This window comes from Mauremys reevesii, linkage group 18 (genome assembly GCF_016161935.1).
Source record: "Mauremys reevesii isolate NIE-2019 linkage group 18, ASM1616193v1, whole genome shotgun sequence".
Taxonomy (NCBI): Eukaryota; Metazoa; Chordata; order Testudines; family Geoemydidae; genus Mauremys; species Mauremys reevesii.
Window position 1 is genome coordinate 31,485,215 of NC_052640.1, and position 64,903 is coordinate 31,550,117.

At 52.4% G+C, this 64,903-nt stretch overlaps 1 protein-coding gene across 1 annotated transcript; it reads right to left on the reverse strand.

Moving 5' to 3' along the window:
• Nucleotides 1-9,787: 9,787 nt before the first annotated feature.
• On the reverse strand, nt 9,788-46,767 carry TBC1D10A (TBC1 domain family member 10A). Its single transcript, XM_039505306.1, has 9 exons — nt 46,467-46,767; nt 34,319-34,418; nt 25,252-25,359; nt 21,937-22,043; nt 20,314-20,428; nt 18,316-18,381; nt 16,180-16,369; nt 13,085-13,239; nt 9,788-11,841 (listed from the first exon to the last, which is right to left on the reverse strand). Exons 1-9 carry the CDS (start codon nt 46,661-46,663, stop codon nt 11,461-11,463), a joined length of 1,419 nt encoding a protein of 472 aa, XP_039361240.1. The 5' UTR covers nt 46,664-46,767; the 3' UTR covers nt 9,788-11,460.
• Between the last annotated feature and the right edge of the window lie 18,136 nt (nt 46,768-64,903).

The window sequence follows — 64,903 nt, forward strand, 5'->3', positions numbered from 1 at the left end:
AGCCCTTGCCTTGCCCTGCCTGCACCAGCTCTGCCCCCCCATGCCTGCAGCCAGCTCTGCACCCTGTGCCCACAGCCAGCCCCTGCCAAACCCCCTGCCCTGTCTCCAGCCAACCCCTGCCACACACCCCTGTGGCCCTGCCCAAAGCCAGCCAGCCCTTCACACACCCCTGCCCGCACCCAGCCCTGCACCCCCTGCTCTGTCTCCAGCCAACCCCTGCTGCATCCCCCTGCCTGAAGCCAGCCAGTCCCACAATCCTCTGTCTCCAGCCCTGACAACCCCTGCTGCACTCCCCTGTGGCCCTGCCTGAAGCCAGCCAGCCCACCCCACACCCCCGTCTCCAGCCAGCCCCACACCCCTTGCCTTGCCTGCAGCCAGACCCTACCTCCAGTCAGCCCCTGCCCTGCCTCCAACCAGCCCCATGTCCACTGCTGCCTGCAGTTCCCAGGGCAGTAACCCTGCATACCTGCTTTAATGAGGGAGGGCAGGGAGCAGCTGGGACCCACACATGTGCACACCCCCAGAGATTGGCGGTGACCCACACATGTGAAACGGCGTTCATTAATAACCAATCAACAGCATATATGAATCAATGTACATAATATATAATTTTATTATTTATATAGTTATGGAAAGTAAATAATAGAAGGAAGAAATGAAAGGCTTTTTTTTTTAGTCATCCCTGCCAGGGCCCCGCCAAAAATGTTTGAATTGGGCCCCGCACTTCCTAAAGCCGGCCCTGGGGTGTGGGCTCTGGGGTGGGGCTGGGGATGAGGGGTTTGGGGTGTAGGAGCGTGCTCTGGGCTGGGACTGGGGAGTTTAGAGAGTGGGAGGGGGATCAGGGTTGGGGCAGGGGTGCAGGAAGGGTTGAAGGCTCTGGCTGAGGGTACAGGCTCTGGAGTGGAGTTGCAGATGAGGGGTTGGGGTGCAGGAGGTACTCCAGGCTGAGACTAAGGTGTTTGGAGGGTGGGAGGGGCAGAGAGTTGGGGTGCAGGGGGGCTCAGGGGTGCAGGCTCCAGATGGCACTTACCAGAAGCAGCGGCATGTCCTTCCTCCAGCTCCTACGTGGAGGTACAGCCAGGCGGCTCTGCATGCTGCCCCATCCACAGCTGCTGCCCCGGCGACCCCATTGGCCTCAGGTCCCAGCCACTGGGTGCTGCAGGGGGCTGTGCTTGGGGTGGAGGCTGCGTGCGGAGCCCCCTGGCCTTGCCTGCCCCTAAGCATAGGAGCCGGAAGGGGGACACGCCGCTACTTCCAGGAGCTGCGCAGCAAGCCCCCACCCCCACTCCCTGGCAGGAGCTCAAGAGCCGTATTAAAAGGTCCAACAGGCCTGCGGGACGTAGTTTGCCCACCCCTGATCTAGTCTAATCTCTGATAAGAACATAAGAAAGGCCGTACCTGGTCAGACCAAAGGTCCATCTAGCCCAGTATCTGTCTACTGACAGTGGCCAATGCCAGGTGCCCCAGAGGGAGTGAACCTAACAGGCAATGATCAAGTGATCTCTCTCCTGCCATCCATCTCCATCCTCTGACGAACAGAGGCTAGGGACACCATTCTTACCCATCCTGGCTAATAGCCATTTATGGACTTAGCCACCATGAATTTATCCAGTCCCCTTTTAAACATTGTTATAGTCCTAGCCTTCACAACCTCCTCAGGTAAGGAGTTCCACAAGTTGACTGTGCGCTGCGTGAAGAACTTCCTTTTATTTGTTTTAAACCTGCTGCCTATTAATTTCATTTGGTGACCCCTAGTTCTTGTATTATGGGAATAAGTAAATAACTTTTCCTTATCCACTTTCTCAACATCATTCATGATTTTATATACCTCTATCATGTCCCCCCTTAGTCTTCTCTTTTGCAAACTGAAGAGTCCTAGCCTCTTTAATCTTTCCTCATATGGGACCCTCTCTAAACCCCTACTCATTTTAGTTGCTCTTTTCTGAACCTTTTCTAGTGCTAGAATATCTTTTTTGAGGTGAGGAGACCACATCTGTACACAGTATTCGAGATGTGGGCGTACCATGGATTTATATAAGGGCAATAATATATTCTCAGTCTTATTCTCTATCCCCTCTTTAATGATTCCTAACATCCTGTTTGCTTTTTTGACCGCCTCTGCACACTGCGTGGACATCTTCAGAGAACTATCCACGATAACTCCAAGATCTTTTTCCTGACTCATTGTAGCTAAATTAGCCCCCATCATGTTGTATGTATAGTTGGGGTTATTTTTTCCAATGTGCATTACTTTACATTTATCCACATTAAATTTCATTTGCCATTTTGTTGCCCAATCACTTAGTTTTGTGAGATCTTTTTGAAGTTCTTCACAGTCTGCTTTGGTCTTAACTATCTTGAGTAGTTTAGTATCATCTGCAAACTTTGCCACCTCACTGTTTACCCCTTTCTCCAGATCATTTATGAATAAATTGAATAGGATTGGTCCCAGGACTGACCCTTGGGGAACACCACTAGTTACCCCTCTCCATTCTGAGAATTTACCATTAATTCCTACCCTTTGTTCCCTGTCCTTTAACCAGTTCTCAATCCATGAAAGGACCTTTCCTTTTATCCCATGACAGCTTAATTTACGTAAGAGCCTTTGGTGAGGACCTTGTCAAAGGCTTTCTGGAAATCTAAGTACACTATGTCCACCGGATCCCCCTTGTCCACATGTTTGTTGACCCCTTCAAAGAACTCTAATAGATTAGTAAGACACGATTTCCCTTTACAGAAACCATGTTGACTATTGCTCAAGAGTTTATGTTTTTCTATGTGTCTGACAATTTTATTCTTTACTATTGTTTCAACTAATTTGCCCGGTACCGACGTTAGACTTACCGGTCTGTAATTGTCGGGATCACCCCTAGAGCCCTTTTTAAATATTGGCGTTACATTAGCTAACTTCCAGTCATTGGGTACCGAAGCCGATTTAAAGGACAGGTTACAAACCTTAGTTAATAGTTCCGCAACTTCACATTTGAGTTCTTTCAGCACTCTTGGGTGAATGCCATCTGGTCCCAGTGACTTGTTACTGTTCAGTTTATCAATTAATTCCAAAACCTCCTCTAGTGACACTTCAATCTGTGACAGTTCCTCAGATTTGTCACCTACAAAAGCCAGCTCAGGTTTAGGAATCTCCCTAACATCCTCAGCCGTGAAGACTGAAGTAAAGAATCCATTTAGTTTCTCCGCAATGACTTTATCGTCTTTAAGCGCTCCTTTTGTATTTTCATCGTCAAGGGGCCCCACTGGTTGTTTAGCAGGCTCCTGCTTCTGATGTACTTAAAAAACATTTTGTTATTACCTTTGGAGTTTTTGGCTAGACGTTCTTCAAACTCCTCTTTGGCTTTTCTTATTACACTCTTGCACTTAAGTTGGCAGTGTTTGTGCTCCTTTCTATTTGCCTCACTAGGATTTGACTTCCACTTTTTAAAGGAAGTCTTTCTATCTCTCACTGCTTCTTTTACATGGTTGTTAAGCCACGGTGGCTCTTTTTTAGTTCTTTTACTGTTTTTCTTAATTTGGGGTATACATTGAAGTTGGGCCTCTATTATGGTGTCTTTAAAAAGGGCCCACGCAACTTGCAGGGATTTCACTTTAGTCACTGTACCTTGTAACTTTTGTTTAACTAACCCCCTCATTTTTGCATAGTTCCCCCTTTTGAAATTAAAGGCCACAGTGTTGGGCAGTTGAGATGTTCTTCCCACCACAGGGATGTTGAATGCTATTGTATTATGGTCACTATTTCCAAGCGGTCCTGCTATAGTTACCTCTTGGACCAGCTCCTGCGCTCCACTCAGGATTAAATCTAGAGTTGCCTCTCCCCTTGTGGGTTCCTGTACCAGCTGCTCCATGAAGCAGTCATTTAAAGTATCGAGAAATTTTATCTCTGCATTTCATCCTGAAGTGAAATGTTCCCAGTCAATATGGGGATAATTGAAATCCCCCACTATTATTGGGTTCTTAATTTTGATAGCCTCTCTAATTTCCCTTAGCATTTCATCATCACTATTACTGTCCTGGTCAGGTGGTCGATAATAGATCCCTACTGTTATATTTTTACTAGAGCATGAAATTTCTATCCATAGAGACTCTATGGAACCTGTGGATTCGCTTAAGATTTTTACTTCATTTGAATCTACATTTTCTTTCACATATAGTGCCACTCCTCCCCCTGCACGGCCTGTCCTGTCCTTCCGATATATTTTGTACCCCGGAATGATTGTGTCCCATTGATTGCTCTCAGTCCACCAGGTTTCTGTGACGCCTATTATATCTATATCCTCCTTTATCACAAGGCACTCTAGTTCACCCATCTTATTATTTAGACTTCTGGCATTTGTGTACAAGCACTTTAAAAACTTGTCCCTGTTTTTTAGCCTGCCTTTTTCTGATGTGCCAGATTCTTTTTTATGTGACTGTTTATCATCTGATCCGGCCCTTACATTATACTTCTCATTCCTCTGCTCCTGACTATAACCTGGAGATTCTCGATCATCAGACTCTCCCCTAAGAGAAGTCTGTGTCCGATCCACACGCTCCTCTGCAGCAGTCGGCTTTCCCCCATCTCCTAGTTTAAAAACTGCTCTACAACCTTTTTAATGTTTAGTGCCAGCAGTCTGGTTCCACTTTGGTTTAGGTGGAGCCCATCTCTCCTGTATAGGCTCCTCCCATCCCAGAAGTTTCCCCAGTTCCTAATGAACGTAAACCTCTCCTCTCTACACCGTTGTCTCATCCACGCATTGAGACTCTGAAGCTCTGCCTGCCTACCTGGCCCTGCGCGTGGAACTGGGAGCATTTCTGAAAATGCCACCATAGAGGTCCTGGATTTCAGTCTCTTCCCTAGCAGCCTAAATTTGGCTTCCAGGACATCTCTCCTACCCTTCCCTATGTCATTGGTACCTGATCACAGTGTAGTGAGGTACCAAGTTAAATGCCTTACAGAAGTCTACTGATATTACATTAACACTGATACTTTTATTAACCAAACTTGTAATCTCATCAGTGAGAGATCTCAAGTTAGGTTGACAGGCTCTATTTTCCATAAATCCACTTGGAGTGGAATTGTAGTACCCTCCTTTAATTCTTTATTAATCAAGTCCCGTATCAGCTACTCCACTATCTTGCCTGTGACTCACAGACCTTTAATTACCCAGGTCATCTTGTTTACTCTTTTTAAATATTGGCACAACATTAGCTTTCTTCCAGTCTTGTGGAACTTCCTCAGTGCTTCAAAACTTATTGAAACATCAACAGTCAGTGAACTCCTTAGTCAGCTCTTTTAAAACTTTTGCATGCAAGTTATCTGGACCTGCTTGCTAATATACAAATGTCTAACTTTAGTAGCTGTTCTGCATCTTCCCATGATACTAGTTGAATGGAAAGAATGTTATCTGATATGACATCCATTTGTTCTTTCTCCCAAATACAGAGCAGAAATATTTATCAAACATCTCTTTGCCTTTTCTCATTATTATTGATAATGCTCCCATTTCCAGCTAGTAATGGCTCAATACCATTATTAGGATTCCTTTTGTTCCTAATATATTTTTAAAACTACTCTTTATTGTCCTTAATTCTGCTGGCCATAGATTTCTCTCTGTGTCCTTTTGCTTCCCTTATTAATTTTCAAATTGGACTGAAAATCAGCTGCGATAAGACAGATCTCATGACCTTTAATATTGCCTCACCATCACCAGTATGCATAGAGGATCATGTTCTCACCAATGTAGAAACATTGACATACGTGGGCAGCACCATCAGCCAGGACGGTGGAACAAGCCAGGACACCCGGAAGAAAATCAATAGAGCCAGGAACACTTCCAGGACCTTAAATACAGTCTGAAAATCATCAAAATACAACACCAAAACCAAACTCAAGATTTATCAGAGCTGCATACTTTCAACATTACTTTATAGTGCAGAGTGCTGGGGAATGAGAAAGTCTGACAGGTCCAAACTGTCTTCATTCCCCATACAAACTGCCTCAGAAAAATCTTCTGTATCTTTTGTCCCAGAACAATCTCAAACCAAGATCTCTTGACACAGTGCAGCCAAGGGGATCTGAGCACCATCATTGCCAGGAGGCATTGGAGACGGATCAGTCATGTGATTCAGATGGAAACTGATTCCATCACCAGAGTGGCAACAAGATGGACACCTGAAGGCAAGTGAAAACGAGGCTGCTCTGCCCCTAGTTGGTTCCTCCAGCACTTGCACCAGGAAATTGTCCCCTACACTTTCCAGAAACTTCCTGGATTGTCTGTGCACTGCTGTATTGCTCTCCCAGCAGATATCAGGGTGATTAAAGTCACCCATGAGAACCAGGGCCTGCGATCTAGCAACTTCTGTTAGTTGCTGGAAGAAAGCCTCGTCCACCTCATCCCCCTGGTCCGGTGGTCTGCAGCAGACTCCCACCACAACATCAGTCTTGTTGCTCACACTTCTGAACTTAACCCAGAGACTCTCAGGTTTTTCTGCAGTTTCATACCGGAGCTCTGAGCAGTCATACTGCTCTCTTACATACAGCGCAACTCCCCCACCTTTTCTGCCCTGCCTGTCCTTCCCGAACAGTTTATATCTGTCCATTACAGTACTCCAGTCATGTGAGTTATACCACCAAGTCTCTGTTATTCCAATCACATCATACTTCCTTGATTGTGCCAGGATTTCCAGTTCTCCCTGCTTGTTTCCCAGGCTTCTTGCATTTGTGTATAGGCACTTAAGATAACTCGCTGATTGTCCCACTTTCTCGGTCTGAGACAGGAGTCCTCCCCTCTTGCAGTCTCCTGCTCGTGCTTCCTCCCGGTATCCCACTTCCCCACTTACCTCGGGGCTTTGGTCTCCTTCCCCCGGTGAACCTAGTTTAAAGCCCTCCTCACTAGGTTAGCCAGCCTGCTTGCGAAGATGCTCTTCCCTCTCTTCGTGAGGTGGAGCCCGTCTCTGCCGAGCACTCCTCCTTCTTGGAACACCATCCCATGGTCGAAGAATCCAAACCCTTCTCTCCGACACCATCTGCTTAGCCATTTGTTGACTTCCACAATTTGACGATCCCTACCCAAGCCTTTTCCCTTTCTTGGAATCTCTGTTCTCCTTTCTGTACGCTAATGGAGATGCCTCCCTGTCCCATATATGATGCAAATGAGGCTAGGGGAGTTTCCTTAATCCTGTCACCCTTGTCCGGAGGGGTTTAGGTGTGTCTCCCACTGCCTTTTCACTGCTTTTTGTAAGTCTTTCTTCTGATGGGCTTTGGTTCAAGCAGAGGCGGGGGTGTCTTTTGTGAGTCAGACAGGCTGGGTACTGCGCCCTGGTTTCCCAAAAACACAGAGCTGATAGGTAACACCAGACACACCCCTCTCGCCCCACAGACACATAATGACCCCCACATCTTACCTCCCACAGCTACCCAGAGATGCACAGGCCCCACCTCAGAGCACAGGAAACCACATACACACCATACCACCCCTGCAAACCCCCATGTTGCACAGCGACACACACACCCAGCCGCACAGCTTCTGTTTAAGCAATGCACTACCAACGTACAAATCATAACAAAACCCTGCTTAAAATTCCAGCTGCCCTCCAGTCCACTTGCTAGTAGTGGTCTCTTCAGTTCACTGAACCCTTCATCACTGCTTATTATGAGGAAAGAATTTCTACCTCCTCCTTCTCCTATGCCAGTTCAGTTTGTGCAGGTCTTGCTCTCACCAGGGGGTAGCCCTGTGCAGTTTAATAGGACTATAACAATGTTTAAAAGGGAACTGGATAAATTCATGGTGGCTAAGTCCATAAATGGCTATTAGCCAGGATGGGTAAGAATGGTGTCCCTAGCCTCTGTTCGTCAGAGGATGGAGATGGATGGCAGGAGAGAGATCACTTGATCATTGCCTGTTAGGTTCACTCCCTCAGGGGCACCTGGCATTGGCCACTGTCGGTAGGCAGATACTGGGCTAGATGGACCTTTGGTCTGACCCGGTATGGCCTTTCTTATGTTCTTAATGAGCCAGCTTGGTGAAAAGGATAAATGGTTACCTGATGTGACATCCTGGCACCCCAATATTCACCACTATCATGTAATTAGGACACGTTTTGTACTAAGTCTGCCTTGTGAGGTATCATTCTATAAGTCTTGATCTGCTAGACAGTAATATCTCATTGTATTGTGTGCTACCATCGTATGTGAAGTTATGAAGTTAGGCTATGTATGTGTTACTGAAACACGTTGTGAGGTTGAAAACACCCACAAGCAGCCTTTCAGGTACAACAAAAAGGCCAAACAATGTTAATGTCTTATTGAGAAAATGCACACAAGCACCAGGCTAACCCCAGGAACTGTGTGCAATAGAAACCTCTCAGAGACAGCACTACACAATGGGAACTGTTTGACCCAGGTCACAGCAAAAGAGCTTTGCAGCAAGTGGGAAGAAGATATAAAAGGGGCACAATGACATGATGGGGGCACCTCACTCTCCCCCCAACAACACACCTAGAAACACCTGAGGAACAAAGACTGAACTGTGGGAAGTGATGGTCCCAGGCTAGAGGGATTTCTAGCCTGTATATGAAAACCTGGGAATCCCAAGCTGAAAAGCCAAGGCAGCTTGTGTCTTTAGAATCTGCCAGCCTGTTTAATCAGTCAGGGTGAGAATTTGCTAATTCATATCCTATCTATCTAGTGTGTTAAGTTCAGCCTGTGGTTTTATTTATTTGCTAGGTAATCTGCTTTGATCTGTTTGCTCTCCCTTATAATCTATCTTTTGTAGTTAATAGATTTGTTTTTGTTTTGTCTAAAACCAGTGTGTGGAAATTATAACTTGGGAGGGAAAGCTGTTGCATCTCTCTCTCCACATTGAAGGAGAGGGCAAATTTTATGAGCTTACACTGTACAGTTTCCTGTGAAGCACATGATGGTATAATTTTGGGTTTACACTCCAGAGGGGGGTGCATGTCTTAGGAACTGGGAGGTGCCTTAGCTGAGCTTTCCCATGCAGAACTGATCTGAGCATCTGTGTGTAGCGGCAGCTGGATGTCCCCCTACCTGTATGTGTGCTGGTGGGGGCTCGAGGGCTTGTCACAGCAGTACAGTGTAAAGAGAGCCCTGGCTGGTGGGTCAGCCAGGCTGAGTGGTACCCCACTTCCAAGTGGCACCCCGGGGGGAACCCATCACACCCACCTCTAACTGAACCTCTTCCAGACAATCTCTACTCTGGACCACCTGCTCCAAGAGTGGGAATGTGTAGAGGCTCCTCAAAGAGAAAGTTAGGCCCAGCTCTTAAATGATGGTCCTTCCCTCCCAACCCCCCACCCTGCAAAAGGCACCAGGAAAAAGACATTGGGCAGAGTGCAGCAGTAAGGTCATCTTTGTCCAATGAGGCACCAAGACCCAGACTGGAGGGATTTCAAAAGCCTCAAGATTATTTTAAAAAATAAATCCCACTGTTGTCAGATGTTTTCTTCCTACTACACCCACACTTAATACCTTGACAACATCGCTCCAAGAGCTCCTACTGATACCCTTCCCCTACAACTCTGACTCTCCTACCAGGGGCGGCGAAATGTCTAGAGCTGCCCCTGCTTGCAACAAGCTCATCCTGCTGGGGCTTAAGGAAGGGCTTTATGCAGAGACGGTGTGGCCAGTTGTTTGAGCTCTTACAAAGCTGAAGTGAAAGCAGTCGCTGGGCCAGGTGAATTAATGCCCCTGGATCCCAAGGCAGGGGATGGACTGCACCCCAGGCTCCTCACTCGGGGGAGGCAGAGAACCCCACGCCCAGCAGCACACGTCTTCTTTACACAATCTGCTTTATTGATTCTCTGTACAAAAACATTGCAACTTAATTCACTGATTTATTTAACACAGTCTCACCCACATGGGCACGTTGTCCAGCATAGCTGGGATGGGCAAGGAGAAGCCCCTCCAGTCAGATCCCTTCCACCCCCAGGGGGCAGTCTGCAGCCAGGCGAAGACTGAGTGAAGTGCCCAGAAGAAGAGGGAAGGATTCCTAACAGACCCCTTGCCCCAGGACTCATTAATGATGCAAGCTGGAAAATAGACCCTCCTTCCCTTTCACCTTTGCCATCAATATCTGGGGTTCCCCAGCTTCGGTCCACCCGAGGCTACCCCAGAATCAGCTAACGCTGCCCTCTGCAGTGTGGCAGCACAACCTGCCGTGACTAATGCAATATGCCAGAGACTTCTGGATCGAGAGAGCACTGCAGTCTGGGGTCTGCAGGCTGCACCCCCATTTAGGAGGTGCACATTAATCCAGATGTGGATTAATCCCCGAATATACCTGTTCTCTCCTAGCATTCGGGGCTGAGCTGCCAGGCCTAGCGCCAGCTTTAATCAGACAACGCGTGCTCCAGGAGGCCTCATTTACCTTGCCAAACAGCCCCAGGAAGGGCTGCCCCTGCAACCCCAAAGCAGCAGGCTCAACTCAGTCCCCTGCAAGCAGCGCTTTCACCCAGGGCCAGCCCCGCCTCATGCAGACCTTGTCCCCAGCCCCTGGCATCCGGCCCAGAACTTGCAGGCGCCCACTGGGGCAGATCTGACCTTTCCCTATACACTGGCAAGGCTCCTTTTGAACAGTTATGCTACCCAGACAAATCAATAGGCTCGCTGCAGTAGAGCAAGTCCAAAATAAATGCTCAGGTGTAGCTTACTACACCCTCTCTATAGAAATGGAGGAGCAGGGTGGGGTGGGAAAGTCAGGTCATTTCCTCCTTCACCCTCCGCCTGATACAGCGTCAGTTTGGAATCTGCCGCGCTCAGGCCAAGAGAGCCACCCCCGTTGGGCAATACAGAGACACTCCTGCAGCACTGGCTGGGGCAGGAGAGAACAGCTCAACTCTTCCTCCACAGCTCAGGCCAAGCACGTGCAGCAGCTGAGCCTAAGATGCTCCTCACACTGCTCCAACCCACTCAGCGACGGAGGACTGGCCCAGCCAAGACAGCAGCTGGGATCCTTAGAGGGAATTTCAACATGGAAAGAAGCCGGCTGGGAGGAGATCGATTCTGCCCCCTGCTCTGCCTCAGGTCGATCCATCAGCTTATTTCAAACGTCAGCCAGCCCCTGCTGGAGCAGCCAGCCAGGCCCCAGGCCTTTCCTGGGAATGGGGCTTTGAACCTCCCAATGGAAGGAAGAGACTCATTCAGACCTCGGGCAGACGCCAACGGGTCTGAATGGTCCCCCCAGGCACAGCCCGGCTCCCCTGGTCTCTGCTCTGCAAATCAGCTGCAGCCAAACAATAAATAAAAACTTAACTCCCACAGATAAGGCTCCTCCCCCCCGGCACTCAGAGTAGCAGGAGAGAGGGGCCCAGACACACCCTGCTCCCCACTTTGGCTGCAGCAGGGAATCAATCCTGAGCCTAGGCCCAGCTAGTTGGCCCCTCAGGCGCAGGGGTGGCAGCCCTGGGCGCTCTGCCACCGCGGAGCCAGAATGTGCTGCGACCCCATTACAAGTAGGTGTCCTCGCTCTCGCGGGAGCTCAGGCTGTCCTTGGACTGGTGATGCGGGGAGGCCCCAGGCTCAACGAAGGCCTGGGCTCCGTTTTCCTCAGGGATGGGGCCATTGGCCAGCCTGACTTTTCCTTGGTCTCGTTTCTTCTCCTTGTTCTTGCGGCCCTTGGGTGGGAGCACCTGGCCGGGGGGCAGGATGATGGAGGGTGAAGGGTCCAGCGCCTTGCGGGAATGTGGCTCCGAGTCGCTGATGGCTTTGGCGCCATGCAGGCGTGTTGGAGACCTGCACTGCAGCTCCCCGCGGCTCTCCTTCCACTTCTTCAGCTGGATCAAGTGCTCCCGCTCAATGTGCCGCTCTGTCACTGGCAGCTCTATGATCTGTGGGGACAGCACGTGCTCGTCAGGCCCCTGCTCAGCCAACCAGCAGGCCAGGCCAGAACTGGGGGCTGCTAGCACAGCTGTCTCCCAAGGGAGCCGTCACAGCCACATGGGAAACCCAACAAACTCAGACCTTCCAGCTGGATTTTCAGCACCCCACACCGTGCAGTTCAAGAGACTTGGTTCCTGTGATCCAACAGGCGATCAGTACATTAGCCTAAGAACATGTGACCCCTCTTGGGCCCTCTAGTCTCCTCCCTATTTGTTGTGGGGTTTCCCCTAAGGGACCAGCAACAGGCACTGGAATGGGGGGGAGGGAGAGAGCGCAGGGGGCCATGGGCCTCCCACGTTTTACTGGCCATAAGGGCAAGTGACGGGGAGAAGGGCAGCACAAGGGCAGGGGCACAGTTCGGGCACTGGTTCCCCCCCACACACACACACTTTTAGGGACCTTCCGCTGCTCCTGGACCAGCATCCACATAGTTCATGGTTTCCCTGGAAGGCCTGCAGTACCCTGAGGACCTGCTTGTTATCCAAGCCCTCACCAGCAGAGGGCAGCACTGCACTGAACACAGCTGCTTCAGACAGTGCCCCTGGATTTGAACTTGCTTCTAAGTCTGGGGTTCCTGAAAGCCCTTCACAGCAGAGCCCAGGGCCCCTCCCGCAACCAGGGCTCTCCCATACTGAGCAGGCACCTGCCTCCAGCCCAGGGCCCCTCCAGAAGGGGCTCTGCAGGAAGCTGACGATCTCGCCCCCAAAGCTACTTTCCTGGGGCTGGGGGATCTGAGCCAAGTGCCCACCCGAGGGAGCGTTCAGCTCTTTACAGCCCCTCCTGGGAAATGCCGCAGAGCAGCCTGGGGCAGCAGCAGAGTCACGGTCCCCAGGAACTGCCCATCTGCCAGGGCGGGGTGTGGGCTGTTTGCCCCCATTAGGGAGCTCCCTCGCCTGCTGGAGCAACAGACGGACGGAGGGGAGAGCAGCAGCAAGGTGCACTGGGAGCGAGAGACCCCAGCCCCCCATCAATCCCTAAAGCCCTCTCCACACCCCAGCCCACTTCCATTAGAGGGAACATGAGTGCCGAGGCTTTGATCACTGGATGAAAAGCTCAGGCCATGCTGAGTGCAGCTGGTTCCCATCCAGTTACCGCTGTGAGGGGGAGAAGGCTAGTGAGCTGCCAACTGTGGACCTGCGTGTGCCAGGGCAGCCTGGGATCCCACCTCCGCCCTAACCGCCATCTCCTCACCTCCTGCACCAGGAAGGCCTCTTGCATGATCTTGGGGTTCAGCGCCCTCAGCCTCTCCATGGTCTCGTATTGCCCCTGGCAGGACTTGAGCTTCTCGGAGGAGCCGAGCGTGTGTTTCAGCAGCACCAGGCCGACCCGGAACAGGATCTTCACCCCTGGAAGAGCAGAGCCGCCGGCTGGTTAGCACCCGCACAGCCCCAGCGCTCGGCCTCCAATAGCCTCCACAGGCTGCAGCATGGCATGCTGGACAGGATGCTCTGAAGAGGACAGCGACTGCAACAGTGACAGTTTAGGGCAGTGACCCTCTGAGCTGCCCCCATGCTCGCCAATGGGCAGTCTGGGGTTAATGGCTGGCAGGAGGTTTCTCAGAGCCAGACACACAAAGGCTTAGACAGGAGGGGAAGATCCAATGACTGCTCCCCTCCTCTCTCCCACCAACTCCCAAACCTGAAATGTACCCGGCCCGCTGCCCCATTTGCCATAGGGGTGACGTGTGGGCCCCTGGGTCCCAAACCAATGTCTTGCTAGTGACCCGACACCAGCCTGGTCCCAGCTGGAGACAAGGAATTACCAGCACCTGCTTCATGGACACAATCCTCCCAAGAGCAGGCTGCAAGGCAGCACCGTTCTTCCAATGGCTCCCCTGTCCTGTGCTACATTAGCCCAAGTATCAACCAGATCGCTTGGCAGCCTGGAGCCCAGTGCCCGACGCATCTTCCCAGGCACTGCTGCCAGGAAAATCATCTCTTCTCAGAACCTTGATCTGCAGAGGTGCAAGAGACAAGCACCCCCGGGGCCCAGCTGAGATTACACTGGAGCTGCCTCCAAACTTGCTCCAGCTTGAAGTAGCCACCCAGTGGTGTGCTTTGAAATACTGTTTGTCGGAGAGCTGGCTCCTTGGCTGACTCCTCTACACCCGCCAGCACTCTCCTCCCGGTAGCTCCTTTGGGCACAGTCTGAAGCCAGCCTGCACAGAGACCCCAGCTGAGATCAGGGCCTCATGGTGCTGGGCATGAGACACAGCCAGAGACAATCCCTGCCCTGGAGAACTGATGATCTGAACAGGCGAGGCAGGCAGAGGATCCAGGGGAACTGAAGACTGTGAGGGGAAACAAAGCGCCCAAGGTCACAGCAAGGCAGGAGCAGAAACTACCTCACTCCTTGCAATCCAGAGCTCTATCCACTGCACCACACTGCCTCCCCAAAACACACCCAACCCCTACTGAAACACATGGCCAGGACACAGCCTGCCTCGGGAGCAAGGCCAAATCGTGCCCTGGTAACTCTCATGGCAGGCTCAGGGTTGGGTAACCACAGCTCAGACTGACCCCATCTTCTACTTCTCGCACAGCTCAGACACAGCCTCTGTGCTGGGGACTGCCTTTCAGATCCATCCCAGCCACAGCATGGCCCCCCCACCTCCCTGCCAGCCCTAGGCCACAATCCAGTCCTGCTGCACACCTCGTCTAGAAATGAGCAGGGAAGCTGCGGCACCTCTGCCGAGCAATTATCACTCGGCGGCAGAAAGCACCAGCAGGTGCTAAGAGCTGGTTGTTTTCCTGGGCTCTGACAGACTGAGAACCCTCCTGCTGTGCCAATGCCCTCAAACGGGGGCAGCCCTGGCAGGTTTTTTAGGTACACAGAAAGGATAATAAACCAGCACGACTCATCCAGGGCTGGGGCAGATCCGCCATCGCAGGCGACGTTTGCCAGCCAGACTGGACGTATGGAATCTGCTCTAGTTCAAACAGGCGTTATTTCAGGGGAGTTCTTGGGCCTGTGTTCCACAGGAGTGCACTGATCACTGACTCAGCTCAGGCGTGAACGCCCCGCCCTCCCCACAGGCATCACCCTCCTGTCCTAACAGGGGTCTCTCCCGAAGGAGGGTCAGGGCCCCCCAAGCTTAGCCCAGGGGCACAGCTTAGCAGCAGCAGCGTGAAGACAAAGGGGGCATATTCAGAGCCCTCTCTGGAGGGGGGTGCGCAGCCAGAGCCCTCAGCAGAGGGAGGGAGACGGAGACTTGCGGCCGTCTACGTAATTCTCAAGCTTCGGCTCCAAGTGAAGAGGGGGCAGTGTGGAGAGCACAGTGAACCCGGTGCAGGGAGCCAGGCTGCCAGCAGGGGGCAGGAGGGAGTGGAGCAAGTTTGGACATGCATCACTGCCCAGTGCAGAGCAGGCACTTGAGAGAGGCTGTGGGCCCAGTTAGACCCCGGCCATGGTGAATGTTCATCTCTGCCTCCCTGGGGAGCCCTGCATCTCCTACCCAGCAGCCAGACTCGGGGTCACTGCTTCCGCAGAGACGGCTCTCCACAGCTGCCCGTGAGCACCACAGCTGGGGGATGCGGCCAGAACAAGCCGGAGCTCCCATGCAGCCCTGACAGGGAGCAGACACACCGATGAGCCAGCCCCGGCAGGGATGAGTTCACAAGGCAGCTCAGCCAGGCCACTGTACCAGCTCCAGGGACCCCGAGGAGGGACCCCTCTGCTCCCCAGTGCTCAGGGTGACGGGGAAAGGCAAGAGCCCAGCCCTTTGGAACAAAGATCCTCAGTGTCATGGGGACAGAAAGGGCCTGGGATGCTGGTAGATGGAGTACGTGGGATCCTGCTCCTGCTCTGGCCCTGTCCAGCATGGGCCGACGCCCAGCACTAGTGATCTGTATCCCCACGTTAAACAGCCAATCCGGTTTGTTCCTGGACAGAGGCTCCGGTCCTTCCAGGAGTGAGACCAAAGAGCAGCTGTGGCCCAGTTGAACCTGCCAGAAAGCAGCTCCCACTGCATTGTCACCTGCCAGCACAGGCCAGCTGAGCAGGTGTGTTGATTTCATCATTTCCACTTCTGGAGCCAAAGATCTCTGAGTACTTGGTTACAGATGGGGAAACTGAGGCGGAGAGGCAGCCAGTGGCAGAGGCAGGAACAGAAGCAGGCCCCATGGGCTAGAATGCTACGTCGGGGCTATGAGAACATGGCTCCCTTCAGTGCAGACAGCTGAATTGGAGGCCAGGCTGGCAAGTCCCCCAGATGCCCCCAAGCTAGGTCCCAGTCTGGAAGGCTCCGCCCCAGGAGCACAGAGCAACCCGGGGGACCCATGCGCTACCTTCACAGAAGAACATGTCCCAGACACGCAGCACGGAGCTCCATGGCAGGGTCCTGGAGAAGGCGCACATGAACCACTCTGTCATGTACAGGATGGGGTCGATCTTCTGCTTGCTCAAGTGCTTGTAAGCCACGGGTGCGAACCTGTGCAGCAGTGAGAAGAGGATCTCCCCATCCAGCTGGATGGCCTCCTGCAGGGAGAGCAGCAGATTACGGGAGAGGAGAGGTGCTGCTGGGGCGGACCAGGGATGGGCCGTCCCCTCCAAACAGTGCCCACCCGCCATCCACACACTTATGGTCACCAAGACACAGCCAAACAGCTGCCATCCGCCAGCGACAACCCAATGGGAGAGGCAGGGCCAAGTGCATCAGCTCCCGGCTGGCTACGGTGGTGCTACCATGCTCCAAGTTACTGGGCTTTGCATTTCTCACCCTCTCCAGCTGGGATCCTGACAGGCTGCTGAGGCAGAGGCTGGGTATTTGGGGCTGACCCCAGGTGCCAAGAGGAAGGTGTGAACAGCTGTGAAGGCAGCGTGCCACCAGCAGCAGCACAGAAGTAAGGGTGGCAATGGGGCACTAAGTCTGCTGGGAAAAGTGATACTGAAAGTTTCTTTGCGTCCCTCCAGCATTAACACAGTAACTAGTTAAAAAAATAATTTTTGCTTATAACAATTCAATAAAAATGTATTTTAGTTTTAATTTTAAAAAGTGGTGAGAAAAGGTAAATTAAGTTTAAACAACAAGTTTATAAGTTTAGCATGTAAAATAGTGTTAAATATAAAAATGTGTTTTTAATTTAGAAGGGGGCGGACGCACTCAGAGGCTTGCTGTGTGAAAGGGGCTGCCAAGACAACGCTGGAGAACCACTGGCCCAGGTTCACATGCACCCGCAGCTGGGTCAGCATCACCTCCATTGTACAGGAGGGAACAGAGGCGGGGGTGAGCAACTTGCTAAGGTCGGCGGGCATCCGGCAGAGCCAGAAATTGGACCCAGAGCTACAGAGTCCTAGTCCCTGGCCATCCTTCCTAGTCCACTCTGCATGGCTGCTGGAGCTCGGTCTCCAGGGCTGCCCAGCCAGAGGCGTGTCCTACCAGTGCAGAAACACACTGGGAAACCCCAGTCCCCCTGAAACTCCCCTCCCTCTCCTTGGAGTGACCCACTCCTGATGCATTAGGGGAACACGCTGCCCTTCTAGCGGGAGCAGATACTGCAGAATGGGAAGGGGGAGGAGAGAAGTGGTTTGGACTCCAGCGGACAAGCCAGTCCTTGCTAAGAGGCTCTGGTGCAAGCCCATGGCCCTGCCCACAGTGGCAATGCCGTCTAAGTGAGGTGCCCAGGGCCACGTGCGCTGGGAGGGGATTGGCAGGACTTCTGTTTGGGGACGGGGAGAAATGGGAGTCTGAACAGAGCCTTCTGCTGTGTCAGACAAAATCTCAGTATGAGAGAGCGGGATTCACGCTCTGCTGCAGCTGCACACACAGATCAGCTACCGCAAGCACACGGGACTCGGCTCCCCCACCCTCACGAGCCACCTCCCCAATGTGCAATCACTGCCCCAGGCTGGACATTCTAAGCCACAGGCTTCTGACAGGCCATGGAAAAACCCAAAGCAGCTCTCCATGGCCTAGCCTAGAGACCCCTGTGCTGGCCATGGAGCAGCTGCTCCCGGCCTAGCCACAGAGCTGGTTTTGGAGGCTGAAGCATCCACCTGCCTCTCTGATCCATCCAGGACAGGCCCCTTCTGGACTAACCCGAGGCGCCTGTGCAGAACAGCCTCTACACCCAGCCTAGCAAGGCAGGGCCAAGGAAGCAGCATCCCCAGGGTACAGGGAGGAACCGAGGCCCAGCAACACAGTCCCGCAGAGCTGGGGACTGAACCCAGCCCAGGGCCTAACCCTGCAGCTACCCTCCCTCTGGAGCAGGTGGCCCAACAGGCCCTTTGCTACAAAGTCTCCGCACTCGACCCTCTCCGGGCTCTGCTCTGCTCGATCGTGTCCACCTGTAGCCCCCGGTGACTATCGCAGGCAGAGGAAGCCAACTGTCCTCCTCCTCCTGACCCAGGCAGCTACCAGCTGCTTTCTGGGGGGCAGGCTGAGGTGTCAGAGGGACCTTTCCCTCCCGCCCACCCTCACTCACCAGCTTCTCGCTGTAGTAGCCGGGGAGGTACTTCTCGCAGATCTGCACCAGGCACCAGAAGGCTTGCTGCAGGAGGGAACGGGCCGTCAGTGCAGCCCTGCTGGAGATGCCCTCCATGCGCTCACGTCTGTCAGTGCAGCCCCAGGCCCCCCGCTTGCCAGCGCTGCTCCTCCCAAGCCACGGGGCCCAGCAAGGGGAAACAGCCCTATGGGCACCCTGCTTCTGTGTAGCGGTGCTGCTGTGCCTAAAGCAGGGCCAGCCTGCCCCCTTCCCTGCGGCCCTCCCCATCCCTCTCCCAGGCCTGCCCAGAGGCACCTCACTCCCGATTTTCAGAGGGCTGGGCACCCAGCTCCTACCCATCAGTGGGAGCCCAGGTGGAGCACACCAGAAGGCCAGGCTGGTCAGTGCTCGTGGCAGGGACCTGTCTGAGATGGGAAGGGCTCAGGGGACAGAGCCCCAGGAAGTTCAAGGCCGTGCCCCATGCTGTGCAGCCCAGACACACGTGGCTGCGCTCCAGGAGGAGTTTATTAATCCCAGCTCTCCGCTAGCGGTTGTTACCAGCCGATCCCCAGCACCTCACGGAGGTCAGGCTCACTATCCCCATTCTACAGAGGGGAACCGGGCACAGGGAGGGGAAAGGGCTTGCCCAAGGTCACCCAGCAGCAGCGCTGGGCACAGAACCCAGATCTGAGTCCCAGGCCAGCACATTAGCCATTATGCCACACTGCCATAACCCAGAGCAGGGCGAGGAATCCCCATGGCAGGCAGCCCTGGCAATTATGATGTCTCGGATGCAGGGAAGCCCCATGCCCCGGAAGGCAGACAAAGCCCCTGGCATTCTCAGGAGTGAGGAGATGTGGCAGAGCATAAGCCAGAACCAATGCCAGTGGGATGCCTGCTTTAGGGTTCCCCTGGGCTGACTCCGTACCCTCCAGGGCCTGGAGCACACGGCACTTCTGATACCTTGGGGGCGGGGGGCGGCAGCCCAGTGCAAGGGCCGTCTCTCTGCCAGTTCAACTGAGCACTGGCCAGGCCACCCCTTAACAAGCGGGAGGGATGGGGGGGGGGTCCTTTCTGCGGAGAAAGGAACAAGCCCTACACGCCGCCTCCTTAGCTCAGCCTGAGCAGGCACCAGCCAGCCCTGGCACACATTACTGGGGAGAGGAGCCAGCACCCAGTGAGATAGCCACCGCTCGCTGGCTGCAGGCCAATCCACATGCAAGCAAGGTTGTCTGCAGGGGCCAGACGTGTTTGGGTTTCCGCCCGCTGAGAACTGAGACAAGGCAGCTACAGCAGCTCCTCCACCACAATCAAAAGTTGGGGAGACCCAACAGCCCATCCCCTACCGGCACAGGGTCCTGCAGTCCCTGGCGAACCCCCTAGGCGGCTATTCCACCCCTTGGGCTGAAAATGAGGGTAACCCCCCATTACGAGAGCTTCTTTCCCCTGCAACTCCTACTTCTAGGCACAACCAGCACCCCAGGGAAGGCCCCACTCGCTGGGGTTTGCTGCCACAGCCCTTGCCCTGCCTCTCCTCCTTGGGAGCGTCAGCCCTGCAGTCTCCAAACACACCCTTCCCAGTCCCCTTGCTGGAGGACTGGAGTCTCCCGAGAGGACTAGAGATTGCCTCTCCTTAGCACAGGTCAGATCCCGCTGGAGCACCGGACACCAGCCCAAACCAGCCCTCGGGACAATCTGTGCAGGGAGCACGCAAGGAGGGCCAGCTCTGTTGTGCTAGAAGATGCCCTCCCTGGGATCAGAGATCACTGCAGGCAGCAGATCATCCCTGGGGCAGAAAGAAAGCAGGGACCCCTCCTCACTCCCTCACAGCTGCTCCACCTCCAGGGAGCTAACGGGGCTCTTCCCAGTGCAAGGTGGAACCGGTACCAACAGGGCAGGAGGATGGGCCGTGCTCTGGGCCAGAGTCCCAGGAGGGGTGTGTGTCAGAGCCCTCCCCTGGCCCTGATGGTCCTGTCCAAGGTGGTGTGCAGTCAGTACCTCCGCAGGCATGTGCATGAGCAACACTGCTGCGACGGGAGCCTGGGCCTGGCAGTAGCCCTCCTCTGGCCGGTGCAGCGTGTAGGCCTTCAGCACCCGGAACAAGTCTTGCTGCCTGCAGAGAAACAGCACCCACTGAGCAACGGGGAGCAGGGACATGGACAGGAGGCACAGGGGGTGGTGTCTGATCTCCCACCTGCAGGCGCTTGCGCCCAGGAAGGGCACCATGCCCCAGTGCCTATAGGTGGGCAGTCACACAGTACCAGGAACACAGAGATCTACTTAGAACCTCACCACTAGAGCCCCGGGAGCCAGAGGCAAACACTTTGGTTGGGGCCCTGCATGGGGACACCTCCCAGTCCACAGCAGCAAATAAAGTAGACGCCGACCTCAGTATAAAATCACTTTTCATTCAGTCGGACACCAGGCACTAGGTCTAGCAGTTCCATGCTGCTGAGGGCCTGTGTTCGCCCAGCCAGATGACTCCAGCCCATCTCAGCATGGTTCCTCAGCATGGAGGGCCTTCCAGGCACAGCAGATCACAGCCCAACGAGGCTTTGCACTGGGTTCTGCTCCACCACTCTTCTCAGAACCTGCCCAAGCCCTGACACCTGCAATGTCCTGCACCAGCCAGGCAGCTGGAGTGCAAGGATTGCTGCTTACGGCAGTCACCTCACTGGGACCTGGCATTTCCCCACCAAGATTAAACTCTTTGGATAGGGCTCGTATGCACATATGCAATAGGGCCATGCAGGCACTACTGCAATGCATATAACCAGACTGAGGCTCTGATCTCATCAGCAACACTCCCCAGGGAGCTCTGGTGTCTTGTTCTCAGTGGGTGCGTACAAGGCTGTTAGCCCCGTCATCCTCTCAGATCTGGAGCCCTTCAACAAGGTTAGTCATGTTTCATCAAGGGGCTTACAACCAGCCTCTGACTCCCGCCCTTGCTGATCTGGCTGGAGATGCTGACTCAGCAGCTGATTCCGGTGCCTCTCCAGATGGGAGAGGGAGAATCTGCCTTGCACTAGTGTGATGGAGACCTGGGAGACGACTCAGCCAGCTACTCAGAGTCACGCTCTATTGGCCAACGTGCCCAGGCCTGCAGCTATCCGCACAGAGGGACACAGCTCAGGACATGCCTGGTTACCAGGTAACCCAGAGAGGCCTCTCCCATTGCTACATACACGTCTCCCTTTCACTCCATGCTTCATGTGAATAGCCAGCTCCCCCTCCTTCTGCTGTTTGATCACATGTCCACGTCCTCCAACCCCATAGCGTCCCTCTTGCAAGACCTTTCCCCAGGCCTGTCAAGGGGCAATAGTGCGACGTGCGCAAAGACTGAGCCAACATGGAGCTAGACAACCAGCAACAGGTGACGAGCAACAGAGGGAGGCCGGCCCACCTAAACTCTCAGCCCATGTCCATTACTGCTGGGTCTGAGCACCAGGGTGGGCTGGCTGCTAGAGGCAGATGCGACATTGGAGAAGGGAGTAAACAAGACTCTACTGAGCTGATCTGCAGGTAACCTGGCTCAGCTGCTGTCAGCCCAGACCCTCAGCTACCAGGCCCTATGGATGCTGCAAAAAACCAAGTCACATGGCAGAGAGTGGAAGCTCTTACCCGTGTCCTCCCCGAGACACAAACATTTCATGGAACGGGAACTGCCTGTGGAGATCCCGCTCAATCACATCCAGCCACTTGGGGTCCCCTGGCGAGAGATCCAGCTCCTAGGAAGGAGGACACATGAGTAACCACAGTATGCTGGGGGAGCTCACCACGCACTGGCCTCAAACATCATGTTCACCTCTCAGTGAGGTCATAGTTCGGCTTGGAAGGATGAAACTGCTGAAAAACATTTCCATGGATGATGATGGAATTTACAGCTAGGCGAGTAAGAAAACCACTGTTTGAGACCAGAGTAAAAACCCAATGACTTTGACTTTTGAATGAGGCTTGTTACAAATGAACAGTGCAAACAGGTGTGATCTCTTGATCAAGGGTATTTACTTTGTATATTTTGACATGTGCTGTTGACAATGTGTGTTTTAACCATTTATAAAGTTTAACTTTCTGAATCTCAGTGCCTGTCACTAAATAACCATCTAACGCTCCCATAATTCCCTGCAACTGTGAAATTTAAAAATCAATAAACATTGAAAAAGTTGCTCAAAACCAAACACCGATATCCATCAAAACCGTACAATTCTGCCAGCCCTAAGCTTAGTGCAGCTACAACCCGCCAGCGGCAGTATGAGCTGCAGCAGCCTGTGCATGCACCAGGACCTACAGTCAATGGCTCATCTCAGCCCCAGCGAGCAATACCACATTATTTGGGGGCCGCCTGTTCCCCAGCAGGGAGAGGCTCCTGGTGCCCTGCAGTCACTGCTCACAGCACAGCCTGAATGAGCTCCAACGTATGGTGAAGCAGCTTCCGTCTCCCTAGATCATCCCAAAATAGGGTCAGAGGATAAGAACCCCAATGCCCAAGTGCCTTGCCCTGCACCTGTGTGGGGAGCCAGGAGAGAAGACATTCCAGCTGCACAATCCAAGGGACTCCCCCTAGCCCTTATCAGCTGGGATGGGACAACCTTTCAGATCCACATTCACTCCCCCACACCTCAGACACCCGGGCCCCTCCCCTGCAGCTCCTACGGGTGGGTGACAGAGGCAGAGTCAGAGGCAGCTACGGAAACCTGACTCCATGAGGATGTGAAGTTTGGCATTTCTCACTCCCAGCTGTGGTGTCAGCTCTTCCTTCAGGCCATGTCCCACACGTAGGCCCCGGCAAGCCAAGGGCTGTGACTCCAAGGGCTGTGGGAACGGCTCCAAGCAAGTGAGCCATAAACAAGAACCGCCCTGCGTGGCCAGTCTGGGACAGCCAGCTCAGGTTGCATCCACTCCACTTGGGAGCTCCTCTGCACTCGTCAGCCCCCAGGTCCCCACTACCAGCATCCCCACTGCTGCCACACTTCTCCCCTTGTCATCAGATCAGCTGCTACTCTCTAGTGACGGGCGAGGGCTTCCCCAACAGAGCCACCAATCTGGTGAACTGGAGGAGACCAGCAGCAAGAAACTTGACAGAAGGCCTCTTCGCAAGGCTGGCTGGAGCTCACCTGTCCTGTCAAAGCAGGTGGCCACAGGAGCCACAACTACACCTAGACCCAGCACTTGCTCCTCTGAGCTGGTGAAGGGAGTGGAGGATGAAGTAATAGCTAGCCTCAGCCCAAGTACAGCACACAGCAAGTGCCCCCTCCTGCCCCCCAGCCTCAAATGTGGGCCTCAGTCCTGACCTAGAGGGATCAGTCTCATCTTCTACGGTAGCACCCACCTGTCCACACTACAAGAGTCACCCAGCACAGACTGGCAGCTGAATGCGCTCAGTTGCTCCCCAATGGGTAAGCTCTGTAGCAGACACAGCTGCAGTGTGGATTTCATTTAGAGCAGCTCTGACCTCTTTGTTTCACTCCATTCAATTCAAGTTTCTTGTGCTAATCCCCCTGGCATGTGTTTATCACTGACTGATCAGGGTTAAGTGATCCATACCCAGGGATTAGCACAGCCCAGCAGGAGGGCAGCTGGCATTATGGGGAAGAGCCCTGGCTTTCAGGTTTGCTTCAGTAGTTCCCAGCAAGGGGTGGAGGGGAGACCAAAGGGGAGGGGCTTGTTTGCCAGTTAGTCCCTTCTCCCCAGCAACATTCACTGCATAGAGGGAGTGCCGGGGAGCACGTGTGGGTGGCTAGTCGCACTGAGTTCTTTGGGGCAGGGCCCCTCAGGGCTGTGTCTGTACAGCACCTGGCACAGTCCTGGGCCACAACTGGGGCTGCTATGGGCGACAGTACTAAAAATAGATCTAGTTAGCCCTGGCTCTCCCTGTGTCCAGCTGCACGTGCTAAGCAACCCCTAACTTTACTGATGCCGGGGCAAGAGTTACTGGAGGTGCCCGCAGGGCATTATGTCTGGGGAAGGCTGGGGCAATGGCCACAAGACACTAGCACTACAAAGCTCTGATTTGGGGACTGCCCCTTTGTGTTTTGGGCCATGGGGGAGAAGTGCAGAAAGCTCTGGGACAGGAGGGGCAGTCGGCCACCTGATCGGAAACAGACACTATCCTACAGCATCTACCCCATTGCTACTGCGATATCAGCACTGGCCTCGGTACCTGCCTCAGCTGTAGCCACACGTGTCTATACCCAACATTTAACACTGAACGATGGAGCTGCCAGAGAGCCATTCACTTTGGGGAGATCAGGCACGTACATTCTGCATTCTGACCCGAGAGTGTCAGCAGGGAAGGGGAAACCGACTGCTGCACCCATACAAGATGGGACACTCACACTGCAGCTGGTGGGGTTAGTGTCTGCTGAATACAGGAGCACGTCCACAAGGGGTTTAAACAGGAGACTGACGCAGCCTTTCAGCCCTGCACAGCAGCAGCTGGGCGAGCAGAGATGGATGATACCAAAAGGGCAGGACTGGAGCCGGGGAGATCAAGCCAGTCAAAATATCACCACTCAGATTGGCCCCCAAGCCCCTCACTTCAGCCCCAGCGACAGCGCCAACACCAGACAGGCTGGGACTGTTTTGGTCTTGTAACAAAAGCTCAGATAGGTCAGGGAAACCCGTGCAAAGGCCCAGAGCGGGTAGTTTGTACCTTGAATTGCTAACACTCTGGGGAGTACACGTGGGTGTGGGCCCTTTGCATGCTGGAGGTAGATCCAGTCCCAGTGGTGCAAAGGGCAATGTGGAAGCAAGAGCTGCCATGACCTGCTGCTGCAGGCGACGAGCAGGTCATCCCAGTTCGGGTGGCCTCCCTAGATGCCAGCAGCGTCCCACATGGGCACGTCCTTTGGGCTCATTTTGCAGTCAGCACCAGCAGCGCTAACCTCTGGGGAGCTGCAGATCACACAGGAAGAGGAGAAAACGAGAGCTGCTTACATCAAACCTGCCAGCGTTCTGTTCCAGCTTGACCTTGCCCCCCGAGAGGTACTGCCAGGCCCGGCCCCGCAGGGAGGGTGGGATCCCCTTCTGGCAGCGCAGACGGATCTGAAAGGCAAATGGGGACAGGCACTGAAACCCAGCGGGGCAGATACGAACGTGGGGGCTAGCCACAGACAGGAAAGCAGCAATCTAACATGCATCCAGCAACTGGCACCCCAGAGGGATTCACTAGCTAGATGCTCACAGGCTCACTTCACCCAAAGGGCAGCCACGTCTGGGCCAGAGGCAGCAGCTGACTGAACAGAGCACAGCAGGACAGCGAGTGAGGCACACTGCAGGGGGACTGCAGAGCAGCGCAAGGCAGTTTGGCGCAGAGGCCGAGGCTGGCTCCCCAGCTCTGTGGGAAGCACCACAGGCCCTGTCTGAGCACTGGGATGAGGGGCCTGGGTTTACATCCGGCTCCAAGTTCTGGCCAGGCTGGCCTAGCACCTGACAGAGGCAATGGGACGGGCATGCAGACCCAATGCTGGCTGACACTGGCATCTTGCCAACACTGGCACTGTACAGCTCAGAGCACGCTATGGGGCACACGGAGAACCAGACCACTCCCGCCCTCCTGCCCCAATACTCAGACTGGGGATCAAACTCGCAGCTTGGGCAGCCGCAGTCAAAGCTTCGAGTTGCTCGGGAAGCTCAGGGGGAAATTCCTGCAGCACCAGGAACCAGTTCACATTACGAACCCTCACACTGTGCGAATGATCAGCCCAGCTCCATGCAGCCCCAGGGTGCCAGCAGAGATGCAAGACCTCAACCCCTGCAGGCAGCCTGGCAACTGCTTTGGTGGCTCTTCTGTCCCCCCAGCCCTGCTCCCGAATGCGGCCTCAGCTTTGGGAGACGGACCTGGCTGCTGCAAGCCCAGGCAATCCAAGGGAGCTGCCATTTCACGCCAGGAGCCAGAGGAACAAGATTGTGTTGCAGTTTTGTTTTTGAAGCCAGCTGAGCAGTGGCCAAAGGGCTGCTCGAGCCCTCTTAGTCCAGGAGGTGGGGATCTGGAATCTGCATTCTGGGAGCGTCCATGGAGGGAAATGTCAGGGTAGATATCGAGCCACTTCCCTGCTCCTGGAGCAAAGCTAACAGGAAACCCCTGGAATTCAATTCAGGCCATTCACCGGCAGAATGGAGCCACCAGGGCTTCCTTAATGATTTCAAGGGAACCATGCAAATATGCAAACCCCTCAGCCTCAAGGGCTCCCTGCAGCTCCGGGAAGGGGCGGCTGCCTCTGAGCAGTGCAGGGGAAGTTTAAAGGTTCAGAGACAGCAGCTGGGGATGGCTGCAGTTTCACAGTCCACGTCAGCAGCAAGGCAAAGCAGCGTCTAGATCAGGATCAGCCCTCCCCAGGACTCAGCCACCCAGCAAGACTCAGCCAGGGATTTGTATTATGAAACAAACCAGAGCCCTTCCCTCGCTCCTTGCCCGCACTGATCCTCACAGCCTTCATACAAGCTCTGCAATGCCAGAGAACAGCTGAGTGCCTGCACACAGAGGAAGAGTGGAAGGCAGCCAGGCATATGGAAGCTGCTGCTTCCCACTACTTCCTCCTTGCAGCCCTGGTGCTGAGCCAGGCTAGGCTGCTGGGCACGAGGTGGCACGCTCCAGGGAGGAGAGGCAGCAGTGTTGCAGGAAGCATCTCCCCCTAGGGGAGGGGAAGCTTGACTCTACTATAGCTTTGATGCACCCAAACCAACATAGTGTTTGGGTGAGCTCAAATGATCAGCCCCACTCCCCCCATGTCCACAATGCCCATCTTCGCAGCCAGGAGGTGGGAGGCCCCAGTGACCCTTTCTTAGGCGCCTAGGAATTGCCACAGCACACCAGACCTGAGACCCATCTAGGCCAGTACCCTGTCTGACAGCAGACAGCTCCAGCTACTTAAGATGCAGGTGCAAAAAACCACCAGCTGGCAGTTCAGGAATACCTGTCTCCCCAGGAAGTTTGTTCCCAACCTCCATCAGTTAGTAGTTGGAATGAGGGTTTCTCTCTTATCCTGTGTACTGCAATAGTAGATAAGGATCGGACACTTGCCCCAACGAGTGTCTGAATCTACCAAGCTCTTGGCCACATCTTGTGGCAGTGAATTCCACAGGTTAACTGGGCATGGTGTACCAAAAAGGACTCTGCTGAGCTGGACCGTCTTGTAGGAGCCAGACAACTCCCAGTAGGTCTGTGCAAGAGGAACAAGGGAGCATTTCCATCAGAACATCCTTTGGCTAAGTCAAGGCTGCAGCATAATGGCAGTGGCTGGAGCCAGGCAAGAGCAGTGACAGATCCCTTCCCATGCCAGCACTGCCAGTGCATTCCCATCTAACCAGCTGCAACACCCCCTGCTACCCACAGGCCAGGCCGCTGCAGCCGCCAACTGTGTCAAACATCCACAACCTGCAGTAGTTTTTGGATGCACGTGTTCAGTTGGGACCAAAGTCCAAATCACGAGGCAGCTGCCTGCCTCCCCACGAAGGGAGAATCAGTAGCGCTCTCTGGCTGCCAGGAAACAGGCTGAGGCACAGAGACCGCTGCCCAATGGGCTATTCAGCCTGATGAATTTAGAGCCTGAAAACGACTGCAGGGTTAGAAAACGCCTTAGAGCAACAGATCCCAGGAACTCTGTGTTTCGCTTAGAGAAGGGTAAGGGGGGGATGTGATCAGTCTAGGTACCTACATGGGGAACAGATATTGGACAGTGGGCTCCGCAGGCCAGCAGAGGAAGGGATAACACGATCCAATGGTTGGACGCTGAAGCTAGACAAATTCCAACAGGAAAATAAGGCACAAATTTTTAACAGCGAGAGTAACTAACCACTGGAACAATCCACCAACGGGCGTGGTGGATTCTGCATTGTGAGCAGTTTTTAACTGGCGTTGGAAGCGTCTCCAACAGCCACTCCAGTTCAGACAGGAATTCATTCAGGGCAGTTCTCGGCATGGGTTGGTCAGACTGGAGGGTCCCAGGGGTCACTTCGGATCAAGGAAGTGGCCGTCAGTGGATTGCAGTGGGGCTGCTCCAGTCGCCCTGCCCAAGCCCTGCCACAGGGAGGCAGCTCTGGCAACGCAGGAAGACGCGCTAAGGTTTCCTTATTCAGCCCTCCTACAGTACATGGTCTGGCCGGGAACCTGCCAGTAGGGCTACCAAAGCCGACCTGTCGGCCTCCCAGTGCCCTAGAAGCACCCAAGGCTCCCAGCCAGGACTTACCCAAGCCCTGAGCTGACACTTAATGATGCTAGAAACAGCTTCTCTGTACACAACAGTGAGATTAGGAAGAGACGGGGGTGGCGGCAGAGAGCACAACCCTGGGCTATGGCCCAGCCAGGGGGCACAGGGTAGATTACGGGGCACCTCTCAGCATGGCCCAGTCACTTTGCAGCAGCTGCTTCCGTCAGGAGTCCAGCTGTTTGAGGCTGTGCTGATCAGCCCAGCAGACACCTCCTCTACCAAAGACCCCAATGCGCCACTGGCCAGGCAGGGGGACATCTCCAATAGGGGGAAAGCAGATAAAGCTGGAATCGCAACACCACCCACAGTCCCACTGATACTGGGGGACTGGAGGGGTGCAGTCAGCTATGTGAGGAAGAATCCAAACCCAGTGACCCCTCCGTATAATCAGAAACCTCTCATCTAATACAGGGTTCTAGACCCTGCTTTGCCATTGACTTGTGACACCTTGGGCAAGTCAGTACAAGTAGGGAAACCGAGGCACGGAAGTTGACCACTGACCCCTTGGAGAGTTCTGAGAGATGTGCTATGGGACATTATCCAGCAGACTGCCCAGATCCCAGACAGGAGGAAAGCACAGCCCTGCAATCCTCAGCTGGTTATGCTCCAGCTGCATCTCCATCGGCTCTGCTTCTACTCCCTGATGGGCCAAGCTCTGAGCTACTGTCATAGAATCATAGACTACCAGGGTTGGGAGGGACCTCAGGAGGTATCTAGTCCAACCCCCTGCTCAAAGAAGGATCAATCCCCAGACACATTTTTACCCCAGTTCCCTAAGTGGCCCCCTCAAGGACTGAACTCACGACCTGGATTTAGCAGGCCAATGCTCAAACCACTGAGCTAGCCCTACCCCCATTAAAAAATGTAATAATTTTGGGACCTGTCAGGAAGGCTCAGGAGGCAGATTGTCACCAGAACGAGCTGGAACTGGGCCTGTTTGCTCTCGCTCTAAGAACTGCAGTGATCTGTCCACCTGGCACCCGGGGAAGCACCAGACAGACAGGGGTGCTTTTCAGAGCCCAGTAAGGAGGACACCTGGTGTTGAAGGGAAACCAGGAAATCCCAAGACACAGGGATCTGAGGGGAGGGCAGGTGCAACTCCAGAAGCCCTCTCCATGAGCTGCTTCACTGCTACGGCACATAGTACGCCTCAGTTATGGGGCAGAGATGATTTCTCTTGCATGTATCCAGTGCCACCAGTCAAAGCTCGAGGTCCTGCAGCTTTCAGCTCCTCTCCCACCGCACAGCAGCCGCTGTTCTGATTTGCTGCTGAGCTACTGGCCAGTCACATCTGGCCTAGCAGAAGCTGCTTTGGCTTAAGGCAGCATGGCTGAGACTCCTCAACAATGGGCAGTAACTGCACATGCTAGCCCCCACCCCAGGTGAGAACCGTGTTCCTGGAAACACGGCACTTCCTGGTCTATGCGCCAGGGCAGCTTCCAACACAATCAGCCTGAACAAACAACTCCTGAGCACAGCAAGGCCCTGGGCAGCGCAGAGCCTTCACACTAACAGGAAGCACTGTGCACAGCGCCCAGAGCAGCAGGCATCTCTGAAACGCTGACGGCTTCTTTTAAAGCCACACTCCCCTTCCCACCGGGTTCACAGGCAAGGAGGGAGCAGAGCTGGGAGCAAGAACACCTTAGGGTCAGGTATCCGACTGGATAAGTGGCACCCGGGCCAGGCCCTGCTCAGACAGCTAGAGGCTGAGGGATTACCCGTGCACTGGCTTCTACTCAGCCCGGCAGCACTTGTGCAGTGCCAAGCTCTGCTCCCCTCACCCTTGCACAAGGCTGCACACGGGGACAGTGGGAACTAGGCCCAGGTGCAAGCCCTGCAGCGCAGGGAACGAGGACGCAAATCTGGGAGCCGAACCCAGCCACGAGGGGATGGCAGCCCAGCCAAGATGCCTGAGATTTTTAGGCCATGAAAGCTCACCTCGACGCTCATTCCCTGCAGCCCTTCGTGCCAGGGACAGGAAGAGCCAAGGCCAGAGCTGCAGCATCCCAGGCTTCATAGATACTGTGCCTCAGGCTCGAGGGCTGAACTGATTTTGGCAGGCAGGATTTTAAGCACAAGCAATGTCCAGAGTCCTGCTGTTTCCATACCACACTGGGCCCTACACTGGTGGGCAGCCACTAACTCTGCACTGTCTTCCCACATCTCCCAGCACCAGTGCCGCCTGCTCGCACCAGCCCTCAGTAGAAGGCCTAGCTTTGAGCTGGCAGCACACCTCCTCTAACCTCAGCCCACTGCCCCACGCAGTGAGGATCTCCGAGTCCCAGCTCTCCACTCCAGCCTGTGCATAGCTCTGCCAGCCATCCTCTTCCACACAGAGCATGGGCCTGTCTGCTTCCCCATGCGGACCAGGAGCCAGTTCAGAATCACCCCCTGCTGGGACTGCTCAGCAGAACTCAGCGCCCCTCTCCTTCCTGCCTGCTCAGCCAATCAGGCACCAGCAACCCCTGTCCCTGCCTCTGGAAAGCGCCTTCTCCTCTGCAGCACCTGCCCGTGGGAACAGCCCAACCTCCCTTTTCAGGATCGCTGCTGAAGTCTTGCCAGTTTCACTTGTTACTTTAACTCTAGTGTTCAAGCGGTACCTGCAGAACGAGAACCTCTCCCTGGGTCACCCGTCCTGATCCTTTCTGGGGGCAGTGAGAGACTGGAGGGGCTCCAGATCAAATACCTGGTGGGCAAAGTCTGACAAAGTGGGAAGCGATGGACATCAGGGAGAAGGTGAAGCCGGAGCAATGTGCCACAGCTGCGTGTCTGGAGGGCCCACCGGGGCGGAAGAGCAGGGAGAAGCAGAAGTGAGGGGTGCAGGTGCCTGGGGTGTGCTGCTGAGCAGATTCTCCAGAGCACCTGAGAAGGGCTGGGCAGGAACAGGCCCAGGAGGGAGTCTTGGCATGCCCGGAGACAGAGAATCCTGGTTAACGCCAGCAGGGAAGTCTTGGTGACAGTGACTCGCACTCCCCACCCCACCCCTGACAGAAGGCTGCAAGCCCAGAAGCAGAGCAGTGAGGGGCCCCAGTACTGGGATTTTACAGGAAGCCCCCACCCCAGGAACAGACTCGCTCCCCCTAGCCTTAGTCCTGCCACCGACGTTCAGCGAGAGGCGCTGGCAGCCCTCTGTTATTCATAGAACGCAGATCAGAGCCTCTTGGTCGGCTTGAGGGGAAGTGTCACATATTCTGGGGCAGTGCAGATGGGAACTGGCTTCTGCCTAAGCCCAGTAAGCCCTCCGCAGCAGAGACCCTGGGCTTATTAATCATCTACCAGCCCTTTGAAATGGGATCTGGACAAGTGTTTGCTCCATGGAGACACGTGACTTCGCTGGGCTGTGGCAGAGCCAGAAATGCTGAGCCTGGCTGTTGGCTTCATGCTCTGGCTCCATTCAATCATCTCACGGCACTAGCATTAGAAGTTCCCCTTCCCTGGATTGCTCTGTACAGAGGAACAGTAGAATGGACGGGTCAGGCAGAAGCAAGGAATGGGAGCTCAATTCAGACCTGCCTGTGCGACTGCCGTGCCCAACCTCAAAATCGAAGAGAGGATTTGGAGAGTTCGGTGCTTGCGAATGGTGTAGAGAGCGAGCAGCCTGTTTTCTCCAAATGCAGCAGAAAGATCTGGGATGAGAAGGGAGGGCAGGCTTTGGACTTGTCCATCTCCCCACCCTGGAAGAGTGCACAGGAAGGCAGTGCTCATGCACAATGCCCGGGCTGATCGGTTAGTCTGGAGAGGTTTGAGGGGACCCTTACACATGTAATGCACATGTGCAGCGTGCGATCACGTTTCCCTTTAACCAGTCCCACGAGATGAGAACGAGGTGACTCTAAAAGGGAATGCTGAAGCTCAAGGCACGCACAGCATAATGTGCGCACAGTTGGATTTCAACAGGCCAGGATAAGGGACCATTGACATCAGCAGCTGAAGATAATAAGAGCTGTTCAGTCTTGATGCTTCAGGGTAGGGAGGTCTGCATGAAGGGAGTTACCCCAGAACAGCCTTGCACAGACTGGACAGCTGTGGTGCCGCCAAAGAACCACTCTCAGCCTGGAAGCAAGGTGGGACTCTCTTGCTCCTGACAGCTAGCCCTGGACACTCGACCCCAACTGCAGCACTGGGAGGCTGCTTGGCACTTTCAGTCAGACCCTGGGCACAGTGCTGCAGAGATCCGTGCAGGGATCAGTCCTAGCTGCAAGGAGGAAGTCTCTCAGGCTTGCGAGTATGCAGGTGGGGCACCACTGCATGGCTGGAACCTGCGTTACTAGCAAGAGGCCTTAGCAAAAGCAGTTCGATTGCCCAGGAGCTCGCCTGGCCTGCTCACCTGCCTTCTCCTGGGAGCTCTGTGGACTTGACTCAAGCAGTAGAATGAGTGATTGCTCTGCTCAGAGGAACAGCACGAGAGTTAGGAAAGATGTTGCCAGAAGCATCCTCAGCTGCATCTGGTTTTATTAGGGACGGTAACAGAGAAACAAGTAGGAGCCAGGTGGGCTCTGCACTCCAGACAGAACTGTGCTGCCAAGGAGCAAAAGGAGACTAAGACCACCTGGTTTGCCCTTGTACAGCCCACGAGTAACAGCAGGGCCCATCTCTTAGATCCCGGTGACAGGATGGATACAGATTAGCAGTCTATGGGGAACCTCACTCACCTAAATAGAGATAACGTAGGAATCTAACTTCAGGGCAGAGGGCCAGTCTGCGTTTGAGCTGGGCGCTGCTCAGCAGGACGCCAATGGGCACTGCAGCAATACAGACAGACCTAGCCAAGACACTGCACTGAACTCTGCAGTTCTGGTTTTCGTTTTTTTAAAAACGTTTGATCCCCCCCAGTAATGAGAAAACAGACCCTGGCACAAGAGGAAATGGCTCCTCCGAGAGAGGTTCAGCCAGTGAGTGGCTATACTGCCTCCAAGCCCTTAGCCACGTCCATTCAGGTCCAAAAGGGAAAAGTTACAGACAAAGCTCAGAGTTTGAGATTCCCATGATGCCAATGGAAACGTAGTTTGCGTTCCCATTGCTCTGTACTTGCAATGCAAACACTTCAGCACAGGCATAGGGAACAAAGCTAGAAGTGAAACTGACTAGCATATTTCCATTGTCCGAGAAGACCACACAGTGGAGCAAGCAGCATCAGTGAGGAAACGTGGATTTCAAACATCCAGGATTAAGTCAGGTGTTAGATTGGGAAGGAATTTTGCTTTTAACCTTTAAGCGCGCTCCCCTTCTCCCCCCGCACACCTCCATGCTAAGACTGGGCCATGGCTCGGCTCCCCAGAGCCAATGTCCGAACATGGGACTCTGCCTTTGAAGACCTAGGGGAGATGGGAACAAAGTGGGCCAGGCCCCTCTCCCCTTCACATTAGGACACCCCCCAGTGGGGGAAAAGGAGGCTCTGCTAAGGCCAAGCTGCCCCACCACTAGCTGCTCCAGTACAGCGACACTACGGCAGCTAAAGCCAAACAGCTCCCAGAAAGGCAGAGAGGGCACCACCCAGCCCCACTGTTCTCTCCCTGAAGGAGAGAGGCCTGTGAGAAAACTCCCTACCCAGCTCCCAGGATGAGTCAGCTCATGATCAGTCTCTGCTCACACCTCTGAGCGCCCTGCTTGGATGAGCACAGCTGAGGTGTCTGGAGAGGGTTGGGCAGAGGGAACTCACACCAAGGAAGGAAACCCCCAGCCTCAGGGGCATTTACACAGACCCTCTGGGTCCCAACACCCCAAAGTGAGAGCTGCCAGAGCCAGGGTTACAGGACAGCTGGGAAAAAAGCACTGGAGCTCTCAGGTGCACTTACCTTCTTGTGCTTCTTAGCCATCCATTTGTCCCAGTTATTGAGCATATCCAGCCATTTGGACTCCCTCTGCCTCAGCACCTCCAGTGGCACCTCCTCCAGCCTAGGGGACGGGGGGGAGAAGAGAACATGTCACATGGGGCAAAGCCACCAAATCGGGATTTAGCATCACTCCAGTCACAGCAAGTGGAATTGGGAGCCTGCAGCCCTTTCAGACGATTTCACCTCCAAGAGCACCTGCCCCGTGCGCCCCATTCCCCTGTGCTGCTCCCTGCCACCTGGAGCACCCAGGGAACAACTCTAACCCACCCAGGCTTGCTGAGAATCCCCCTCGCATACAACCCTCCTACTCTGCATACTCACGACACAGACCTCTAACCCAGGCTCAGCTTCGACTGCCCAGCCCTCTCCTTGCTCCTCACACCTTGCTGCATTCCTACAATCCAGGCTGTTCTGTCCTGACCCCTGGCACTCCACCTCATCCTTCCAGTCTGCATGCAGGTTCCTCTTCCCGGCCTGCTGCTCTGCCACCTACACCAGCTCCCATCATTTAATCACCGCAGATGCCAGCACCTTGGCCCCACCTTCGAAAACCCTTCCAGGTGCCCCTTCTCTACCTAGTCTTGCATCTTGCCAACCCCCCACCTTCATGACACCAGCCTGGCTTGCCCATTCCTCTCCTTACACCCTTCCTGACTCACCCCCAGCCAGCTCCCCGTGTCTCTGCTAGTCAGACACTGGCCAGCGATGGCCTGAGGGGGAGGGGACAGCTGCCACTAGTCAGACTGTAAGCTAAGCAGGGCAGGCACTGCGTCTGGACAGATTTATACAGCAGCTAACAGACTGGGGGCCCAGGCCTGACTAGGCCCCAAGTACTAAACCTTTAACAGCAGCAATGTAAGTCAGTGTCTGGTTCCTGAGCCAGAAGCAGGAGAAAGAACAAGACACAGGCGCCATCAAGCTACTCCAGAACCCTGGAGCATGTGGGCCACTCTGCACACAGAAACAGGCAGCAGCCCTTGCCCTGTTCTACTGGGCAGGAGCGTTAACTTCAGAGCTCTGAAGAACAAACCACGGCAGGGTGCTGCATTAGCAGACTCTGGACTGGCAGCCAGTGACAACTGGCAGCACCAGTTTCTTCGGGTGCATCTACACTGCAGCAGGGAGATGCAATTCCCAGCTCAGGTAGAGGAACATGTGCTGGCTTTGATTGTGCCTGTGTTCTAAAACCAGTGGCCCGGCCACGGTGGCCCAGGCTAACCATCCAATAGGGACTGGACTTGGGTGGTTAGCCCGAGCCATCACTCATACCACTGTGGTCACACTGGTGGTTTTAGCACTAGCTGGATCCAAGTTAGCGCATGCACGTCTACCCGAGCTGGGTGTTACTCACAGGGAGCCACTGGCCAGATCCTGATCTCGGTAGCTCAGGAGGCCTTCCAGGTCCTCTACAATTCCTACCAGTCATTTTCTGCACTGCCTCTGTTCCCTGCGTTTGGAGGACGGATTTCAAGAGCCTGGGTTGGAGTCAAAGCCAGCTACCAGACATCGCCCCAACCCCCTTTTAACAGCTTCAAGTACTGCCAAGGGAATGCTTCAAAGCCAGGGTCCAGGTCTGTCAGAGATCTACCTTCCACCAGCCCCAGACTGTCCTACAGAGCAATAGCAACATCTGGGCTCAGGCCTGGGGATCCGATGGCAGATCAGCCCTGGTTCAGAGGGATGCGCTTGGGACAGGATGAGCTCTCAAGTCCATGAACTTGGCAGCGGTTTTACTCTCTCCACCGGTATTAAGACTTTTACTGGGTGTAAAGCAAAGCCACAGCCCTCTTCCTCTCAGACCAGCCCCCACCCAAATGAGACCAGCCAACACTTCAGATATCATCCCTCAGACAAGCCCTGAGCCCGGGAAGCTAAAGAACTGGCACCAACCCACAGCGCAGAGAGGCAAGAAATTGAGTTAGATCCTGCATCCAGGAATGGCCTGTGCTGTGCCCACAGGAGCAATGCACATGCAACTTGGATGGCACCTGCAATGGAGGGGAGACAGGCCTTTCACACAGGCTCCTTGCCACAGGCGTGCACCATCCTTTAACAGCTGTGCGCACCTCCACCAACTCAGGAAAGATGGAGCCCAGCAGGTGCTGGGCTGGGAACAAGCAGCATGTCATGAGAAATTCAATTCAATTCAGATACCCTGGGGGAGATTTTTAATCACATCACACAGGCCCACCACAGCCTGTAATGCAGCCTTCCCCCATCACCAAGTATTACTGTACATGGCTTCCTACAAGCGATACAGTGCAGTACTGACACTCGAAATGCTAGTGCCTGTGTCACCTAATAGCACTGAGCTACAAAGCAGATACTGGAAACCTCAAACCAGCACAATCTGAGTTTAGCCCAGATCTGATTTAGCCCTCATACTACACAAGCTCAGGCAGAAGGGAGGCAATTTGGTCACCACGCAGAGCCAGCAGCTACAGTCCCAGTCCGTGTGGAATGAGCATGTCCCCCTTTAACCTTCTGCAAGAACCACGCTCACCACAGCCATGGTCACACCCTCACTTCTGCTTTCAGTGCAGAACCATCATGACCAGGCTGTGCCTCTGCCTCGCGCCGTACGGACCCTGGCTCAGCTTGTCGGCGGCATTTCAGTGGGTGCTTGTCCGCCGCCACGGTGCTCTGTGGCCCGTCATCTGGCGCCTGCCAGATGAAAAAGGTTGGGGACCACTGGCGTAGAGCTTCATCCTGTGGGCTCTCACTTCAGCCAGCCAGCCAGGGGGCGGTGCTGTGACCACAACCCAGCCCAGGGCCCTGCCGACAGGCCCCTGAAACAGCAACAGATGGCATCGCTGAGCCAAGTGGGGCATCTATGGAAGATGAAGGGTCAACCCCGGAGATGGTGGGTGACCCCTGCTCCCAGCTGCCATCTGAGTCTACCTGGACCAGCTTGGGGATTCAACCCAGTTATCCAGGCCAGCTGGCCCCCAGCACCCAATGAAGTCCAGGGGTGAGGAGTGTGCTCAGGAAGTTGGGCCCTGTCTATCGAGCTGGAACAAGCTCACATAAGGGGGTGCAGGGTCCAGATCCATCTCACACAACAAGGAACCCGCCACACAAGGTCAGGATGGTGGGCAGGGGAGGGGAGGACTCGGCAGCTGCTGCTGAACGCTCTGTAGGCTGGGCCCCTTGGAAGGCTCGAGTGTCCCCCAAAGGCAGCTGGCACAGCTGTGCACACTCAGGGATTCCTGCCTTTGCATCTGCTTCTCCATGGCTGCCTGACCCCGACACCAGCATGTCAGTACATGGCACTGGAACCATGTGGAGCCGCCCCAATGGGACGGGGCCACAGGTTTAAAATTCTACACGCACGTCAATATTTTGCTGGACCAAGATGATATAGCACATGCTGCCCAAGCTACCAGCCCAGGAGATCCCAGAGTTCCCCCCACAACCCATTCTGATACCAGCCGACATTCAGGGACTGTCGAGAACCATCCCCCCCAGCGAAGTTGCCTCTCTGCTGCTCTAGAAACTGCCCTGCACATGGATGCAGCACAGGGAAGCCTAGATTACAGGGCAGCAGCTCCCTACAGAAGAGCCCCTCCAGCTAAACCATGAGCCTCTGACCCGGGCTAACGTGTCTGCGAGTGCTCCTTGCCATGTATAATGCCAGCTCCCCACTGCCGGGCCTCCTGCACATGGCAGCAGCCTCCTGCTGGGTGCACAGGAGGAAGTGAGCCACCTCCATTAGAGTTCTCTTAAAAAGCATTAATTTGTGGGGGAGGGGAGCTTTGATCCTGGAAAGAACTAAGGGTCCTTGCTCAGCCCTGACTCCACGGGGATGGGCATATGAGAAAGGGCGGGTCAGTGTGACCTGGCAGCTGGTTGGTTGGATGGTTTAAGAATCAGCCTTTGCCCTGACTCTGTGCCAGCACCCATTCCATATTGACGAGTTCTTCCATTCCTAGCCTGGAGGCTCGGACGCTGCCCCACACAAGGGCTCCCCTCACCTGCAAGAGGGATTACGCTACTCAGAGCCAAGCTTCCCTTTACAAGCCAGGGCAATCCCCTCTCACCGACATGCACTGGAATGGCAGAGGAGCCTGTCCATAAAATGCTGCCATGCACCAGCCCATGGTCCTGTTTTGCTGCTCCCACAGCATGTTGCAGAGGCAGCAGCTCCTTCCCTGAGGAGTGAGCCCCTCACCACCACCCCCAAACGACACTGACTGAAGGAGCAGCACTGAGGATAGGCGGGAAGCATCTTCAGCAGTCCTAAAGGCTGCAGGTGGGGATCTGAAGGGGAGGAAGTGATGAATCCCACATATCCCCCAGCCCAAAAAGTAAAGACCCCATGAGTTGTTCCCAACTCATTTGATTATTGTATCCTAGCCCAGACACTAACACGTAAACAGCTTTGGACTGACATCAGTCCTCTCTCACCCGCAATCCCAGCAAGTCAGGAACACAGGGCCAAGGCTGCACCAAATGGAGGGCCAAGGACCAGGAGAACAGAGCATTAGCTGAAGCAGATTAACAGAAAACAGTTACTGGAATTCAACCATGTGCCACAAGCAGAAAAAGTTCCCTGTATGGAAACGAACTGCATGCGAGAATGCCATCAGCCATGGGCAGAGTCACAACAGCCCTACTTGCATCCGAAGAAGTGGGGATTCACCCACGAAAGCTCATGCTGCAAAACGTCTGTTAGTCTATAAGGTGCCACAGGATTCTTTGCTGCTTCAACAGCCCTACTGACTGTTCTCAGCAGGAGTGTTGCTGATCAGGTCGCCTGGACGGGGAATTGAAAAGCCCAGAGCCAGCAGTGACAAATCTCCTGCCCCTGCATCAGGCATGCGGGTTCCTTTGCATCCTGGTGAGGGTAAGGGAACTCGAAATCCTGGACGTAGTACCTTCCAGAGGAGGTGATGCCTCACACTGCCTGATCCAGCACAAGGCACTTTTCATTGCCTTGGCTCCAGCTAGCAGAGCTATTGGAGCCGCCCATGTACCTTCCAGGTATGTCACAGCCACCTGCAGAAGCACTCCTTGACAGCTAGCTGATTCTGATGGAGGTTCATACAACTCAGCAGCCTCGATCACCGTCTCAGACCGAAAGCTCTTTGGTGCAGCTGGTACAGCGCTGAGCACACTGATGGCCAGAGGTCAGGCTCAAGGATGATTTTAAACAATGAGTTAACATCGGGGAGGGACAGCTCAGTGGTTTGCGCATTGGCCTGCTAAATCCAGGGTTGCGAGTTCAATCCTTGAGGGGGGCTATTTAGGGAACTGGGGTAAAAATTTGTCTGGGGATTGGTCCTGCTGTGAGCAGAGGGTTGGACTAGGTGACCTCCTGAGGTCCCTTCCAACCCTGACATTCTATGAACACCCTCCTACAGGCACACTGAATTCACAGCAGCATTGCGCCAGGATTCTCTCAACAAGAGGGAAAGGATCTAATGGGCTGCTGTTTAAAAAAAAAAAAGCCCCTGAGACCTTCCCCCTCCCATTACTACCTCGAGGCGGATGTGTGGGTATTAGGCATGCCCTTACTGCGCAAGAGGATACGTATACCTCCATTTTACAGATGGGAAAAGTCACTGCTCTGCCTGTTTCCCCAAGCCACAGTGAATCTGTGCCAGAACATGGACAAGAACCTGAGGGTCCTAACTCCCAGCTGTACCCACGAGACTGCGCTGCTTGGCATTTTCGAGAACTTTACACTCGCGTTCAGAGTACTAAGGATACACTCGCACCAAGGGGTTAAACAACCTTACCAGACGCCCTAGCTGCTGACTCTGTGCCAGACTAGAGCGGCCCTCTCGCTGACCCACTAGCCAACGGCGCAGCGGCACAAAACAAATGGGCTGCTAGCGGCTTATCGCATGCCCACAAATTACAGAGATGCCGATCACAGGTAGCTACGCAGCCAGCTAGAGGAACATGCTGTAATTTCCACTCCCGCCCCAAATGAGGTCACAACTAACAGATCCTGCCCGGCTCACTTTCTCTGGGTGTTGCCACAGAAATAACTCTGGAAACAATCACGCTGCAAAACCGGATTCCAATTAAAGTGGGGCAGGCAGAGCACATTCCTTAGCATTCTACAGCAGTCAGGGCCGTTCCATCTCTACAAGAGGTGCAGCCCGCAGCCTGCAACACTCCACCATTAGCAGAGGTCACAGTGCATGCTGGGATACGGAGTGCATCTCTGCTAAACAGGAGAGAATCAGCCTGTTCTATACAAACTAAATGCAGTCTTTGGGCTCCCAGCAAGCTGTCAATGCTGCCCCTCAGCTGGGCAAAGTTTGAGCAGCTCCTGAAGAAAGCTGAGTCAGAGTTAAGCAGCCAGACTTCCTAGTGGTAGATCAGCTGCAGGAGTTCGGGGGAGGGTGGGGTTCAGACAGGGAGCCGGTTTGCAGAATCTTTCTTCTGCAAGTGGGAGCCTTGACTGTCTGCTTCCCAATTACCGCAGCCCCTCTGGATCGCTTGTAAGAGCCAGAGGTTATTTTAACAGCTACAGATGTTCCGTTCCCCTCACAGGAAGCCAGAACCCACGGAAACCAGATGACAGGACAGTTTCCCCGATTACACTATGGCCAAAAATATACAGCCATCTAGTGCTCAGAATTCAAAACAGGCCTCAAGGTAGCCAGAAGTTGCCATCATGGATGAAAGGGGAACACACAGGCCTTGAAATTATTTACAAATTTAACAGAAGCCTCCTCTATTCCCGGCTTCCTCCAACAGGGCCAATACTTTACTGTTAAGACCCTCCTTGAGTTCACGCCATCCTCTCATGTAGGGCCCACCTCCTCTGTTCCTGCAGAGCCCCACCCGCGAGGGCGAGAGCACCTTCTCCTTCACAGCCTTTGTCCATCTCCCAACTTCTCCTATTCCATCTTTTCAAGGCTCGGCCCTTCTTTGCATTGCACGTGGGTGCACTTGGGAGCACTGTCCGCACAACAATACCAGCCACAACAGAGCTATCGCTGGAGCTTCACTAAGTCGCACATTTCTCTTAAAGCACTTGCAAGGAAGGATGGACGATCTAATGGTTAAAGCACAGGTCTGGGGTCAGGTGCCTGAGGTCTATGCCTGGTTCTGCGATCTTGGGCATGTTAAACCATCCGTTTGCAGAGTTGTCAGACAGCAATACAACTTCACAGGGGCAATGTGTGGCTTAGTCCATCTGTGTTTATAAAAAGGCTTGGAATTCCTCAGACTGAAGGAACTGGGCAAACATTATTAGGTACAAAGACAAGAACAGCATTGCTACATCTCAAAATTCAGTTGATGTGTGGTTACCACGGCCTTAAAGCTCACTCCATCAAACCACGGAGGACACTGTGTTACACTGTTATGCCAGCTAGCAACAGCAGCCAGCCTTAGGGAAAGGCAGAGCCTCCTGGACGCTTTAAATGTTGACCGTAAACGTTAAACATCAGTCCATCGGATGGCACTGGTGGTGAGCGAGCTAACGGGTGGCTGAGCTATGGATTCCTAGAAGTACTCTCCCAGCTAAGCCGACTACATCCACACACACCTACACAATGCCAGATGTAAGATCTTTAAGTCTTTGTTAAAGGAGGTTAGTGACATGACCCCTCTGCATCAGCGAAAGCATTCAGGGACCTGGATTCTAATTCCAGACTCCTACTGACTCACTTGTGTGACTTCAGGCAAGACACTTAATATCTATGCCCTAGTTCTCCAGACCTCTCATGCAGCACTGCCAGCCTTAAACACTCAAAAGTCAGGAGATTTTAAAAATAGTACGTTTGTGGGGGTTGTGTGTCTTCTGCTTTTGAAGCTTCTCCGCAACCTAGAGACTTATTTGAAAAACCAAAAGCTTAGATTCTCAGGTGATCACGTGACCCCAGAAGCAGGAGATTTAAGAAAAGCACAATGTGTCACAGAAGCTGGCAAAACACTGCCCGAGTGATGCATAAAGAACAGGAGTACTTGTGGCACCTTAGAGACTAACAAATTTATTTCAGCATGAGCTTTCGTGAGCTACAGCTCACTTCTTCGGATGCATAGAATGGAACACACAGACAGGAGATATTTATACATACAGAGAACATGAAAAGGTGGAAGTATGCATACCAACAGGCAGAGTCTAATCAATTGAGATGAGCTATCAGCAGCAGGAGAAAAAAAAACTTTTGAAGTGATAATTAAGATGACCCATAGAAGGCGTGAGGAGAACTTAACATAGGGAAATAGATTCAATTAGTGTAATGACCCAACCATTCCCAGTCTCTGTTTAAGCCGGAGTTAATTGTATCTAATTTGCATATTAATTCAAGTTCAGCACTCTCTTTGGAGTCTGTTTTTGAAGTTTTTTTGTTGCAAAATTGCCACCTTCAAGTCTGTCACTGAGTGGTTAGAGAGGTTGAAGTGTTCTCCCACTGGTTTTTGAATATTATGATTCCTGATGTCAGATGTGTGTCCATTTATTCTTTTGCGTAGAGACTGTCCGGTAGACTGTCCAGTAGTAGATATGCCGGTGAACGAGCCCCTGATGGCGTGGCTGATGTGATTAGGTCCTATGATGGTGTCACTTGAATAGATATGTGGACAGAGCTGGCATCGGGCTCTGTTGCAAGGATAGGTTCCTGGGTTAGTGTTTATGTTGTATGGTGTGCAGTTGCTGGTGAGTATTTGCCAGCTCTGTCCACATATCTATTCAAGTGACACCATCATAGGACCTAATCACATCAGCCACGCCATCAGGGGCTCGTTCACCTGCACATCTACCAATGTGATATATGCCATCATGTGCCAGCAATGCCCCTCTGCCATGTATACTGGCCAAACCGGACAGTCTCTACGCAAAAGAATTTTTCTCCTGCTGATAGCTCAATTGATTAGACTCTTCCTGTTGGTATGCATACTTCCACCTTTTCATGTTCTCTGTATGTATAAATATCTCCTGTCTGTGTGTTCCATTCTGTGCATCTGAAGAAGTGAGCTGTAGCTCACGAAAGCTCATGCTGAAATAAATGTGTTAGTCTCTAAGGTGCCACAAGTACTCCTGTTCTTTTTGCGGATACAGACTAACACGGCTGCTACTCTAACGAGTGATGCATGCGATTCTACCGGCCTTACAGGAGTGTCAAGGTGCCAGTTGTGTTTGCAAAGTAGGTGAAAGGTGCTACAAAAGGACAAAGTATTATTAGTTATTTATTTCTGATGTGTCAGAAATGAGAGGCTGTCCCTCCTGAAAAACAGCAGAGTATCACACAGGCTCCTTCAGCAAGATGGAGCGATCCACTCAGACCTTTTAAGGCAAGTAAAGCAGCTAGTTACCCAGATACAAGTAGGAAGGAACAGCCCATAGACATGGAAACGCTAACATCAATGGAGTTAAAAGTATGAGGGAGAGACACCCCTCAGGAAACCACTGCCAAGATGGGAACTGACCCTCACAGTGCAACTATCCACGCAGGAGTGCCAGCTCCAAGACAGAGGAAGTGACTGGCATCCATTCTGAGCAGGATCCTTTGACTGAAGGAGCTGCCCCGAAAGGCCAAGTACAAGCCAACTCCAGACCCCCTAAAGGTAGTGCCCCAACATACAACTTCTAAGGACACAGCAGGCTGGTTTCACGGCACCTGGGTTAGACATGCTGTCTCCCAAGGCAGGTCCTGGGAGGCTCCCATAGACTGGGAATTGCACTGAATTTCCCCTGAATGAGGGGCTGCATCGATACAAGGTGTAGCTAATGGAGACTGCTTGCCTTAGAGCAGGGGTGGGCAAACTTTCTGGCCCAAGGGCCACACTGGGGTTGCAAAACTGTATGGCGGTCCAGGGAGGGAAGGCTCCCAAACAGCCTGGCTCCCGCCCCCTCCCCACCCAGCCTGGATGTGGCCCATGGGCTGTAGTTTGCCCACCTCTGCCTTAGTGCATGACTGTCGGGCTTGATTCATGCTCTCTATTAGAGGGCTAAGAGGGGCTGCATAGTAAAACTGCAGGGGCCATGCTCTGACCACTCAAACTCTCCAGTACGAGCTCAATCAGGTACCCGCAATCAACCAGCCTTTTCCAATCCCAGCACCCAGACTGGAGATGGAAAGCACCTATTACACCACTGCAAGACCAGTGCCAGATTCATCCCTGCAGCAGGTTTCCACATAAGCTAGTGCTTTGTCCAGTCTAGTTTTAAAGCATCCCAACAGCTGGGGCTTCCGTCGCTTCCACTGGGCAATCAGCCAGGCTCATTCAGCCCCCTGAACTTTTATTTGGTGATGCTCTAACTCCTTTCAGTTCATCAGTCTCTTTTCTCGAAACAATGTGCTTAGAAGCAAGTTATAGTTCAAGAGCAGCTGGGCCCAAACTGTGCAGAAGGGCTGTCCCCTTCCTGCTCGGGGATGGTCTCTAGAAAAGCCCTGCAGACGCACACTGCAGAGTTAATAGGATCCATGCTTCCTCCAGTGCACTCTTCACTGATGTTTTACTTCCCCATTTTATAAACCAGGGCTGCCAAAGACAGCATGCTGCCTGTGGACCTGCAATCATGTTACAGATGTTACTGTCTGCCCCACGCTCCTTTTGTTTCCCACTCTCCCTCTCGACCAAGATATGAATCAAGGCTGGAAAGTTAGCAGGTTGGTTAGTTAGTCGGTCGGTCCTGGGATTGTGCTCTGGTTTCAGACAAGCTCCCGAGAGCCCCCTGCTCAAATAAAGCCAGGACAATCTTTGAGAAACAAGACAGCCCAGATCCTTTCCACTATCCAGAGCACAGGAGCGCCCAACTCCACTGGCAAGAAAGTTGGCGGGTGGGGTTCATGCTCCTTCACTCCTCCCCAAATACCAGAAGTGGTTGTTTATTTCCCTGGCTCTCACTTATCTCCTGTTACGTGCTCCAGACTACTTCTCCTTTGCAGGTATTTGTATGCGCTTTCACCACCCAGAGAAAACCTTGGTGCCGAGCCCCTTCTGCCCCTTCCCCTGGAGCCTGTGCCAGCCTCGCACCCAGGCCCTTCCGACTTCAGACCTTGCCAGACATAAGCCACCCTCCCACTCTTCAGTTACATACCCCCACCCCCTTCCTGGCCACTTATCCACCTTGGACCCTCCAGGGTTACATGGCCTCCAGTCAGACATGAACTCCCCACCCCCAAATGGGTAAGCCCCTTCCTAAGAAAGCCCCCCCAGTCACACACCCCCAACAACATCAGCCTCTGCCAATAGGGGGCAACATCCCCTCTCTTGCCCATCATGATCAGAAACAGAGGGAATCCCAGTTTCCCAGACCCAGCCCCCCCCGCATACACACACAAGGGGGCTTCTCCCTACTGACCAAAGGGGAACAGGTCTCAGGAGGAGCCCTGGCCACAGAGAGAGCAGAGAGTGACCCTGTGTGGGGGAGTGTCTTGGGGGTATGGGCAGGCTTGGGGTGACCAAGAACAGAAGTCCCTCATGTGCAAGCGGCAAGGCCCACCCAGAACCACCCCAGGACAATGCTGAGGGCAGCATGGGGGTCCTATTGGGGTCCAGGAAAGTGCTCCCCGCAGGAGTCTCCCTCGGGGAAGAGGCTGAGCAGAGTGTAGGGGTCCACCAGGTGAGGCAGAAAGGGTTTTCTCCCAGGACCAGTACTCTCTGCTCCTCAGCATTTGGCAGGGTGGAGGGGGGGGTTCAGGGGATGGCACCAGAACGGGGGAGAGAAGAGCTCTTCTGCCACCACGAAGTACTACTCCTCACCTGCCCGAGGCTTCCAGTTTGGGGGGGCAACGCTGCCCCTCCCACAAACGACACTCATGTTAAGGAGTGGGGGCATGGCCGCCTGGCTCCAGCAATGGTGCCCCCCTTTCCCTCCCGAGTAGGAAGTCCGAGCACTCGCGGCCCCTTTGCACGCTGGGGAGGGGGATCCCCGTGACGATGGAGGGGGGATCCCGGGACTCCTGCCCCCTGAGCAGGAGGGGGGGCGAGAGGGGGTCCCGGCCGGATGGGGGCGCCCGGCCCCAGGTGTGTGTGTGTCCCGGCGCGGGGGGGTCCCGGCCGGATGAGGGGGGGTCCCGGCCCCAGCTGTGTATGTGTCCTGGCCTGGCGGGATCCTGGAAGTATGAGGGGAGGTTCCGGCCGGATGCGGGGGAAGCGGGGGGGTCCCGGCCGGATGAGGGGGGGTCCCGGCACTCACGGCCCCTCGGCGCTCTGGCTGCCCACGATGAAGCCGAACTTGTCCACGCGCCGCTCCCCGCCGCCGCCGCCGTTGATCTCGGAGTCGGAGCCCAGCGAGCTCAGCTCGTCCCCGACGCCCGCCTCCCCTGCGGCCCCGGCCAGGCTCTCGCGGCTCCCGGGCGCGCCCAGCCCATTCGCCCCACGGCTCTTCGCCATCCCGCCTGCCCGGTCCCGGCTCCGGCCCTGGCCCTCCGCGGCCGGGGAGAGGCCGCTGCACGCCGGCCGCCGCCGCAGCGCCCCCGCCCCCGGCCAATGGGCGTGGCCCGGAGCAGCCGGCGCCCCACCCCGATGTGCCCATTGGGTGATAGCGACTAAGGGGGCGGGTTCGCTTGACCCGCTCTGCACACGCCTCCTCAGCCACTACCAGCCAGTAGGAGAGCAGGGCTCGCCTCTGCAGGACTCTGATTGGTCACTCTCAGAGGGACCCGCCCCATCACTCACTAATCGGGGTGTCAATCAACAAACCTTCCATCCCCTCTCCGTCATCAACCAGCGGGGTGCCCCCGGCTAACAGCGAGGGCTGGGGGCGGGGCTAGAGGTGCATGTGGGCGGGAGCGGCTGTGAATGGCTGGTGCGCAGGGGCCCCTGCAGAAAACCGTCTCTGAAATGCAGCCGCCTCTGGGGTGGGCCCTGGCAGCTGTTGAACAGCAGGGGAAGAGAGCAGCTGAAACTGGGGGGGGGAGGAGGAGGAGGTGATTCCTTGGCTCGGGTGGTTTTGGGTTGGACCCAGTGGCGTCACCCCTGACACGTCAGAAGTAGCATTTACAAGCCAATACATTCTGAAAAGGAAACCTCTGGAAATCAGCCGCACCTGCTCTTAGTAGCTGAGCCCTGAATTCTAGGGTCTGAGCGGCCCTCTGCCAGGAACGGTGATGGGGAAAGGACTAGGAGTCAGGAGAGCCGGATGCTGCCCCTCGCCACTAACTGTGCTATGTGTTCCTACAGGTCAACTCGTTCTAACACCTGGCCGCCTGGCCCGGCTGTTGTCAGGCTAAATGAGTATTTGGGTTTGGAAGGTGCTGCGAAATACATCAGTAACATGATGTTGTTATCTCTAGGCAGCCTGAGCTGAGGCTTTGGCAGCACGCCAGTTGGAACAGAAAACATCAGTGTGGGGAGGGGAACTTGAGATTTCACTGTCTGTAATTTGAGCCTTAAAGGGGGTGAGAGACAATACCTCATCCTGTGGCAACCCCTTTAGTCAGTTCAGAAATGCCATTCACAGCCTAGCCCCCCTAAACTGGCAGGATTTACTGCTGTCTGAACACGGGAGTGGAGATAATACAAGGGAAATCAGGGGGTGGGGCCAGAGGATTTCCCACTTCTCCCCAAGAAAAGCAGAAGTTCCAACAATTGCATAGTTAAAGTAGGGCAGGGAAGGAAAGGGATGGAAGCAGGGAATTGTTAAGGGGAAACAATGCCCAGATCCACCAAAATCTTATGGCACTCTGGAGAGACTCTTCCTTTCACCTTATCCCCAGTGGACTCGTGTTTTGCTCCTGAGGCCTTGATCTTCTTCCCAGTCCCAAGTAAAGAAAGCTCAACTTGCCCACCCCAAGAAGCCTCTGGAATCCTGCTCCTCCCCGACTGATTCCTTGCTGCCTGGAGGCCAAGCCTCTTGTGGGAATTGCCTGACAAAGATCCACTCTGGGCTAGGATCAAAGTCCAGCAGGTCCTTTAAAGTTTTACAGTCGTGGATAGAGAATAAAGTCCTTGTTTGTGTTCAGAGGACCCTCCCCTAGAGCAGTTCTTCTAGGGCTGATTAAAAAGATACACACAAATGAGCACTGAGTGGCTTGTACCATGTGCTCTCTTTGGATGCCAGCCCAAGTGCCTCCAGGGAAAAGGCTGCAAACTAATGGCTTAGATGAATTCAAGTCAGTCTATGAAGTTGAGTTTTTTGGTGCCAGCCCTGGAGTCCCCAGAGTCATGCAGCAGAGCAAGTCCCTCCTCTACCCTGCCACACCCTAGTCTCTAGGGACTAATCCTGCATATGAGAAGTCCGTTCAATTTCCATGACATTTTGATCTCCTGAGACTACCACCCAATTGCTAATTAGCACTCACTGGGGGTGTCCATCTGTCTTCCCCTGTTTCCATTCGCATAGGCCCAGGCGTATTACACAGCTCCCCTCTTTCTCACAGCTCCCAAGTCAGGCATGGTGGGAGGACAGTGCTGGGTGCTCTCATTCCCCCACACCCAGGCCAGAGGAGGTAGATTGCCTAATATCGGAGCTCCCATGTACACCCTTCTTGCTCTGGGGCTGGTGCAGGTGGAGCCATGTAAGCACAGATCAGAGCTGCAGCCAGCTGCTAGTGCCCTCTCCTCCCCTCTTAAATCAAGTACCTGGCAGAGGATGGGATGGCTGGGGCAGAAGTGCCCTTTTACTGCTCCCAGACTTTGAGTCAGGCCGCTACCCTCCTCTCAGTGGGGACAGCGACAGTGGCTGGCTGGGAGCCAGCCAGAGCTCTGTGGGGCTGCAGAGGCTCCCCAATGCCCCTGGTGTAGGCATTACGTGGCCAGCTCAGGGGGCACTGCTGGGGCTGGCTGTGAAATGCTGCCGTGAATGATTCCACAAGGTGCAAGACTGGAAAATCAGGGCCTGGGGCCAGATCTGGACAGGGAACTTGCAAATTCAAGGAACTTTCCATTTCCGAGACTAAGTGCAGGAATCAGAGTGAAAGTCTCTGGCTAGTGTGATACAGGAGGTCAGAAATGATCACAACGGACCTTTCTGGCCTTGGAATCTCTATAAGTAAAACACCACCATGGATCCCTTACCATCCCTCCCCCCGACCTTGGGCAATGAGAGTCTGTAATCACTGGCTGTAATTAATACATACAACAGTCCTTTAATCAAAACTGCAACTTCAGCGAATGGGAGCTTGTGCATTTCTATAGCCCAAGGTTAGGTTAGTTTTTATGCGATTCTTTCCCCTAACCCACTGTGATAGGTCAAGTTCAAAGCATCTGTGTGAAGCAATGTTTCTCACCATCCTAAACCTTTTAGGGTTGATATTAACAAGTGTGTTTCTGAAAGTTGTGATGCTTTAAAAGCACAAGGGCAGCTCAAATCTGGCCCCAAATTTTACTTGAAAATAAGCTTTTACAAAACTGAAGCCAATTGGAAATGTTTCCATCTGTTTTCTCCACTTCACATTCCAATGGAAATTGGCTTTTTTGTCTATTAACCAGCAAAGATCCCCCCACAGAGTGTAGGCATGCCAAACATTGTGGCTTTGTGTTAATGCATCAGAACCTGACAGCAAAATTGACTGTAAACCATAAGGAAACCAGTGTTGCCAACTCATGTTTTTGGGAGGAGGGATAGCTCAGTGGTTTGAGCATTGGCCTGCTAAATCTAAGGTTGTGGGTTCAATCCTTGAGGGCCCTCTTGGGGGGATTAGTCCTGCTTTGAGCAGGGGGTTGGATGAGATGATCTCCTGAGGTCCCTTCCAACCCTGATAGTCTATGTGATTTTACTGCAAGTCTTGTGATATCTGAAAGTTTTCTTAAAGCCTCAGCTCCAGGATTCATGTGATTACATGAGAATTTCAGCTGTCATTTAATAAAAGGGTAAATTTCTAGCCCCCATGGTTGCAGAGAAAAACATGGAGACATGGACCTAAAGGCTATGACACTAGAAGACAAACAAAAGACCCCAAAGTTATTATTTGTTAAATCCCATGGTTTCCAAGTCAATCTCATGATTTTGGAGGAGCTGACTCGTGATTTTTGACCCCTTGGGCTTGCTAGTGCTGGGAAGCGGATTGAACTATTCTTGGTGTCCAAGCAGAGGGAAATGTAAAAAGGAAACAAGGGGAATTAATGACAAAAATGTAATTAATTTTCAAAAATTAATTGTGCTAACAACCTACAGCTTTGTAACATAGCTAAGAAAAGCTGCTTGGTTTTTGTTTTTTTAATTATTATTTTCTGTTTGTATTGCAGTAGGGCCTAAAGGCACCAGTCAGGGATCAGGGTCGCCTTGTGCCAGGTCCTGCACACGCAATGAGAAAAAGATAGTCTCTGACAAAAAATACTCATGACTGATTGAGGAAGGGATAGCTCAGTGGTTTGTCCATTAGCCTGTTTAAACCCAGGCTTGTGAGTTCAATCCTTGGTGGGGGCATCTAAGGCAGAATTAGTGCTTGGTGCTGCTAGCAAAGGCAGGGGGCTAGACTCAATGAACTCCCAGTTCTAGGAGATAGTATATCTCTAAATTATATTTTAACCTGACACTTTAAATGAGTGAGCCCTCCCAGGTTCAAAACCTGTAAATGCTGCATCAGTGCTCACGCTAGACTGAGAATAAGAATGTATACTAGGGCTAGGTTTAAGCACGCCTACTCCCCCCCACACACACATACACACCCCCAATGTGGTTCTCCAGGGTCACAATGATTATCAAGTGCATGATTTTACAAAAACGGAGACGTAGGCTTGTGCCCACAATAGAGCACTGGGGTTCAGACCTGCCTGAGTTAGCAGTGAAAGACAGACGCACTTATCAATGTAGAGAACAATGATATGAATTTGAAGACATTTGGACCTCTTTTCTTGACACCTTTGGACAAGGAATGCTGAGATAGCACATAATGCCAAACTTCCATATGACCAGTCTGCATTTTCCCTCCCTCTTCCCTCTTTTGCTCATTTGTAGCTGTCTTTTGAAAATATTTTTTGCTATTGTTAACACCTCCACCCTAAACTTATAGATTGTCTGATTTTGTATTGTCTGGTCTTGCACCTTTGGCAAGTGGTAAAGTTGCATGATTGCACCATTTTATTGGCTATCCTGTGAAATGGGCAGTATTCGGTAACATACACAGTCGTTTATCCTTTTGTATTTTGTATTGTTTGTTTCTTTATGAAAATTAATTAAAAAATTAACCACACACACCAAGAGAATGTGTAATAGGATCACAGATCAGTATCACACTCGCAGGGCTCTAGCGGCATGGTGGGGGGGGCTAACACCAGCCCAGGGGATTGCTTTCAATGACAACTGAAGCACGCGTGCAATGAGTTTGAGGTTATCAGCCTAGTCCCACATGAGTCTGAGTCTCAAAACCCTTTTCAAGTTATCTTTCGTACCTGTTTCGTTCCGGGAGTGGTGGGGGTGGGGAGGTGTCTGGGTGAGGAGTCTCAAGGTAGAGAGCAAGATTAGGGGGTCTGGGTCCAGCTCCATATTCCCAATGGCAGGACAAAATGCCCAACAGGTGGCAAGGGAGAAGCTGGGGCAAGTTGGAGTAGCTAAGCCCTTGCTGAGCCTTTCCACCTTTTAAGACATGGAAATACTTGTGTCCCGTTTACCAAAGTACTTCCCTGTTCCTCAGGACTCCGAACCCTGCACAGTCATGAATGGATTTATCCTCACACCACTGCTGAGAGGCAGGGCAGGGATCCCCAATTTACCAGTGGGGAGCAGGGTTCTTAACTCCCATGGAAATCAATGGAAGTGAGGCACCTAAATACCAAAGAGACTTGCCCAGCAGGCCAGGGTCTCAGCCGTGAATTGAACCCAGGTTTCCTGAGTACAATTCCAGACCAATGAACCGTCCTTCCTCCCTCTACCCATTAGGTTTTGAAAAAGCCTCTCTCCCCTGCCCCCCTACATGGGGCCTAACCTGAAACCAGCAAGGGAAAGAACCCTGCACAATAAGATCAACAGGGGTGGAACCAGACTGAAGATGAGGTGGAATCCAAATCTCTGGAGTCCTTCAGCTGTGATAAGGAGTCATGGGAAGGATACGTGAGAGCTCAGTAGAAACTAGGGAGGAGGCTGGGCTAGTTCAGTGGCTTGTAAGCCTTTTGGGCCCTGCTGTCTCCCATCCAACTGCATGTGATCTGATCTATAGTTACACTCTAGGTTGTTACATTTTACAGCATATGAACATAGAATCATAGAATATCAGGGTTGGAAGGGACCTCAGGAGGTCATCTAGTCCAACCCCCTGCTCAAAGCAGGACCAACCCCAACTAAATCATCCCAGCCAGCCAGGGCTTTGTCAAGCAGAGAGGCAAACAGAAGGAGTTTGCCTGGGATCTGTCTGAGCAGAGGTACGCTAAGTGCTGCATTAGGGGGACTGCGCTGGTGAGTATCTGAGTGTCTGTTGAGGGGACAGTTTGGCAGTTTGACCGTGTGCTAGATTGTTTGATTGCTTGTTTGAACAGTGTGAATTGGGAATGCTTTGTTCCAGCTGGGCCTGACTGTTATAAAAAGGCAGACAGCTGCGAACCAACTGAGCAGCGAACAGCAGAGAGGCAAACAGAAGGAGTTTGCCTGGAGAGAGCCTACTGAGGCTCCCCTCTCGCAGGTTTCTCTGAGTAGCTTCTGCCACAAGTAAGGAAGCTCTTAGAAGGAAGAGACTATGGATGCTGAGTGATCCGCTGTTGTGACCTGCACAGGATGCGCCATGTTCGTCTTCCTTCCACAGGATAGAAGCGACTTTGTCTGTACAAAGTGCAAGCTGTTCTCCATATTGGAAGAGAAGATTCAAGGTCTGGAGAAACGAATATCAACCCTGCATTCCATAAAAGAAAATGAGGATTTCCTGGATCGACGTCAGGATCAGCTTCAGCAGGCACAATGTTCTGAAGATTCAGAGCAGGCTACGCAGCGGGGACAGAAGGCCAGCGAGGATAATTGGCGGCATGTGACTTCCAGAAGAGGAAAGAGTACCAGAAACGTCCATGTACCCATAACACAGATGCAGGTGAGCAACCGTTTTCATGTTCTCTCCGCAGGTACTAGTGCAGAGAGTGGAGTGGATGATACATCTGAGGGAACAGAGCAGAAGGAGACTCCACTGATTGGAAGGCATGAGATGCACCATCCTAGGGATGGGGGTTCCACGACCACCACTCCCAAGAGGAGGAGGAGGGTGGTGGTGGTCGGGGACTCTCTCCTCAGGGGGACTGAGTCATAGAATCATAGAATCTCAGGGTTGGAAGGGACCTCAGGAGGTCATCTAGTCCAACCCCCTGCTCAAAGCAGGACCAAACCCAACTAAATCATCCCAGCCAGCTTTGTCAAGCCTGACCTTAAAAACCTCTAAGGAAGGAGATTCCACCACCTCCCTAGGTAACCCATTCCAGTTCTTCACCACCCTACTAGTGAAAAAGGTTTTCCTAATATCCAACCTAAACCTCCCCCTCTGCAACTTGAGACCATTGCTCCTTGTTCTGTCATCTTCTACCACTGAGAACAGTCTAGATCTAGTCATCTATCTGCCACCCTGACCGGGAAAACCGAGAGGTATGCTGCTTGCCAGGGGCTAGGATTCATGATGTGACGGAGAGACTGCCGAGACTCATCAAGCCCTCAGATTGCTACCCCTTCCTGCTTCTCCACGTGGGCACCAATGATACTGCCAGGAATGACCTTGAGCTTATCACTGCAGACTACGTGGCTCTGGGAAGAAGGATAAAGGAGTTTGAGGCACAAGTGGTGTTCTTGTCTATCCTCCCTGTGGCAGGAAAAGGCCAGGGTAGAGATCGTCGAATCATGGAAGTCAACGAATGGCTACGCAGATGGTGTCGGAGAGAAGGGTTTGGATTCTTTGACCATGGGATGGTCTTCCAAGAAGAAGGATTGCTAGGCAGAGACGGGCTCCACCTCACGAAGAGAGGGAAGAGCATCTTTGCAAGCAGGCTGGCTAACCTAGTGAGGAGGGCTTTAAACTAGGTTCACCGGGGGAAGGAGACCAAAGCCCCGAGGTAAGTGGGGAAGTGGGATATCAGGAGAAAGCACAAGTGCAAGAGGGGAGGGCTCCTGCCCCATACTGGGACACCAGGACAATCAGGGAGTTATCTTACATGCCTATACACAAATGCAAGAAGCCTGGGGAACAAGCAGGGAGAACTAGAAGTCCTGGCACAGTTAAGGAATTATGATGTAATTGGAATAACAGAGACTTGGTGAGATAACTCACATGATTCGAGTACTGTCATGGATGGATATAAACTGTTCAGGAAGGATAGGCAGGGCAGAAAAGGTGGGGGAGCTGCGTTGTATGTAAGAGAGCAGTATGACTGCTCAGAGCTCCAGTATGAAACTGCAGAAAAACCTGAGAGTCTCTGGATTAAATTTAGAAGTATGAACAACAAGGGTAATGTCATGGTGGGAGTCTGCTACAGACCACCAGACCAGGGGGATGAGGTGGACGAGGCTTTCTTCCAGCAACTAACAGAAGTTGCTAGATCACAGGCCCTGGTTCTCATGGGTGACTTTAATCACCCTGATATCTGCTGGGAGAGCAATACAGTGGTGCACAGACAATCCAGAAAGTTTCTGGAAAGCGTAGGGGACAATTTCCTGGTGCAAGTGCTGGAGGAACCAACTAGGGGAAAAGCTCTTCTTGACCTGCTGCTCACAAACAGGGAAGAAATAGTAGAGGAAGCAATAGTGGATGGGAACCTGGGAGGCAGTGACCATGAGATGGTCGAGTTCAGGATCCTGACACAAGGAAGAAAGGAGAGCAGTAGAACAGAGACCCTGGACTTCAGAAAAGCAGACTTTGACTCCCTCAGGGAACTGATGGGCAAGGTCCCCTGGGAGAATAACATGACGGGGAAAGGAGTCGAGGGAAGCTGGCTGTATTTTAAAGAAACCTTATTGAGGTTGCAGGAACAAACCATCCCGATGTGTAGGAAGAAAAGTAAATATGGCAGGCGACCAGCTTGGCTTAACAGTGAAATCCTTGCTCGTCTTAAACACAAACAAACAGCTTACAAGAAGTGGAAGATTGGACAAATAACCAGGGAGGAGTATAAAAGTATTGCTCAGGCATGCAGGTGTGAAATTAGGAAGGCCAAATCACACTTGGAGTTGCAGCTAGCCGGAGATGTTAGGAGTAACAAGAAGGGTTTCTTCAGGTATGTTGGCAACAAGAAGAAAGTCAAGGAAAGTGTGGGCCCCTTGCTGAATGAGGGAGGGAACCTAGTGACGGAGGATGTGGAGAAAGCTAGTGTACTCAATGCTTTTTTTGCCTCTGTCTTCACAGACAAGGTCAGCTCCCAGACAGCTGCACTCTGTAGCACGGTATGAGGAGGAGGTGACCAGCTCTCTGTGGAGAAAGAAGTAGTTCGGGACTATTTAGAAAAGCTGGACGAGCACAAGTCCATGGGGCCGGATGCACTGCATCCGAGGGTGCTAAAGGAGTTGGCCGATGAGATTGCAGAGCCATTGGCCATTATCTTTGAAAACTCATGGTGATCGGGGGAGGTCCCGGATGACTGGAAAAAAGCTAATGTAGTGCCCATCTTTAAAAAAGGGAAGAAGGAAGATCCAGGGAACTACAGGCCAGTCAGCCTCACCTCAGTCCCTGGAAAAATCATGGAACAGGTCCTCAAGGAATCAATCCTGAACCACTTAAAGGAAGGAAAAGTGATCAGGAACAGTCAGCATGGATTCACCAAGGGCAAGTCATGCCTGACTAACCTAATTGCCTTCTATGATGAGATAACCAGCTCTGTGGATGAGGGGAAAGCAGTGGATGTGCTATTTCTGGACTTTAGCAAAGCTTTTGATACAGTCTCCCACAGTATTCTTGCCAGCAAGTTAAAGAAGTCTGGGCTGGACGGTAAGGTGGATAGAAAACTGGCTAGATGGTCGGGCTCAACGGGTAGTGATCAATGGTTCCATGTCTAGTTAGCAGCCGGTATCAAGTGGAGTGCCCCAAGGGTCAGTGCTGGGGCCGATTTTGTTCAATATCTTCATTAACGATCTGGAGGATGGTGTGGACTGCACCCTTAGCAAGTTTGCAGATGACACTAAACTGGGAGGAGTGGTTGATACGCTGGAGGGTAGGGATAGGATACAGAGGGACCTAGACAAATTAGAGGATTGGGCCAAAAGAAATATGATGAGGTTCAACAAGGACAAGTGCAGAGTCCTGCACTTAGGACGGAAGAATCCCATGCACTGTTACAGACTAGGGACCGAATGGCTGGGTAGCAGTTCTGCAGAAAAGGACCTAGGGGTTACGGTGGATGAAAAGCTGAATATGAGTCAACAGTGTGCCCTTGTTGCCAAGAAGGCTAATGGCATTTTGGGTTGTATAAGTAGGGGCATTTCCAGCAGATCGAGGGATGTGATCATTCCCCTCTATTCAGCACTAGTGAGGCCTCATTTGGAGTACTGTGTCCAGTGTTGGGCCCCATACTACAAGAAGGATGTGGATAAATTGAAGAGAGTCCAGCGGAGGGCAACAAAAATGATTAGGGGGCTGGAGCACATGACTTATGAGGAGAGGCTGAGGGAACTGAGATTGTTTAGCCTGCAGAAGAGAAGAATGAGGGGGGATTTGATAGCTGCTTTCAACTACCTGAAAGGGGGTTCCAAAAGAGGATGGATCTAGACTGTTCTCAGTGGTAGAAGATGACAGAACAAGGAGCAATGGTCTCAAGTTGCAGAGGGGGAGGTTTAGGTTGGACATTAGGAAAAACTTTTTCACTAGTAGGGTGGTGAAGCACTGGAATGGGTTACCTAGGGAGGTGGTGGAATCTCCTTCCTTAGAGGTTTTTAAGGTCAGGCTTGACAAAGCCCTGGCTGGGATGATTTAGTTGGGTTTGGTCTTGCTTTGAGCAGAGGGTTGGACTAGATGACCTCCTGAGGTCCCTTCCAACCCTGAGATTCTATGATTCTAAGCTGGGCCTTAAAAACCTCTAAGGAAGGAGGTTCCACCACTTCCCTAGGTAACCCATTCCAGTGCTTCACCACCCTACTAGTGAAATAGTGTTTCCTAACATCCAACCTAGTCCTCCCCCACTGCAACTTGAGATCATTGCTTCTTGTTCTGTCATCTGCCACCACTGGGAACAGTCTAGCTCCATCCTCTTTGGAACCCTCCTTCAGGTAGTTGAAAGCAGCTATCAAATCCCCCCTCACTCTTCTCTTCTGCAGACTAAATATCCCCCATTCCCTCAGCCTCTCCTCGTAAGTCATATGCCCCAGCCCTCTAATCATTTTAGTTGCCCTCTGCTGGACTTTCTCCAATTTATCCACATCCCTTCTGTAGTGGGGGCGGGGGGGACCAAAACTGGATGCAATACTCCAGATGTGGCCTCACCAGTGCCGAATAGAGGGGAATAATTACTCCCCTCAATCTGCTGGCAATGCTTCTACTAATACAGCCCAATATGCCATTGACCTTTTTGGCAACGAGGGCACACTGCTGACTCATATCCAGCTTCTCGTCCACTGTAATCCCCAGGTCCTTTTCTGCACAGCAGAGCAGAGCAGTTAGATAAAACGATAATCTTCTTGCTGGAAGGTTGCAATGTAACATGACTTTGTTTCATCGAATTCCAAACAATAACACATAAGAACCCAAAAATAGAGAGAGAGACAAAGCAGGCTGCTCCCTAAAACAGAGAGGCACAATCACCACACCTTACTCTAGGCTGGCTGGCTGGCTGCAGACTGACTCTGATCGCAGGCTACTCATCCCCAGCCTGCAAGCAGGACTGGGAAACCCCCTGATAATCTGAAGAAGGAGATCATAATTTAACCACAGTTTTCAACACACCACAAGTTTGTTCTTGAGAGTCTAAGGGCAGATCTACACTACAGCCAGGATCGACCCCGTGGTAACTTGACCTAAGGTACGTTGATCCCGACGTTATTCACATAGCTGGAGATGCTTAGCGTAGGTCGACTTACCGCAGTACTGTAGACATAGTTTAAGATCTGGAACATCCTTAAGTGCATTGTGGAGTGGAAGCCAATACATTTGGATGGGGAGAGGCAGTATCACATTGGGGCCCATCTCCACAGGTTACTATTGAATTAGAAGCAGCAAAGAATCCTGTGGCACCTTATAGACTAACAGGCGTTTTGCAGCATGAGCTTTCGTGGGTGAAGACTTGCATCCGACGAAGTGGGTATTCACCCACGAAAGCTCATGCTGCAAAACGTCTGTTAGTCTATAAGGTGCCACAGGATTCTTTGCTGCTTTTACAGATCCAGACTAACACGGCTACCCCTCTGATTATTGAATTAGAGTGGAGGAGACTAGAACATCAGCCACAAAAGGCTGATGTGCCAGTACAGGGCTGAGAACCTGCGGCTAGGAACCAATGGAGTTAAATGATTTCTGTGACCTTCCTCCAACCTAACAATCTAGAGTCATTGAACTCACAACTAGAAGAGAATTATGGAGTTTGCCTGGGCTGATCCAAAGGTCTCTCAAACCACAGACCCCACATCTAAGGTTTATCTACCCCGAAAAGTTATATCGACCTAGCTACGGTGGTCAGTAGTGTGAAAGAACCACACTCCTAACTGACATAGCTATCCCAACACAACCCCAGTGTAGACACCATTGTGTTGACCAAAGAAGGCAGACAGCTACCATCATTCAGGATGCGGCATTCCTACGCTGACAGAAAATCTCCTTCTGTTGGTATAGGTTGTATCTACACTGGAGGGCCCTGCCTGGGTAGGCTATGTAACACAGATATAGCCTTACCAGAGACGGTGCCTGTGGAAAACGCTGTCTTGTTGACCCCATCTCCCTTCCCAATTCCCATTCACTATCATTATCCCCACCAAGCAGACCAACCTTCTCCTCCCCAGATGTCCTCCCCTGCATTTGTGCAGGGGCGGCTCCAGGCATCAGCGCACCAAGCATGTACCTGGGGCGGCCTGCCAGTCGCCATGAGGGTGGCAGTCAGGCTGTCTTCGGTGGCGTTTCTGCGGGAGGTCCGCCAGTCCCGCGGCTTCAGTGGCAATTTGGTGGTGGGTACACCGAAGGCGTGGGACTGGTGGACCTCCCGCAGGCATGCCGCCGAATCCGCATTACCAGTGGACCTCCCGCAGGCATGCCGAAAGCTGCCTGACTGCCATGCTTGGGGTGGCAAAATGCACTCCCTGCCCGCAGCCCATTTGTTGTCATCTGGACCCATCTCCCATCCCATGTGCAGTTGCCAGGGCCAACTTTCCCACCTATTTGTGATTGCACAGACTCCCCTTCCCCCCCACCCCGCTCCCATTCATGACCCACTTCCCCTCTCATTCCAGGTGTGAAACTGATAGACTGGTCAACTTGTGTGTGACCCATAACAACATAACAGGAGGTCCTGAAATGATAAACAAGGCCATTCCTTGTAGATGGCTATCAAAGCCCTGTTAAGTAGCCTAGAATCTTTAATATGTGTGCCTGTATTGTTAGAGAACCAAAGATGCTACTGCATTTGTCTGTTTTTGCCTATATCTTGATAGAAGTTAACAGTGTGAGGTAATTAGATTGCAGATGCTAAAATTCTGTTCTTGTCTCTCAATGCTTCATTACTGTATTCTATTGCTTCAGAAATCAAAAGGGGATATTATCATTTAGATGGGACTTGTGCTGTAATAATATTATTGTCCTAATCTTTCCTCCAAACTTGTAATTCTACATAGCAAACTACCTGTGAGCTGTTTTTGTAATTTTAATGGCTTCCTGTATTGTCTGAGGAAGGACTCACTGACTAGAACAAACTGTCCATTCACTTCCATCAAAGCCACGTAGGGTGAGATTACCTGTCAGCACCCCACTGGCTTCAACTATAAAAGAACCTTCAGGCCTGATCCTTTTTATCTCAGATCTGCTTAGACTTTGACAGGGAAAGTCTAAGCCACAAGGTGTCCAGGTTTACTCTGGATTCACCCTGGAATTCTCATGGAAGAATTTAAAAAACTCTGCACCTGGACTGCTTATTGGACTATAACCTTTTAAATTGATTCCAGAAAGGCTTTTACAAATCAGCAGCCTCACCATCTCTACTATGAACTGAGCTAAGAACTTTACTCAGATCTTTTGTATATTGATCTTTTAACCACAGCAACTCTCTTCTTTTTCTTTTTATTAATAAATCTTAGATTTAGTTAAGAATTGGCTATAAGCATGCGTTTGAGTAAAATCTGAAATATTCATTGACCTAGTGGGCAATGTGTCCAATCTTTTGGGACTGGTAGAATTTTAAATACGGTGAATAAGGTTTTCAGTAATCTCTCACTATATTAGACTTGACTGTCTGGATGGTAGCCAAAGGCTGGATTGCTTAAAGGGGACTGTTCTTGCCAGCAAGTTAAAGAAGTATGGGCTGCATGAATGGACTATAAGGTGAATAGAAAGCTGGCTAGATCGTTGGGCTCAGCAAGTAGTAATCAACGGCTCCATGTCTAGTTGGAGCCAGTATCAAGTGGAGTGTCCCAAGGATCAGTCCTGGGGCCGGTTTTGTTCAATATATTCATTAATGATCTGGAGGATGGCATGGATTGCAGCCTCAGCATGTTTGCAGATGACACTAAACTGGGAGGAGTGATAGATACACGCGAGGGTAGGGATAGGATACAGAGGGACTTAGACAAATTAGAGGATTGGGCCAAAAGAAATCTGATGAGGTTCAACAAGGACAAGTGCAGAGTCCTGCACTTAGGATGGAAGAATCCCATGCAGTGCTACAGAATAGAGACCAAATGGCTAGGAAGCAGTTCTGCAGAAAAGGACCTAGGGGTTACAGTGGACGAGAAGCTGGATATGAGTCTGCAATGTGTCCTTGTTGCCAAGAAGGCTAACGGCAGTTTGGGCTGTATAAGTAGGGGCATTGCCAGCAGATCAAGGGATGTGATCATTCCCCTCTATTCGACATTGGTGAGGCCTCATCTGGAGTACTGTGTCCAGTTTTGGGCCCCACACTACAAGAAGGATGTGGATAAATTGGAAAGAGTCCAGTGGAGGGCAACAAAAATGATTAGGGGGCTGGAGCACGAGACTTATGAGGAGAGGCTGAGGGAACTGGGATTATTTAGTCCGCAGAAGAGAAGAATGAGGGGGGATTTGATAGCTGCTTTCAACTACCTGAAAGGTAGAGGATGGATCTAGACTGTTCTCAGTGGTGGCAGATGTCAGAACAAGGAGTAATGGTCTCAAGTTGCAGTGGGGGAGGTTTAGTTTGGATATTAGGAAAACCTTTTTCCACTAGGAGGGTGGCGAAGCACTGGAATGGGTTACCTAGGGAGGTGGTGGAATCTCCTTCCTTAGAGGTTTTTAAGGTCAGGCTTGACAAAGCCCTGGCTGGGATGATTTAGTTGGGGATTGGTCCTGCTTTGAGCAGGGGGTTGGACTTGATGACCTCCTGAGGTCCCTTCCAACCCTGAGATTCTACACTTCTATGACTGTAGTTTGGCTTCTTGGTAACTAGTGTAGTATTACAGAAGCTGTATTGTTACTTGGTTGGTGAATCTAATCATAGAATAAACCCCCAGTTTTGGGGATTGTCTTCCCTATTCTTTGCGGCCCTGAGTGAGCTCTCTGTGTGGCCCTCCAGGCAGCACGGGCACACTGGTGACACCATCTCTGTGGGAACTGCAGTCATTACTTACCCAGAAAAGGAATGTAAGGAAGGTATTTTGTTGTTTTATGCACTTTCCTCCAGTCCCCGGGGGCAGCTCCTGTTTCCTTCTCTTATTTAGCAGCTACTAGTGGAGGCAGCTCGTCTGGCCTTGCCTAGTTTTTATTTTTTACCAGGATCCAGGTTTGTCTTTGCAATGAAGTGCCTGGGCAACCCTAGGAGGGACAGCAAACAAGGAACCTGCCCCTTGTAACATGCCCATTCCTCACAGATCACCAGCAAGTCAGGTACTGCCTCCAGCGCCCCATAGGCTACAGGTTGAGAACTGCTGATCTCCCTAGTCCAGCTCCATCTGCCACTGCAGGATTGGTCGTTCTAGCCCCTTTTCTAGTGCTTGGTCTGATCTCACATATCTCTGGCTTCCATCCCTTCCCCCCGGGAAACTCTCACCCTCGTAACTCTCTTTGGCAGGAAGCTGTTGCTGATATTTAACCTCAAATTCCCTACTAGTTCTATGGGCCCATAGGCTAGAACCCAGCTTCCAAACCTGGCTTACGCATAGCTTGACCCAAACATACCGCCCCACCAAATGGCATTTAAATCAAGTAACCAGAACAAAATAACATTTCAGACCAATTCAGTAAACCCAGCTCCAGCCCCGGGGAAGATAGACCCTAAGATCAGACCTCACTGAAAATGTAAAGGTGGAGATGTGACCAAGCATGAATTTTTTTATGACTCCTACATGATTCTCAGTTTCCCTCTGTACTTTGCACTGTTACCCAGTGGAGGAAGAAGGGTTAAGCCTACACTTGGGGGCAGCACAGGACCTGAGGTAGAAATGTCATCTTGGTGCCTGGGCCAGTTAAGGAAGTGGCTGTGACCTACTGAAGGCAACTCTTATCACTGCAGAATCTAAAAGAGACAAGGGCAAACCTCAATCACCAGAACATTCACCTCTAGCAAACCACCCCCCACTGGAAGCTTCCCCACCTCGCAGCAGGGAACTGAGCAGAGACACCAGCTCAAGGACAAAGGACAGAGACACGACCAGAAGTGGGGGAAAGTGTGGTGGTGTGGTCTGGCTCTTCTCATTTGACTGGTCTCATCTGGGTTTGACTAGGGAGTCAGAGACAGAGCCTGAAACTGAGTTCACTGCAGCTTGGCTGGTGAATTGTGTTGACCTGGCCAGAATGGATGTTTCACCTTCATTCCTCTGTGCTAACCTGAGGACTTCCTGTGCTGTGGCCAGTGGACTTATAAAGCCAGCTCTGTTATGAAAAGGTTGTTTGGTGTCTCTGCAAACACTAGCTGAGGTGCATTAGTTCCTGAAGAGTGTATAGGTCTCTCACCAGGAGTCTGGCTCAGTGAGACTCGCTGGGCAAAGCTTATGCTGTGAAGCAGGACTAGATTCCAGAAGCTGTCTCAGAGGTGGTGAGGCCACGTGGCCTGCCCTGGAGGGGGAGGGGGCTCCTTGGGGGTCTGGCACACTGAAGGGGTTCCCTCCAAGACAGTTTAAGAGTTGGGGTGTAGCACAAATCCCAGGGGACAATTTTGAGCTTTCCTCTTTTTAGAGGCCTTCCAGAAGGCAGGAGCACCTCTCATTCATCTGAGCTCATAGGCTTATAATTGGATGGAGCCTGTCATCACCTGTCCAGCCCTCCTCATCACCAAGGCGATGAGGATCAACAAGCTCTCCCCCAGAAGCTTGCAAGCCTATGAAGCACAGAACTACTCCACAAACACAGGTCAGAGATAACTGGTTACTAAATCTGTGAAGCTGCCACAGGTCAGCAGGCAAATAAACAATCATTAGCTTAAGTAAATGGTGCATGTTTCTCTGGGATAGAGACTTTTGAAAAACAAATAGTTCAGACTTCATGGCCTGTCAACTGCACACCGGTTATAAATCAGTCAGGAGACTCCTTGTCCACCATAATCTGGACTGAACATCCAATTCCACAAGAGCCAAAGAGACACCAGCCTGTAACTAATGTTATATACTTGAGCTGGGTTTTAACCAGTGACAGACAGGTGATCCTATTACCAAAGCTCTGAGCCATCCACGTATTTCTACTGACCACAGATTAGAGACAACGTCCATGGGAATGATATAAAACTAGTGCACTAAACAAACTCCTTCGGTTGCCACCAAGATCTGAGGATAGCTCTGGAAAAATTGAATTTCCTGTAGGGGACATGTATCACCATCCACTTTCTGTGTCTCAGCTGCAAGTTAGGGAGACATCCAGGGATCCTGATGCCATGAGGACAAGTATGAGAGTCATACTAATGAGTCATACATATGAGAGACTAACACGGCTACCCCTCTGATACTTGAAGTATGAGAATGAAGTCAGTTTGAGTGGTTTCTGATCCCAAAAGATAAATACAAACCCATAGATTCCAAGGCCAGAAGGGACCATTGTGATCACCTCATCAGGCCTCCTGTATAACCCAGGCCATAGAACTTCCCCAGAACAATTCCTAGAGCAGATCTTTTAGAACAAAATCCAGTCAATTTAAAAATGACCAATGAAGGCGAATCCACCATGACACTTGGAACAAATTTACCAAGGGTCAATTACTCTGTTACACCTTATTTCCAATCTGAATGTGTCTAGCTTAAACTTCTGGCCATTGGATCACACTATATCTTTTTCTCAACAGCCTTAGTTTTCTTGTGCTGTCCTTTACATTGCAGTTGAAGAATAAGATACAAGATTTTAACAAATGTTGCATTTTTAAATTCATATGCAATGTTTCAAATTATTTTTTTCCACTTTAACAATGCACATACCAAGGTCTCTAGGAGAATGTACCAACAATGGTAGAACAGATCTTTCTAACACTGAGCCAATGATGATTGAGAATGGATGTTTGTACAACGCCTAGAACAAGAAGGTCCTTGTGCATGACTGGGCTTGTAGACATGACAATAATACAAATAATAAAAACTGTTCAATGCCCCCAAATAAACCTGTTGGGCCACCTCATCTCTGTTTCCTCAAGAACAGTCTCTGAAAAATAGTCCCTATAACATACTTCGAAGGT

Bases quoted from the DNA above. Each gene is read 5' to 3' on its own strand.
- TBC1D10A (XM_039505306.1), bottom strand. From the start codon at position 46,663: ATGGCGAAGAGCCGTGGGGCGAATGGGCTGGGCGCGCCCGGGAGCCGC. The intron at 18,382-20,313 runs GTACTGACTGCA...TCCCTCCTGCAG, and splicing joins TCATGCACATGCCTGCGGAG to CAAGCCTTCTGGTGCCTGGT. The intron at 16,370-18,315 runs GTGAGTGAGGGT...CTCTCCCTGCAG, and splicing joins GCTACTACAGCGAGAAGCTG to GAGGCCATCCAGCTGGATGG.